Source organism: Molossus molossus, unplaced genomic scaffold (genome assembly GCF_014108415.1).
Source record: "Molossus molossus isolate mMolMol1 unplaced genomic scaffold, mMolMol1.p scaffold_m16_p_2, whole genome shotgun sequence".
Classification (NCBI taxonomy): Eukaryota; Metazoa; Chordata; class Mammalia; order Chiroptera; family Molossidae; genus Molossus; species Molossus molossus.
In genome coordinates, this window is record NW_023425355.1 from 49294207 (window position 1) to 49366295 (window position 72089).

General features: G+C 40.2%; 2 protein-coding genes and 1 pseudogene across 2 annotated transcripts; 1 reads left to right on the forward strand and 2 right to left on the reverse strand.

The window, feature by feature from the left end:
• The first annotated feature begins 17266 nt into the window (after positions 1-17266).
• PGRMC1 (progesterone receptor membrane component 1) lies at positions 17267-26209 on the forward strand. The gene is made up of 3 exons (XM_036270808.1): positions 17267-17680; positions 22183-22338; positions 24938-26209. The coding sequence occupies exons 1-3, from the start codon at positions 17356-17358 to the stop codon at positions 25039-25041; spliced, it is 585 nt and encodes a 194-aa protein (XP_036126701.1). The 5' UTR covers positions 17267-17355; the 3' UTR covers positions 25042-26209.
• A 4995-nt stretch (positions 26210-31204) lies between these two features.
• Positions 31205-46960, reverse strand: LOC118635295 (A-kinase anchor protein 17B). Its single transcript, XM_036270060.1, is given in 13 exon segments — positions 31205-32845; positions 34425-34471; positions 34474-34530; positions 34533-34551; positions 34554-34626; positions 37400-37426; positions 37428-37491; positions 37592-37610; positions 38506-38573; positions 38576-38812; positions 38815-39093; positions 39096-39304; positions 46821-46960. Coding segments are annotated over 13 exon segments (2880 nt in total).
• An 8798-nt stretch (positions 46961-55758) lies between these two features.
• On the reverse strand, positions 55759-57006 carry LOC118636641 (annotated as a pseudogene).
• Positions 57007-72089: the final 15083 nt, after the last annotated feature.

Below are 72089 nucleotides of genomic sequence, written 5' to 3' on the forward strand. Positions count from 1 at the left end.
TTACCATACATTTTTCTGTTATTAAAAATCCTTTGGAAACAACATTTTTGGTGACTGCATAACATTCTATTGTATGGCTGTTCCATAATTCATTTAACCAGTTTCCTAATGGTTCTTTTAGGGCTAAAATGAATGTCTTTATACACAAATATTTATCTCTATTCCTATTTCCTTAAGATAAATTTGTAGACATGAACTTTCTAGAAAAAAAGGCCTGAACTTTTCTGAAGGCTTTTAATGCATTTTGCCAAATTACCATTCAGAAAGGCCAGACCAATTTGTCTACCTTATCAGTACATGAAAGTGCTTTATAATATCAGGGGTTATGACTTTTAAACATCTTTGCTGATTTGATAGGTGGGAAATGCTATCTTATTTTTAGCTGTCATTTTAAAATTTCAAGTAAGGCCAATGTTTGTTAATATTTTATTACCCATTTGTATTTCTTTATATGTGATTCATCCAGTTTTGTTGTCCATTTGTCGTTTGCTCTTTTAGTGTCTTTCTTATTGATTTACATCATTTCTATCAATTGTCTATATTTATTGGGAGAATTTTTAGAGCTGTTTTTGGTTTTTTTTGCCTTTAACTTGTTTATGCTGTTTCTTAATATTCAGAAGATTTAATTTTTACGTAGGCATACCAATTTCTTTGTTTGTGATCTCTTCTATCGCGTGTGCCAAAAAACAAACAAAACAAAACAAAACAAAACCACTTCCTCATCCAGGAATTGGATGGATAATCTCATTTTCTCATTTTCAAAATTTATCTTTTACACATACAGAATTTATTTCATTGTATGATGTGATTATTATTCCAAGTTACAAATTATCTTAGCATTGTTTACGGAAAAAGCCTTCCCTTTCCTATTACTTTGTAAGCTTTCTTTCACCATATAAATTCATATATTTATATGTATTTATGTGTACATACACACATATAGTTTTTTTCTCTGGGATATATATTATGTTCCATTGATCTATCTCTTCTTGTACCACTATCACACTGTTTTAAATGCTGTGGTTTATAATTTATTTTTATAGCATTACTCTTCTGACTCAAACTTTTCTTAGCTACTTATGTAAGTTTATTGTTCCACAAATATTACAATCATTTTGTTAGGAGGACTGAGTCCTTCCTAGGGCCCACTTAAGTTATCCAATTTGGGGGCTGCCTAAATCATCTCCTTGGCTCATTAGACAACATCCTTAGAATGAACGATGCAAAAGCCCAGATGAGCCAGGCTCCAACAGTGCCTTTAGCTTACATACTTTCTTTAGCTCCTAGAGGGAGGGAAGTAAAGAGGGAGACTATTTTGGCCACACTTCTCTAAAGAGCTGAAATGAAAAGGAATTGTTTATTATGCCAACCACTTTCAAAGTCTATTTTCCCTCTCTCCAAAGTGAAATTACTTTCTCAAGTGACAATTTTTAAAAATGTTTAATGTATTTTAATTTTATTATCAACATTATGAAATTACATCTACAAATGTTTTTGGATTTGTCTCTGTCTGTGGAACATGAACTTGTTACTTAGCCTCTTTGAGTCTTAGTTCCCTCATCTGTAAAATGGCAATAATTACCTCGTCATACATACAACATGCCTGGTTCAGAATCTGGCTCAGAGTAGGCAATCAATAAATGATCACTGCAGCATAATTGTGAGAGGTAGTATAGTATGTGGTTTAAGACTACGGGCCCTGGGGCCAGACTTCTTGGGCTCAAATTGTATCTTCACCACCAATTAATCTTCAGATCTTGAACAAGTTACTTAGCTTGAACATGGTTGCCTCTTCTGCAAAATTCAAGTAATGACGCCTTGGCCCATTTGCTCAGTGGTTAGAGCGTTGGCCCATGGACCAAAGAGTCCCGAGTTTGATTCCAGCCAAGGGCATGTACTTCATTGTGATTTGTCCCTGGCCCTGGTTGGGGTTGTGCAAGTGGCAACCAATCGATGTGTCTCACATTGATGTTTCTCTCTCTCTCTCTCTCTCTCTCTCTCTCTCTCTCTCTCTCTCTCTCTCCATCCCACTCTGTCTGAAGATAAATGTAAAAATATCCTCGGGTGAGGATTCAAACAAACAAACAAAAAAAAATGCAGGTAATGAAAGTACCTCCTTTTTTGGGTGAAAGGAACGAGTTCATCCTATAAAACATTTAGAACAATTTCTGGCACATATTAGTCACTCAATTAATGTTAGCCATTCCTATTAACAATGCCCTTGGTGGTGGTGTAACTGATAGTGTTAAGTTTAATTATTTGGGCATACAATAAAGAATATATTACCTCATAGCTCCATCTATTGCCTATTTTTGGAAATTCCAAATCTATCCTTCAGGCAACAGTCATTTGATTAGGAGAATATCTTAAAAGATAATAATAGGATTCATTTTTAGAAATACACAAAATCGGGGAAGCCCTGGCTGGCATGGCCAAGTGGGTTGGAGTGTCATCCCATATACCAAAAAAAGACAGACTCGATTCCAGTCAGGGTACATACCTGGGCTGTGTTATGAGAGGCAGCTGATCTCTCTCTGTCTCTCTGTCTCTGTCTCTATCTCTCTCGCTCTCTTTCTCTGTCTCTGTGTCTCTCTCTTTCTCTTCTTTTCTTTCTAAAATCAATCATTTTTTTTAATTGGGAGAATATCATGATTTCAGTTTTTTCTTTTGTCTATCTGGGCTTATATTTATAATAATCAGAGATCTTGGTTGCAAACAACAGAAACAGACTGTGGCTGAATTAAGCAAAAATTTTAGCATTTCACAAAATCAACAGGAAGACAGATTAATCAGCCTAGGGAAATGAGCAAGAAACCAAGGGAAGCTTGGCAGTGAGAACTCTAGTTAAGGTCATGCCATAGGGTCACTTTGGTTAATATTGCACCACTGATAACAGCTACCTACCTCCACTACCTCTAGATATCAAGATTATAAAACACTGCTGCCTCTAGACTGCACTGATCTAACATTGGCTACTAGGGCCTCTGATAAATGTAGTTTCTATGAATGAAATAAAAACTGCCACTTTTTGCATAAACTTCTCAAGATTCAAAGTCTTTGATAAAAGCCTGAGTTCCCTATTAGTGCCCTAACCAACTAGGGCATGTGAAGAAGCAACATGTGCTTCCCCTAGTTTCTATGGTGGGAAGCGAGTCTTGCCTTCCAGAGTCACAATGAAGGATTATCTCCAAAACAGAAGAGGGTTTGGATATTCACCTCAGGTAAGGTTGCCATATAAAATACAGGACATGCAGTTAAATTTGAATTTCAGCAAAGCAATAAGTGCTTTTTGTGTATAAGTATGCAAATATTGCATAGAACATACTTATAGCAAAAACTTAAAAAGACAATCATACCTAGTTTAAGTGAGGAGGGCACAGTGAAATGAATACTCTCAAATATTGCCAGTTGGTATATCCATTAGCATACCCAAGTGTATCAGTCAGGGTTCTCCAGAGAAACAGAACCAATAGGAGGTATATCTAAAAAGAGATTTAGTATAGAAATTGGCTCAGGTGATCATGGAGGCTGAGAGGTCCCATGATCAGCCATCTGCAAGCTGGAGATTTAGGAGACCCAATGATGTAATTCAGTCTGAGTCTAGAGAAGGCCTGAGAATCAGGGGAACTAATGGTGTAAGTCCCAGTCCAAAGGCCGGAGAAGATCAATGTTCCAGCTCAGCTGGCAGGCAAGAAGGGGTTAGGCAAATCCTCCCTTACTCTGCTTTGTGTTCTACTTATGTCCTCAATGGATTGGATGATGCCCACCCAGATTGGGGAGAGCAATCTATTTTACTGAGTTTACCAATTTAAAAGCTAATCTTATCTGCTAACACCCTCACAGGCACATCCAGAAATAATGTTTAATCTGTGCACTCTGTGGCCCAGTCAGGTTAACACATAAAATCAACCATCATACCAAGTGCATGAAAAATATTCTCAAACTCTGACCCAATAATTCTATCTTTAGAAATTGTCATAGCCTTTGACCTAGGAGTTGAATTTCAGTTTGTTCTAGGGAAATTATCAGAAAGAGGCAAATTAATTTGTAGTGGAGTGCTCATTGCAGTTATTGTTCGTAAAGAAAAATTTGAAAGAAGCCTAAATATAGAAATAGGGAATGGCCTAATAAATTATGGTTAATACATATGATGGTATCCTATGCAGTTATTAAATGTTATTATGTTTATGGAGAGTTTTAGTTACATGAAAAACATCTGACATAGGAATATTCAGAGCCCTGGCCGGTTTTGCTCAGCGGTTAGAGCGTCGGCCTGTGGTCCAGAGAGACCTGGGTTCGGTTCCCACAAAGGGCATGTACCTTGGTTGCAGTTAGTCCCCGGCCCTGGTTGGGTTGTACGGGTGGCAACCACTCGATGTGTCCCTTTCACATTGATGTTTCTCTCTCTCCCCTCAACTCTATCTGAATGAAAAAAATGTCCTTGGGTTAGAATAAAAAAAAAAGGAATGTTCAGAGATAAAAGCAGGGTAGAATAAACACTAGATCATGTTTATTTCCACATGGGTGTGTTCAAGTAAAAAGGATGGCATTAATATGCAAGAGAGGGAATAACTGTGAAAGCCAAGGTCTTGAAAGTATGTGAGGCAAATGGATGCAGAGTCAAAAGGAAAGATCCTTGATAGGGAGAAGGAAACTCTGCACTGTACCAAGAAGGAAAATAGTATGTAGATACAGTTAGGGTTTGCTGGGTTTGATGGTGGGAAGATGAGAGAGTTTCCATCCAATTGCTTCTGTTTTCCTAATAAAACAAAATGCACAGTGATCAGTTAAGAGTGATAATGAAAAGGAGACATTGGAGATTTGAAAAGAATGGAAAGCGGGAGAGAGAATGGACTATGACTCTGTCATACAATTCTTGGACAGCACTGTTCATTTGTGAATTATAATAAAAAAAAAAAACCTTTAAGCAAGCCCCTCCCCATCCCCTATCCCCAGATATTCACTGATCTGTTCTCTGTCATCATGGAGATTTATATAACTGGAATCATAATATGTATATTTTTTGTCCCTGGGTAGTTCATATTTTCTTTTTTTATTATTTTTTTTCTTCATTGATTTTTAGAGAGAGAAGGAGAGAGAGAAATAGAAACACCAATGAGAGAGAACATTGATTGGCCGCCTCCTACACGCCCCCCACTGGAGATTTGGCCCACAACCTGGGCATGTGCCCTGACCCGGAATCGAACATGGGTCGACCCTCAACCACTGAGCCACAGCAGCCAGGCAGTAGTTCATATTTTCAATACTATTGTAAATGGTATCTTTTTCATTTCAATTTTAATTGTTCATTGTTATTAGATAGTAATAAAATTTATATGTATATATATATATCAATCTTGTATCCTTCAGTCTTGCTAAACTCTCATTACTTCTGTAGCTTATTTGTAGAATCCATTGAATTTTCTGTATAAGTGATCATGTCATCTGTGAATAAAAACAGTTTTACTTTTTCAAGTGAAACCATCCAGTAGAGAGTACTGTGCTTTGTGCTACAATGTTCAGTTGTTTATGTTCAGTTAGGTAATGAGGGACAGTTGAGTTTAACCAGGGTTGGGCTTTTGAAAAGGTCTAATGTGTGACCAAGAGAGAGGGTGGCAAATGTGAGGTAGAGAAAAAGGTGGTTGGAGGTGAAGAGCATCAAGGAAGTAGACAGCCAGGGTGGGTGATGTGTCATCATGTGGATGTTAACTTGCTAGCAAAGGTGAACCAGCATTATCTTGGAGAGAAGAATTGAGTCTGGAGGAAAATGGTCCCTTAGTAGAATTTATGTACCTGCTCCAGGCTTCTGGGGAGTGGAGGGGTCTAGGGCATAGATACCAGACACTCTGGTATATTTTTATATAGTAATAAACAAAGCAGAGAAAACAGGTGATAGTTAATTAGATTATCCTGCCACATAGGAAAAAAATCAAAGAAAGAATAATTCCAGCATTTTAACCCTAGATATTTCTGATTGGTGGAATAGTGGAATTACACCTATACACATGCAGAAGTATGGAGTGGAGTGTGTGTGTGTGTGCGCGCGTGTGTGTGTGTTTGAGCCTGTGGACACACAAATGCAAGGAGATAGGGGAAATTTGTCCTTGATAACTTACTGCCTGCCACTTAGTTGATTATTCTTCCCATTTTATTTTATTCTCTTGTTCCAAGGCTACAAATACTCCCATATTTTCTTTAGACTACAGAAGATGCCCACTGTGTGCCGTATAAGGCAGAATTTTCTCTATTTCTGCCTCTACTCACCAGTTCTCTTTTAGGTGTCAATGGATATGAATAGGTTAATAAGATTAAAAACAACCTACTGTTGCTTTAACAAACCACTGAGTTTCCTAGGCAACATAATGCCTGTATTTCTCCTGCTTCTTTCAGTTTCTAAAAGCCCCTATGGAAGGAATGGTAAAAATATTAACCTTGGCCAACATTCAAGTCCCTGCTCTACCCCTCCCCATCCCCACTCTTCTCCTCCAGCAGTTGGCCTTGCCTCCTACTTCATGGAAAACTTTAAGGCTATCATATTTGTGTTCCCTCAACCTTGAGATCCCCACATCTCTCTCCCTCTGCTCTTAAGGAACAGGTAAGATCCCTCTGCCTAAACCTGAAGCAGGAAGTGAGACAGGAGAGGATGAAATCCAAATCTCCTATATTTTCAACCTATAAGCATCTCTTGGCTATGTTGCTGCAGCCAGAGTCTATTACAGCTTTCCGAAAAACAAATCAAACCAAGAAATCCAATTTCCCTCTGTCCTCCATTCCACCTCCCTTTAGTAGAGCTTCTTAAGCTTATTGTGAGAGCTAGATCTCCTCAGTCCTCACATCCTACTCACTTCCTAGGCCACAGGAAGCAGGCTTCGGCCCTTCTCACACCATACCAAAAGGACTCTGGCATAGGTAACCCAGGACTTCCAAGTGGTCTAGTCCAATTTACTCTTCAGTTTTCACCTTTCCAGATTCCTCTGCAGCACCCAATAGTATGAACCTCTTCCTCTTGGAAACTCTCTCTCCTCCCTTTGTTTCTGTCAGACCACACTCTCTCAGTCATCTTTCTATCAACAGAGAACTTTTATTTTCAATCTGCTTTGTGGGTTCCTTTCCCTCCAACTATCCCTGCAGTGTTAATCTTCCCCCAAGATTTTATCCTGGCTCTCTTTTCCTCTCTACAACTGGCTGACAATCTATAGATGCTAGACAAGTAATGTGAATGAGGAACGCAATGAAGGCGGATGCTTCCCATCCCCCCTTTCTTTTTTGAAATAGTAACCCTCTTCTCTATCTTTCATTTTCCACTTTCAATAGTGCCATAGATATAAAAAAAATTGAACAATCCTTATTAATATTAACAAAAATAGAGAAAATATGATAAAAGACAACTGACATTTGGTCTTAGCATTGGAGGATACAGCAATGAGAAGAGGGCCTCCTTTATGTATGTCCTCTGAAGGAGGCAGCTGCCAGTCAGCTGTGGCCAATTGTTAACACATAAAGATCTAATATTTTTAAAAGAAGTCAGAAATAAGGGTTTTATATGAAAATATTTTGGCTAAATGTTTACACATAATGTTTTTAAAATTACCCTAATGTGAAGGTCAGATAAACAATCATTCAAATCAGCTCTTGTTACCAGAGCCAACAATTTTCAACCTTGGCTTAGCACATTGTGCAATAAGCCTTGGTGAGTCCTCTCTGCCCTATATTCTCCCTGGTGATCTACTTCAAAGCCAGTGATTTCAACTACCACTCACAGGCTGACACCTCCTGTTTTTATCATTCCAGCCCGGAACTCTATCCTGTGTTCCAAGCCTAAACATCCAACTGGACACATTACTAGATATTTCCATCAGGATATTCATTGCTTTTCCTTTTCAAACATAAATGTACATGTGACTCATATGGGGGTCTGGTTAAAATGTAGATTCTAATTCAGTAGGTCTGGGATGCTGCCCCAGATTGCACATTTCTAACAAGCTCCCAGTTGATGCCCACACTGCTGATGCATGAGACATACTTTAAGACATAACCCCCATCTGAATACAAGGTCCTTTCTGCAAGTTTTCTCGTCCTCATTTTTGTTTGTTTTTAAGTATTTTATTGATTTAATTTTTTTAGAGAGAGAGAGAGATACATCAATCACCTGCCTCCTGCATACCCCCTACTAGGGATGGAGCCCACAACCTAGGCATGTGCCCTGACAGGGAATCAAACTGGGACCTCCCAGTCCATGAGATGATGCTCAATCCACTGAGCCACACTGGCCAGGCTCTTCCCCATTTTTTTTACCTTCTCTTGGTGGATGATACACCATTCACCCACTCACTCAAGCAAGGGTTTGGGCATAAAATGCATATGGAGGGAATGGGAGCAGTAGAGGAGAAATTCTAAGCCCTGTTCCATCCAACCCCTTAACATATATCATATTTATCCCTGCCTTTATGTCTTCACTATCACAACCTTGATAGAAGCCTTCATTTTCTCATGCAGTAGGGCTCCTCATTGGTGTCCCTCCTCCAATATCTACCATTCCAATGTGTCCTCAATGAGCCTACAAGCATGATACTTTTTTATATTTATCTTCAGATAGAGTGGGAGGAAGAGAGAGGGAGAGAAAGAGAGAGAGAGAAACATAGATATTAGAGGGACACGTCAACTGGTTGCCTCCCCCATGACTCCAATCAGGGCCGGGACAAACTGTGACCAAGGTTTGTGCCTTTGGCCAGAATCAAATCCAAGACTCATTGGTCCTTGGGCCGATGCTCTACAGCTGAGCCAAACCAGCCAGGGCCAGTATGATACTTTTTAAAAAAATTATTAATTAATTTATTTTTGTTACAGATGTTTCTCTTTTTCCCCCTATTGATAACCTCCTCTCCATCCCCCCTATGCCCCGTCCCCAGCTTTGTTTTCTATGTCCATTGGTTATGCACACATGCATATAAATTCTGTGATTTATGTCTTCCCCTCCGCCACTCCCTCTTCTGAGGTTTGTCGGTCCATGATACTTTTAAAGAGCCAAATTATCTCATGTAAAGTCTAGACTCTGGAAGCCAGACTTTTGGGTTTGAATCCCAGGTCTGCCTCTTTCTAACTGAGTGACTTTGGGCAAGTAACTTAAACTCTCTGTATATCAGTTTTCTCATCTATAAAAAGGGGATGATAATAGAACCTAACTCACTGTGAGATAAATGAGACAATGTATGTATAGTGTATGTAGCACTCATAAATACACATTAGCTGTAATGCTGGCCACACACTCCTAGCTTCAGAATAGTTGGAATATTGGGAATAAGGGGAGGAAATAAAGCTGGACCACATGGAAGGTTAGAGTCTTGGGTTAGTTTCCCTAGAAAAACAGAGTCAACAATGGATGTTAGTATACAGGAAATTTGTTGGGGAGTGCTCTTGAAATCTACACATTAAAGGTAAAGGAAGGAAGCAGGATCAGGCAAAGGAGGAAGCTGAGCTGCAGTGCAGTCACAACACAGCATCAGTCAGTCCGACTGGAAACTCTGAGTTTGGGCTTGTTCCACAGAGTCGTTCTCAATGGAGGCAATGGGGAGAGATCTTTATGCCCTTGTATTGACCATTCATTGCCTGCAGGCTGCCTTGAGAAGGAGGTGTGACTTTGGGCTAGGAAGCCCTCTTCAGCCCAATGCAATCTCAGGAGGAAGGTTCTCAGTTACAAACTCTGTCACTAACACTTTCAGCAGTCAGTTAGCAAGGGAAATGAGTCAGTGCTTAGGTCTGGATAGTCCACTACAGTGGTAAAGCATGATAAAAACTGTGGACTTGATTTCACTGGCAATGGGGAGTCATTAAACGGTTTCCCCAGAATAGGGCATACTCTTTGGCCTCTCTGTGTCCTTGCTCAGATTGCTTCCTCTACCTCTGTATTGCTTACCTGGATTGGAATTATCCGGGGTGCTTGTGCACTTGTTGGAACTGGTAATAAAATAGCTTAATAGTAAACAGACAAGAGTTTTAATGGTTGTGATAATTAAGATCTAGTCCCTTAGCAAGTTTGATGATTACATCACAACATCGTTGTCTATATTCACTGTACTGTGTATTAGATCTCTAGGGTTTATTTACTACTTGTTGCAAATTCATACCCTTAAACAACATCCGTTCTGTTTCCCTATCCCCCACCCCCAATTTCATGCATGAGTGAGATCATACAGTATTTGTCTTTCTCTGTCTGACTTAACTCACTTAGTATGGATTCATGGCATGTAATAAGTGCTCAAACAATGACAACTATTGCTAAAGATGTAGTAGATTCTCAGACTTTACCTTAGATGTAATGAATCAGAATCTTTGGGGACTGATCCTAGGAACAAACATTTTAATAAATACCCTCCTCTCTTCAGATTATTTTGATATTCAAAAAGTTTGAGAACCATTGTTTTCCTTAGAAAACTCATCTTTTCTTTGTTCACCTGGTGAACATTTTAAGGACTCAGCTCAAATGTCACCTCCTGTGTGAACCTTCCTAGATCAAACCCCTCGTGTTTCCTTTGCCTTCCTTCCCCTGATGACTAGAAGATCTCAACCGCAGCATCTATTACCTTTTGACTGTCTCTTCTTGCTAGGTGGTGAGCTTCTTCTTTGAGGGGCAAGACTTTGCATCCCTAGCATCTGCCACAGAGCCTACCCCAGAGCAAGACTCAATAGAGGATAGTCAAGTGGATGTGGATGGACAGCTCCCTTTTGAATCTCTTTAAAATCTCGTTACCAAGTATTGTCTACTTTAGTCTCTGAAATTGAAAAAAATGGAATTCATATAATTTTATTACTCAAGATATAGTTGGCAACTTTAAAGACTTTTTAAAAAGACTTGTGTGTTTGTTTTTAGAGAGAGAGGGAAAGAGATAAGGAGAGAGAAAGAAACATCGATGTGAGAGCAAAACATCCATCGCTGCCTCCTGCATGTTCCCTACTGGGGATTGAGCCTGTGCCCTGACTGGGAATGGAACCTGCTAACCTTTCAGTGCACCAGATACCCCTCAAACAACTAAGTCATGCCAGCCAAGGTGACAACTTTACAGTTTTGTCTTTTAACCTTTAAAAATTTGAACTCTGTATTGTTTTTTACAATAGTAAAAGTAATTTATGTTCACTGTATAAAAATGAAAGCAAAAATTACCCATGATCTTATAACCCAGAGATAACTATTATTTACTTTTTAATGTATTTCCTTCAGATTTTTTTGTGCATGTATATTTAAAATAATGGGTTGTTGTATTGCAAATAAATTCAAGTCCACAAATATGTATTGAGCACCTACTATATGCCAATCACTGTTCTAAGTACAGGGAATACAGCAGTGAGGGAAGTAAACAAAGTCTCTGTTATCTTGTAGTTTATATTCAAGTTGGAGGAGATAAACCAAAGGTGAGTAAATAATACTGTATATTAGGAAGCAGTAAATGTAATGAAGAAAAACAAGGCCAGATAAAGGGATGCAGAGTTGAAGGAGGGTGTTTTGAGATTTGAAAGCAGTGAGGAAATGACACATGAGGATATCTGGGGAAGAGCATTCCAGTAAAAGAAATCATAGGTACAGTGGAATTGGAATGCATCTGGTTGTTTGAGGACCAGCGGGGAGGCTACTGTGGCTAGAGAAGAGTGACAAGGAAAAGAAGTGGGAAACCGAGGTCCTAAAGTCCTAATGGTAAAGGTAGGATGGGGTAGTACAAATCCTGGAGAGCAGTTGTTCTCAACCTTCCTAATGCCTCAATCCTTTAATACAGTTCCTCATGTTGTGGTGACTCCCAACCATAAAATTATTTTTGTTGCTACTTCATAACTGTAATTTTGCTACTGTTATGTCTTAGGTGACCCTTGTGAAAGGGTTGTTCGACCCCCAAAGGGGTCATGACCCACAGGTTGAGAACAGCTGCTGTAGAGCCTTATAGGCCATTTTAAGGACTTAGGGCTTTTACTCTGAGTGAGACGGGGAACATCTTTGGATACTTACAATGTTTCCAGTTTTTTGATACTATATATTATGCTTTGTGATTTTTCTATACAAATCTCTGTTCATATCTCTGAATACTTCTGTAGGAAAAGTTTCTAGAAGTTAGATTCCTTGGTGACAGGTTAAAAGGGTTTTCGAGAAGTTCTGTACCAACTTACAATATACTTTAATTCAACAAATATTTATTGAACACCTAATACATGGTCTAGCAGCTTAAATACATTGGTGAACACAATGAATCTTTCATTCTAGAAATTCCACTGTCACCAGCATTGTGTCAGAGTGCTTCTCCTGCTATATGCTTGCCAACACCAAGTGCTACCATTCTTAAAAAGCTTTAAGAAATAAAAGGCAAAAAAGAATGCTCCAGTAATTTGAATAATGAAAAATAGTATGTTGTTAATATGTTCCTTTGGGTCTATTTGGTTTCTAGTGAAGTTGAATTACTTTCCACACATTTTCTAGCTAATCAAACAATTGTCTTCTCTTTCAAAAAGGTCTTAAAACCTTTGAATATAATTTAAAGGAGGCAGAAGTTTGAAAACATTAGAAGACTTAACATATATCTTGGGAAATAAATAGTCCTCAGATCAAATACACAGGTTTTACAAATTGATTTGAAGACAAAGAGCATATATAACGCATGTTCTAGAGAGGACTCATTAGCCAGTAGTACCTTGCTTACTTCTAGAGAACTTGAGAACTGCCTCTCCGGAAGAGACCTTTCCAACCAATAAAGGGACATAAGGCAGAATGGTGGGATGCTTTTCTTCAGCAACCTCAGCATCCCAGTGTTACCTAAGAGCCCACTTTATTTAACATCAAATCTGGTTTGAAAGCACTTATATTTGCAAGCTGGATCACTTCTTGAGGTTTTAAACTGCACACATTTTCTACCCTCTGTGTGAAGCAGGACTGCCGTTACTCTTACCCCTCCAAGGGACTGCAGACTGTAGCAGAATGGACTCTGGACTGTGATAAATGAAAATTTTAAATCCCCTTAGCCTGCTATAAAAATTTTCCCCTGCTTAAAAATGAGATATAATTTTTAAATAATTGTTTTTGTTTTAAATATGTTTTTATTGATTTCAGAGAGAAGAAGGGAGAGGGGGAGATAGAAACATAGATGAAAGAGAAACATCAGTCGTCTGCCCCCTGTATGCCCCCTTCTGGGAATCGGCCAGAAACCAAACCAGAGACCTCCTGGTGCATGGGACAACATTCATCCAACTGAGCCACACTGGCCGGGGTGAGATATAACTTTTAAATGCATAACATTGTGTAAGTTTAAAGTGTACATCACATTGATTTGATACATTTACATTGCAATATGGTTGTCATTGTAGAGTTCTCTAACACCTCGGTTGGTGTCACATAATTATCATTTCTTCTACTGGTGGGAACAATCCAGATCTAGTCTCTTAGCAAATTTAATGTTTATAATACAGTTTTGTTGTCTATATTCACTGTACCATGTATTAGAGCTCCAGGATTTATTTATCTACTAGTTGCAAGTTTGTACCTTTAAACAACATCTGTCCAATTCCTCCACCCCCTAGCCCCTGGTAACCACCATTCCACTCTGTAGTCTTTTGAGTTGTTTTTTTAGATTCCACATATAAGAGATATCATATAGTATTTGTCTTTCTTTGCCTAACATATCTCCCACTTCTAAGAGTGGTTACATTTGAGAAGAGAGACTCAAGGGTGGGCAGAGGGGCTTTAATGTACATTTTGTATCTCTCTAAAGTTTGAATTTTATTATCTTAAATGAAATTACTTTAAAAAATTCCAACAGGGGTTATCTGGGTGGGAGCTAATGACTTGTTCTTTTTTTTTGTATCTCTTTATTAAAATAAAACCTGATGAATTGTTTATTTGAATAATTTCCCAATTTAGTAAACAAAATTTGTGTACGTTTCATATGTCTGCAGGAATATAAACCAAACTGCACCCAGCTGGTGTGGCTCAGTGGTTGAGCATTGACCCATGCACCAAGAGGTAGCAGGTTCAATTCCCGGGTCAGGGCACATGCCCACAAATCCCCATTGAGGAGGCATGCAGGAGGCGGCCAATTGATGTTCTCTCTCATCGATGTTTCTATCTTTCTCTCCCTCTCCCTTCCTCTCTCTCTAATATCAATAAAGGGAAAAATTTTAAAAATAAATAAACCAAACTGCTACAAACTGTTAATGTATGAGTCAGATTTAAAGATTGGGAAGTGGGAGAAGGAGATGAGTTTCATTTTTTTTTCTTTAAACACATATGTATTGTTTAAGTTTGTTATAGTGAACATGTATGACATATGCTTATTGTGGAAAATGTAGAAAAGAATAAAGAAGAAATTAACAATAACAACAATTAACATTTTAGCATATTTCCTTTCAGGCTTCCTTTTATGCATTTTTTTTACATAGTTGAGTTTATACTGTATATGGTTTTGTATCTTGTTTTGTTCTCTTAAGGTTAAAACATAAGTATTCTTCCATGTCATAATAATATTTGGATGGCTGTATCATACACCATTTTATGGTTTTGTCACAATTAAAGCCAATTATTTATCTATTTTTAAAGTTGAACATTCAGGTTCTCTCCAGTTTTCCCATATTAAAAATTATTCTCTGATGAGCATCTTAGTAATGAAATCTGTGTTTGCATTTCTGACTATTTCCTTAGAGTGGGGGATTCTTAGAGGTGGAATTACTGAATCAAAGAATAGGTTTCTAGAAGTGGGATTAATGGATAGAAAATATTTTTATGGATAACAAAGGTTATACCAATTTTTATTCCTTCCAACAGTGTGACAATAGTCTCACCACTCTCTTGCCAGCATTGTATATCACCCTTTTTTTCTTTTATCTTACCTGTTGCAAAGTGGTCAGTGACAATGGTTATCTCCAGTTTTCATTGACAGAGAAACTGAACAGTTTTTTAAAATTAATTAATTAATTTTTGTTACAGATGTTTCTCTTTTTTCTCCCACTGACACCCTCCTCCCAATTGCGCCCCACACACACACACAACATTGTTGTCTATGTCCATTGGTTATGCATATATGCATATAAGTTTTTTGGTTTATCTCCCCACCCCTTCCTCTGAGGTTTGTCAGTCTGAACCCTACTTCTGTGTCCTTCATTCTGTTTTGTTCATCAGCTTATTTTATTCATTATATTCCACAAATAAGTAAGATTATGTGATATTTGTCTTTCTCTGATTGGCTTATTTTGCTCAGCATAATACTCTCCAGGTCCCTCCATGAAACTGAACATTCTTATATGCTTATCCACCATTGGTATCCCCTCTTCTGTGAACTACCTATTTCTCTTAAAATTTATTTTAAAAAAGTTTTTTTCACCCAGCTGGTGTGGCTCAGTGGTTGAGTGTTGACCCATGCACCAAGGGGTCCCGAGTTTGATTCCTGGTTAGGGCACATGCCCAGGTTGTGGACCCCACCTCCAGTGGGGGGCAAGCAGGAGGCAGCCAATCGATGTTCTCTCTATGAGAACATCAATGGATGTTTCCATCTCTCTCTCCCTCTCCCTTCCTCTCTCTCTAAAATCAGTAAAGAAGAAAAATTTTCCTATCAATTAAAATGAGCTTTTATAAGATATCTACACTTTATCATATTGGTTGCAAACAAAAGTATTTTTCACAAGATTTTTTTTTAATGTCTTGGCCATACAGGCTTTTAAAAAAGGTAATTAGATTCTAAGTACAGACGAGTTTGAGCCTGTTTCCCTTTGATTAGATTGAAGAGGTTTGACAAAAGATCTGAGAGGGTCATTTCAGTTTATCCTAAATTTAGGTCTGTGAGGGGAAAAAAATGCGTGGGCCGATTTAGAGATCGTTCAGCTCACATGCACTTCTATTATTTAAGAAGATGGGGTGGGGGCAAGAATAGAAGCAGTTTGTGCCAGAAATTTTGAGAATTCTGAGGTAAGAAGCCAATTCTCTCAAGTCTCCTGCATGTTGGGAGGGAGAGTAAATTATGAGCAAACGAACAGAATTCCTGATGGAAAAGTACAGCTCTGGGCGGCAGATGTGGGCATGGCTTGGTTTTAATTATTTGCCCCCCTCTATCCTTTCTTCCGTTCCCCTCCCCCTGCCACAATAAAGAAGTAGGTCAGAAAAGACTCTAAAGGGTATAGGCAGACTCTGTAAGGCCTGCTCCTGTGCAGCCGGTTAGCACATCAAAGGCCGATGAAACACCTAGAAAACGAAGGAACCAAACCTAAGATCATTCCCAACTCCCGCCTTCCTCTGGGCTGCAGCACAGGGCTATTGTGACTGCCAAGGGTAGCTCGACAGATTTAAAATAGAAGAACGTTGCCAAACAAAGAAACTTTGCTCATTATTCTAAGCACCCCCACACACCACACACACACACACACACAGAGAGAGAGAGAGAGAGAGAGAGAGAGAGAGAGAGAGAGAGAGAGAGAGCAGCAACAGAACATTGCTTGCTATGCATTGGGACTGAGCAAATTAGTGATTGTAAAGGTTTCAGTTTTCCAGAGTAAATCGCGCGATCCTATCCATTTGCCCAGATAATTGGGAGAGTTGTCAGAAGGGGACCTGTGTACTGACTTCAGCTATCCTGGGGGTGTCCACTGTAAGGTATACCTTACATCCACCCCACAGCATCTTGGGGGAGGAGTGAAAAAAGGTCGTCAAAGAGAGCCAGTGGGGTTTCCCAAAGTGAAAATGCGTAACCTAGGTCTTGAAGGCGGAAAAAAGAGCTCGAGGAGTTAGTTTCTTGGCTCCTATGAGAGCCCCGTGGTTCTGGAATGGCCAGGGAAAGATGAGGCTTCTTAATGGAAGGCAGGGGAGAAGCCTGAAGCAAGAGAAATGGAGTCGGTGTTTGGCGCGCATCAGGTGGCGAAGGGGAGCCTCAGACAGAGTCCAGCAGAGCCATGACTCTCCGAGGGAGTCAGTGTGGCAGGAGCTAGCGGGGTGCCGGGAGGACTACGCGCTGCGTCACAGTGAGCACGAGGATGGCCTGAGGATGGCATTAGCAAGGGGCCAGGGCCTCGCAGGTGAAACTGAAGGGTGGGCTCAGCTCTCTCAGCAGTGGGGAAGGAACGACCCGGCGGGGGGAGAAGAGCCACGACCCACAGGAAGATGGGGGCCTGAGCTGGGCGGAGCAGGACTCAGCTCAGCCTCGCGCATCCGCAGATTCGGGAGAGACAAGGCCGGGACACTCCGCCCACTTCAGCCCCGCCTGCGCCCCTCCTGGCCCCGCCTCCTTCCCTGACTATTCCTTGTTCGCCTCGCCCGGTGCGCCACCAGCTCGCGGAGAGGGAGGAGAAAGCAGCCAGTTCCGGAACCTTCCCCAGTCCGGCCCAACCTCTGCTCCAGCGATCATGGCCGCCGAGGAAGTGGTGGCGACGGGAGCCGACCCGAGCGAGCTGGAGGGCGGGCTGCTGAACGAGATTTTCACGTCACCGCTGAACCTGCTGCTACTCGGTCTCTGCATCTTCCTGCTCTACAAGATCGTGCGCGGGGACCAGCCGGCGGCCAACAGCGACAGCGACGACGACGAGCCGCCCCCGCTGCCTCGCCTTAAGCGGCGCGACTTCACCCCTGCCGAGCTGCGGCGCTTCGACGGCGTCCAGGACCCTCGCATACTTATGGCCATCAACGGCAAGGTGTTCGACGTGACCAAAGGCCGCAAGTTTTACGGGCCGGGTAAGGCAACCGGCCCCTGGGGCGCGGAAACAAAAGAAGGGGTCCAGCACAGGGATGAATCCAGGAGGGGCGAGTGGGGAGCTGGGCGTCCCCGCGGCGGGGAGAGAGGAATGGCGACTGAACCAGTGAGGGCAGGCAGGCGAAGAGCCGGGCGATGGTGGCAGGGCGGCTTCCCCGGTGGGTGGGGGGCAAGGGGCGCTCTAGAAGGGCTGCTGGCCAGTGGGAGCGCAGATTCCCCGCCCCACCAGCGCCTGGATGGGGGTGTGTGTGGAGAAGCTGATGCGCATAAGCCCGGGATGGGTGGGTGGGTGAGATCGCTAGGCTTGCAAAGTGAGTGTGGGGGGCACAGTGGAATGCAGTGTTAGGGGAATTTTGAAGGCAGCGGGTTTGGGGATTCCTGGAAGGAGGGGGTGGTAGTGTCCTGAGGGTGTCAGGAGGGGTGCGGCAGGAGGAGGGACACCCAGCTTTGGAGAGGACGCAAAGGCCAAAGACGCAAGGAGTAGCCATGGTGGAATGTGAGGGTTTGGGAAAGGAAAGAGACATGGGATTAGCAGCGGGTAGAAGCATCGTGCGTGGGGGTGCAATGTGAATGTGCGCTGTGTGTGCGTGGTTAGGGTATGTCGCTTGTCAGGACTGTGTGTGTACGTGCGCGCGCGTACTCTTGGAATATGGAATGTGTCAGGTATGTTTGTGACATGTGTTTGTTGTGTGCGTGTGCGTGCTGTGTGTGCCAGATGGGGAAAAGCTGGAAGATGAGCAAGGGAGGTTACACAGGGAGAAGGGAGCTGGTTGAGGGAGGAATAAAGGCCGAATGTGGCAGACAATGGAAATGTAGCAAGATTAGAAGGTAATACAGTAGTCTATGGCATGAGAAAAAGGACTAGAGCCAAAACGAATTAAAGATGGAGTGAGGGAGAAGTGGGAGGATTCTGAGAAACAAAAGGGGTGGGGCTATGAAGACTACTGGGTGCGGGGATTCGGGAAAAGCCAACCAGAAGGGAAATGAGGGGTGGAAGACTGCTGAGCTGTTGGAAGGGGCAGGCTTGAAGGGGCCTTATAGATGAGGCTTTTCAAGCCCAGTTGGATCAGAATCGCCTGATGAGCATGAGGAACAATACAGATTTCGTGCCTAATCACCATAACAACAGAAGAGTCTCTGTGGGGAAGATCCCCAGGAATCTGCATTTAACATGCTTCTCCGCCATTTCCTGATGCAGCCAGGTTTGGAAAGTCCTGCTTTATAGAATATATATTTGTAGTGGAGGAGAAATACATTTTTAGCTCCTCCAATATGGATTCCTCTAAAACCAGGTAGCTCCGCAAGTATGTACACACTGACCACAGTCTCTTCCCTGCTGCTCTGGAGAGAGAGAGAAGAGTATAGAAAGCAGGAATCTGGCCATCCCCACTCCCACTTTGTTTTTACTCTCCCAGTCCAACTAATCAAAATTAGATAAGTTAAAATTCTTAAAGAATTCTCCTACTTAGCAGTTTTTCCTTGTGGATCATTTAGAAGATCTGCTTTCTGCAGACATGTAAGTGTAAAACGAATTTGAAAACCACACCTGTATCATTTGTCACTTATACTGGCATTATCAATAAACACAGTTGTGTATTTAAATACCTGTTATTATTAAGCTATACCATAAAGTAGTCAAAACACATGCATGTGGGGCATCATATGATTTTAGTTTGCAAAGTCATTGAGAACAATGGAGGCCTATGCAAAAAGCACAAAACTGGGAATCAAGAAACCTGGGTTCTAGCCCTGGTTGGATCATTGACCAGCTGTGTGACCCATTGCCAAGCACTGTTCTCTGGGCTTTAGTTGTCACTCCTTAAAATCATGGCCCCTGTGAGATCTCTAAGTCTCTACCCTGCACTGTCATCCTGTGAGCCCATGAATATGTAACATTGTGTGGAAAGGATACTTCATGTTACAAAGAATTCCTAAGAATTCTTCATTTGATGGCCTAGTCTATGCATGGCGCATTTGTAGGTGCTGGGACTATGGCAGTGAACAAACAAAACAAAAAAACCCACAAATTTCCACTCATGGAGCTTACATTATAGTGAATATACATTCTGGTGAATAACACATATTCTCCAAAGTCCTTTAATGCTCCCTTCAGACTTTAAATATTCTGTGACCATAATTTCTAAAATAGTAGGGTCCAAGCCAGTACAATTGGCCCATTTTTAAGCACTAGATGCTACCATTTCTATTAAGAAACTATGAAGGTTTTTTAAAAAAATGTTTCTACTGATTTTTAGAGAGAGAGGAAGGGAGAGTGAGAGATAGAAACATCCATGATCAACTGCCTTCTGCATGCCCCCTACAGGGGACAGAGTCTGATCAAGTGCTGGGGCATGTGCCCCAACAAGGAATCAAACATCTTGGCACCTGGGTCCATGTTCAACCATTGAGTCACACCAGCAGGGCAATGAATGTTGTTGTTGTTTTTTTTTTTAACATTCTCTTGTGGAAATAGTAGTATATAATGATGATTAAAAATAACCATTTTTCTTTGAAATTTTATTTGCATTTAAAAGTTGATCATAAATTTCATCTAATTTGTAAAGAAAAAAATTCTGGTCGAATGAGATTTCAGCTGACCAGGCCATATTGAAACTTGACCCATTCTTATACTTGGCATAGTGGTTACTTACAAACTTCATTTTTGTTGTTGTTAATCCTCGTCCGAGGATATGTTTCAACTTATTTTCTTTTAAAGAGCAGAAGGGGGGAACAAATATTGATGTGAGAGAGACACATTGATTGGTTGCCTTCCACATGTGTCCCAACCGGGGCAGGGGATCAAACCTGCAACCCTTGAAGGGGAATCAAACCCATGAGCTTCGGCGCACAGGCTGGTGCTCTAAACACTGAGCCACACCAGCCAGGGCTACAGACTTTTTAATGTCAGGGTTGTGCCCTGGCCAGTTTGGCTCAGCGGTTGGAGCATCAGCCTGCGGACCAGAGAGTCCCGGGTTCGGTTCCCGCTAGGGGCACGTACCAAAAAAAAAAAAAAAAAAAGAATTCAGTTTTTTAATGTCAGGGTAGCTACTCAATCACCCTTTTGGGCAACACACGTTATTTAAAGTACACTGGATTCTTTTCATTTATTTGTGCAATATTTAAACAAGTCTAAATATCCACTTTAAGTACCTACAGAATGATTCACTGCTCTCTTAGATAAAAACCTGGCCGGCTGCCCTGGTCGGTTTGGCTCAGCGGTTAGAGTGTCGGCCTGCGGTCCAGAGAGACCCGGGTTCGGTTCCCACTAAGGGCACGTACCTCGGTTGCAGTTTGTCCCCGGCCCTGCTTGGGTCGTGTGAGTGGCAGCCACTCGATGTGTCCCTTTCACATCGATGTTTCTCTCTCTCTCTCTCTCTCTTCCTCTCTCTCCTTCCCACTCTATCTGAACAAAAAATGGAAAAAATGTCCTCGGATGAGGATTAAAAAACAAAAACAAAAAAACCTGGCCGGTTTTGCTCCATGGTTAGAGTCTCAGCTCGCAGACCAGAGCCCCACGTTTGATCCCAGCCAAGGGCATGTACCTCAGTTGCAGTTCATCCCCAGCCCCAGTTGGGGTCGGGCGGGTAGCAACCAGTAGATGTGTCTCTCTCACATCGATGTTTCTCTCTCTTTTCCTCCTTCCTTCCCTCCCACTCTATCTGAAGATAAATGGAAAAATATTCTCGAGTGAGGATTTTTAAAAAAAGTTCAGTGTAATATTATGTGTAATAACATCCTAATGTTTTATAGAATTATTTTTGGGTATTGATTCAGACTATTTTCCATGAAAGTCTTAGGATTTTTAGTCTTCTCTTCAAGCCCACCAAAGACAGAGTGACAGCTCATCTCTGTTCTATCTCTTCTTCATTGACAGTGAAGATTATGTAACATGTGGATCGATTTCTGAACCACCTATACTTATACAAGAATATCTCTTGCAGATGCCACATGTTAATGTTTAATACACTCTCGAAACCAAAGATCTCTATGAGATACTTTTGGCATTTATAAGGAAGTGTTCTCGTTTACTAAAATCTTGATATTTATTATCTTAAGAAACCATAACTTTCACTGGTGGAGCCCAGGTGCCTAGAACAGAGCCAGGCTCTGTTTTCAGTCTCCTAAAGCTGAATTGTGACCTGTGTACTCAGTATTATTGTGGATTATTTCCTACTACCACCCCCAGGAGATAATCATTTATGCCTTTTTTATTAGCCATTTGAAAATCACAGGAAATGGATGATATAATATACAGCATTTTGATTGTTTTAGTTATTTAAAAGTTTAATAGCAACAGGTTTTTTAGTATCCCCTACATAATGGTCAAAGTATCAACACCACTTATGGTTTTCAAATGGGATTGGATATTCCAAAAGGGGCCTTTCTGTGTTGATGGGTAAGGAAGCCATTTTCTGTGTATGAGCCACACAGAAATTGACTGTCTAATAAAGATTCTGTCTTTTGTTTTGTTTTGTTTTTAAAGAGGGGCCATATGGGGTCTTTGCCGGACGAGATGCATCCAGGGGCCTCGCCACATTTTGCCTGGATAAGGAAGCTCTGAAGGATGAGTATGATGACCTTTCTGACCTCACTCCTGCCCAGCAGGAGACCCTGAGTGACTGGGACTCTCAGTTCACTTGTAAGCATTTTAAAAAATTGTACCTGGATCAGATTTAGACCAGTAATGGGATTCACGGCAGTCCAGTAGTTATTACTAACCAAACTGAAACTTTGGAGCATTTTGATAGGCTCCTGAATGTTGGACAGATCAAGTTCATGGCTTGAAGTAATTGCAGCAGTGCTGAGTCACTTGCCATGATTGAATACCAATTTTTAGCTCCTTCTCTATGGAAACTTGGGTTTCAGGTTTTTTTAGTTTTTGAAAGGTTTGCATAGATTCCACACTAGGATTTGATGATTGGTGTGAGGGAAAGGATAGTGGCCATCATGGCTGCAGAAAGAAGGGTTTTCATAAGCCCTACTTGTAGAACTTGCTTTTTAAAAGCAGCCCACATTTCTGTTGAAGAATGGGAGACTTGTATTCTACAAAACAGCTTCTCTTTGAATCTAATTGAGCCTAACTATAGGCCTCATCTACAAATAAAGGACGCTTATAATGTGCCCAGCAACAATGGTATATGCATTTTTAAAAAGATTAAAAAAAAAAAAGAGATAGATACTTGTTTCCTGGCTTCTGCGTTGGGCTGAGGTCTTTGGAGGAGAAGTAAGGTTGGAGGTTAAGTTCAAATTTGAGCACTGAGAAATTGTTTTTTGTCGAACCTAAGTGTTTAATGAACCCTTTAGCAATATTTCATTCCTAATAATTTGAGTGATGATCTTTCCCAGCTTTGAAACACTATACAAAGGCTATGATCATTTCTTTAAGGAAGAAAGAATGTGATTTTCTATTTGCTGTTTCTTATAATCAGTTAAATATTACTGGCTTTTTTTTTTTTTTTTTTCGGCTAAAGCCAGCCATTTTCTTTGAAACTAATGCTGACTTCAGAGAGAGTTATTGGTTACTAATTAGCCAGATATGCCTCTACCTTTAGAGTTTGGATCCCAATCAGACTAATTATAGCTTTCAAGTTTAGAGGCAAGTCTTTTTACTTGGAAAACATAATTCAGCTATCTAACATAGTCCCTTATTTTTTGCATCCTAAAGATGCCTTTGTAACAATAGATTCTTCTATATGAAGCCAATGAGCTGTAATTTATAACTTACAAAGCTCTATTTTCTAGGGCTTGCCTTCATTGGTTGGGTAAAAGGTGTGGTTCCTGCCCCTCCCCCCCGAACTAAGGCTAGTCCCAAATACTGTTGTGAAACTTCAGCTATACTCAGGGCTGGTATGGATTCCCCTTAAGGCAGGTTTCTCAAGCACCCCCCAGCTTTTATTTGTCTTTCACAATCCCAAGCACCCTAGGGACCTTTATAATATGGTCAGATAGGGAAGTTCCAGTTGTTCCTGGTGATTATTTCACACAAAAGCAGCTTGGGTTGCCTAGTTAGACAGGTTGGGTACTCCTTTAATTCCTACCCATATTCAGAAAGAGGAGACTCTGTCCTCTTGGCCTCTGACATTGAGGTGATTAACCCTGCATGAGCTTGATCTCCAGGATACAGCCATTGTGGTGGTTTGCTGATTCCATCTCTTCCCAAGTCTTTTGCATTCTGGTTTATCCTCTTAAATCTGTTTTCGCCTACATCTCTAGCGCCCTGCCTCCTTTACCACTTGCTTTAACAACGTATAGCTTTTTGATCATATTGGGGAAAATTTTCATCTGCTGTCTTCTTTATCCACTAGACTATTAGCATTCCCTCCACTGTCAACCATCTTATAGTAAGTGGTTGTTCCTAAGCACTGTTTCATTTTCTCTATATACCTCCTTACTCCCTACAATATAGTTTCTATCCCCACAATTTGATTGAACTTTATTAGCAGTTTCCAAGAACCTGCTTGCCAATACTAACTTCTCCAGTCCTTGTAATAAATCTGTTATGTTCCCCTCCAGATTCCCCACTTCAGTTCATGGAATCTCCAGTTTTCAGTTCATTAACTCATGTTTGCAGTTCTCCTTTAGATGATCAAATATTGTTCTCTTTCCACTCCCACACTGACACCCCCCTACTCCTGACACTTGTCCCTTCACATGCTTGCCGGCCTCCTGGTCACTGTTTCTGGTCTATTCTTACTGTAATCTGCCCTGAACACCACAGTGAACGTGTTGTTGCCAAAGCACTATTTTACCTTGTTATATACCTTCAATGCCCTTTTCCACCTATAGGATAAGTCCAAACTCCTCAGGTTGGCTTTCCACATCCTTAATAATATTTCCCCACACTGCTTAGACAACCTTACTCCTACTCTGCTCCTGCCAACTTGGTCTCTTTATTGCTTCCCAGATATGTTCAGTCTCACCTGCATGCTTTTGTATGTGGTGTTTTCATCTTCTGGAAATCCCTCCCCAAATCTTTCTGCATATTTTCTAAAGCATGTTCTAACTAACTCATAATGAGCCTTCTGAACACTTACACAACTCATTTGTACACCCACTGCATACTCATGGTCAGATGTTGCTATCTTTTTCATATTTCTGTCTTCTGAACAAAACTCTAAGAAGCCCAACACATTGCTGAGTAGATTGTAGGCCTCTAAGCAATATCTTAACTTGAAATATGGTAGTGATTTGTTATCAAGCATGAGAATGACCATTTGTGTTTTCTTTTCTACCTCCAGTCAAGTATCATCATGTGGGCAAACTGCTGAAGGAGGGGGAGGAGCCCACCGTGTACTCAGATGAGGAAGAACCAAAAGATGAGAATGCTCGGAAAAACGATTAAAGCATTCATGGATGCATATATATTTTTGTATTTTGCAGAATCATTTGTAACATTCCAGTCTGTCTTTAAAATGTGGTGATTTCAATATTTAGAAAAGTTTTGAACTTGCTGTAAAATTTTTTTAAATTAACATCACTAGTGACACTGATAAAATGAACTTATTAGAGTGCATGATGTTTGCGTGTCATAAATGCAGAAAGTGAAATGCAGTGCTGTAATACAAATGTTAGTACTGTTTTTCTTCTATCTGTAGTTAGTACATGCTGAATTTAAATTTGTTTTTCCTGAAAGATAGGTAAGACTTGGGAATTTCCCCCAAAGAGGTAGAAATGTAAAAAGTGCAAAGTTCTTCAAGTACTAAGAACAAAGGATCATCTTTTAGTAATGATGTCCTCTAAAGATAGCAAATTCCTTATTTCTCAATTGACTTAACGGCATGATATCCATCTCTAAAGCAAATCGGCAGTGTTCCAAAGGCTTTCATATTCATTGTCAGTAAGAAAATGAAATCTCAAAGCTTGGCTTAGTTGGAAGAAATACATTGTTTCTAGAGGGCATCCTTGTCCTCCTTCAGACACTTGGATGCCCTCACTAACTGTTCTCTACAGTGGGGATTAAAACATGATCTGAACATTCAAAAGAAAACTTTGGGGGAAAATCTCTGGCTTGCCTAAAAACTTAAATACATGAAGAACATTATAGGACTAGCTTCCCAATCTCCATGTTCATGGTGAGGCAATAGTTATTTTACATGATTTGACATTAGGGGCATGTAGATCAGGTGTTCGTTCCCCTAAGAGCCTTCATACACCCATGAATAATGAGAAAACAGTCCACATCACTAGTCAAGTGATTTCTGAAGTAACGTATATTCATAAGGTGGTAATAGTTAATTCTTTTGTTACAAAACTAGAGCCACTGCAAGAGTAGTAGTCAAGTGTGTAGGTCTTTGATATTGGTCTTATGGTTAACAATAAACTTAGCTTAAGTAGACTGTACAGTTGTATGAATTTGTAAAAGTGTTATGTGAACAACTAGTGAAGTTTCAAACTCTTGTAGTTGAATAGTATTTTCTTGTATTTTCTTGTGAACCATGCTTAATGGTTTTACCTCAAATCAGAAAACAAAATGAAGTGCTTTGGTCAGTTAATAAAATGGTTTTATCCAATATAGTGTGGTGGGTGTTTTATTAAAAAAAAATCTAAGGAACCAAATTAATCATTTTACTTCAGCTTAATACTAAGAGTTTCACTTTTGAGTGATTTTTTTTTGTATTCCAAAAGAAACAAGTAAAGGGACAAAACTTCATAGAAGCCTCCCACCACAAACCAAATACCAGCTGTCCTGTTAAGAAATAGTGGATTGAATTGACTTTTTGTGACTTGTCAAGTTCTGCCTCTTTATATCAGAACTTGCTAAACTCAAATGCAGACCTCCACCTTAGGTCTATATGTAGCAAGGATATAAAGGGATAATTTCAGTGAAGGCATTACTACCAAGTGCCAAAGCTGAGTTTTTTTGTTTGTTTTTAAAATAGATTTTAGAAACATTGATTGGTTGTTCTCCTTATCTATGCATTCATTGCTCCTTGTATGTGCCCAGACTAGGGATCAAACTGCAACCTTGAGGTATCAGGATGACACTCTAACCAACCAAGCTATCCGGCCAGGCAGAGTTTTGTTTTAATGTACTATCTGATCAGGAAAGTAGTCAGGAATCCATAGAGAAGCAAAGTTAATTCATTTAATGTCAAAAGGAGGATATCAGATTTGCATATATAATCAGTTGTATATTCCTCTCTGATTACTCAGTATTAGTGTTTTGCCCTTTTAATGTTTAATGTTGGCAGTTTTCTTACATGAGTTGTACTCCCTGAACCAAAGAGGACTCACAGCTTTGCATGTTTTATGTTATTAAGCCATATTATTACCTGGTTTTGTATTTAAATGTGCCTGCCCTTTTCCCCAACTAAATTTCATTTAACAAATAATTGAGTTACCCGTTTTGTGCCAAGCAAAATGTTATACTGCTGTATGCTTTGGGGAAGGGGTGGGAGAGAGAAGAACTTGGGCCACTTTGCAGTCTGAAATTTCATTTAGATATTAAGATTAGGCTACTTATTTTACAAAGTTAAATGGATTTGTCTGATGCCAGGAGGAAAACATCCAGAACCTGGGTAAAACTTCAATCCCAAATAGCCTGATTTCCTTCCACTCAGAACTAAATCAATATTGTGTTGATTACATATAAAAAGATATTACTACAAGGCAGGACTTGATCTGAAAACTTCACAAATCCAGCTCACACATTCATAAGCCATTTTATGTAAAAGGCGCCATTCAAGAAACAGGAAGCCACCATGCACCAGTGGGGAAAGTGTCAGGTGAACATGTTTGCTCTCCACCCGCTTTCGTCCAACTCTTGCAGAGACACTGTTCTCAGTACCAGCATCTCTGGGTCTGAAGCAGCATTTTCTAAGTTTTCAATATCCAAATTTGTGACTTCTCTACATTCTGTGCCATTCATTGACCTTTACCTCAGAGGACCAAACTTATGCATACCTGAGATCCAGAAAAATAATCCATACAGCCCTTGCCGTTTCAGAAAGAGCTCTTTGAACCCAAGTGCCCAGGTTGGACTGTAAGTTACAGTCTGCTTTCCTTATATAAATAATACTTAGAGACAGTTTGCTGTACATTTCATGTGAAAATACAGTTAACTCATGAATGGTCAAAGACTGATTACTGAGACCCCATCCCATATCCACATTGTTTTTTGACATTGTATATATAACTTTTAACACTTCCACCAAGGACTGAAGGGATGAGATGAGATTCCATGTAGTCCATTTGCTACTTTCCCATAACACTGATAAAACCTTGTTGAAGGGAGAAGAGTCGTTAAGTCCCAATATCATAACTTCAATTATACAAAATGAAAATAAAACCGGTGCCATGATCTCTGAGAGTCAATTTCCATAAACTCGCATCATAAAGGGAAAAGTTGCATAAAAACAATATTGAAACTAGAGATGTATATTTTCATAGAAAATGCTATTATAGTGCCCTGGCCTGTGTGGCTCAGTTGGTTGAATGTTGGCCCATGCACCAGAAGGTCGCCGGTTTGATTCCAGTCAGGGCACATGCCTGGGTTGCGGGCTTGGTCCCCAGTAGAGGGTGTGCAGGAGGCAGCTGATAGATGTTTCTCTCTCTCTCTCTCTCTCTCTAAAATAAATAAAAACATTTTTAAAAAAGAAAATGTTATTGTAGATGTCCAACATTTCAGCCAATAATATGGTAAATGAACCAAGACTCTATTCACTATGACCATTTTGTTTTTAATCTATCTGAAAAACAAATATGCATTATTTCTCTAACAGCACAAATGAGAAAATGATTAGCAACATTAATGCAAGGCAGCATACTGTAGATAGAAACTTACCCTCCACTGTGAAATTTCCAGCATTTACTTAAAACTTAACATTTTAAACTGCATTGCAATAAATAAAAATACATTTATTTGGTACTTATTTTCAAAATTACCAGTCTGCATGGCTTTCTGAGAAATTCAAACAAATTGAACAAAAACACATTGATAATTTTTGAGCTTTCTTAAAACACTATCAGAAACACATGCAAGTGAAAACATGAGAACACCTGTTTAAAACCACCGTTTAAAATTCAGGCCCTTACTTAATAGGACATAGAAAAAAGATATGAGAAATCACTTTGGCCCCAGTTAAATAACAGCATAGCAAGGAATAACAATATTAATTAATAGAAAATAATGACAATATTTTTGGTTCTATTTCATTCCTTACTAAGCCATCAGTTGAAAAGTATGATTATTCTCTTCCACATTGAAGTCCTACACAAAAAAAGAGGTTTACTCAAATCAGGACATAAAAATCCAAAGTTGTGCCAAAAGTAAACAGTATTTTTACTTTCTTGTAGGTCCCAGGTTGGTATAGTTAACAAACAAAACAAAACCAGACAAAAGTATTACACAGATGTGACTTAGCACCAGTTCTATTATGCAAAAAAAATAAATAAATAAATGCACATGCTGCATGCTGTTTTATGCAATTCTTTTTAATTTTATGTCTTTATGAGAAGCAGATTGTTTCCATGACTAAAACTTCTACAAAGAAAAATGATCAAATAATAAATTGAGGGATTTTTGTTTTTGTTTTTTTCAAAACATAGCTGCTTTTCACTACAAACCCATAACCTTGTTTCAATGGCATAAAACATAAAAAAAAATGATCAGGCAGTGTCTCATTGGAGTAGAATAATACCTAGTTGCTGAAAGTTGTCTGACAAAACACAAGCAGTTAATAGGTTTAAAAGACTGCTTGAACAACAGTACTTTGGATATTAATAGTCAGTGCCAGTCTTCAGAAGAGAAAAGGCATTTGCCCCATGGGCAATTTTTCAGATTTGACAAGCCAAACCTAGTTTTGAGGGTAGAGTCACTGGCTTGAAAGTGGAATTGAAGACAAGAGAGTCAACAAATCATTTGTTGGTTATTATCTTAATAGTAAACATAATCTGCTTTGTTACATTCATTTCTCAACCTTTGCATGTACTAGCATTCCTCTATTAAATGTGATTAGAAGACATCGATGAAACAACACGTGGCTCTCACTTTAGATAAATTAGAAGATTCTGTAGCCCCTTCAGATATTAGGTTGCTCAAGAGGCTGGTTATGAGTACACACTGTGCCTCGTCATTCTGATCAACCACACTGATTGGCATCCTACCTTGACTTTACCAGCTGGTACTTGTCTATCAAGTTAGGACTATTGGAAATGAAACATGTGATATGAAAATGTTGTCTTCAATACTTCTGAGGATTAAAATCACCTTTTCGTGCTGCTTGTAGTCTGATCCCATTGATATCTTTAGTTGCCAAGTCATGTATAACTTTGTTGGGAATAAAAGGTCATCCACTGCCCCTGAGGTCCTAAACCCAATATAAGGCAGAATGAATCAGTCAAGCTTTCGATAGAACATGCACTGCATTAAGATGTGAGTCTTTATGAATCTGTAAAATAGCCAATTAAAAAACATATTCATGAAGTCCAAAACCAGTAGCAGGTAAAAAGATAAATTGCTTATATTAAGAGTTTACAAATCCTACACACATACCACTTTCCCCAGCTAGAAAACTATGGGCATTGCCCTTGACTCTTCCTAACTCCATGGCATTATTGAGGATTGAGGAGGCAGTTGTTACTGTTTAAAAAAGTCATTTGGGGGATATTTAGTGGCTTTTTACAAACTGATGTCACCCAACCCTGGGTGGAAAGAATTACATAACCAGAAATGGAATACTGTTGTCCTCTCTTCCCAAGTGCCATCTTTCAATATTTTCTTTGCCAATCCCACTGGTTGTATCACTTTAATCCTGTTGATTTTCTAGGCTGGAATGGCATGGGGTTCTTCAAAGACAACTCTGCTAATTGTTCAATGTCCCTTTAAGCCTCAAAGGACAATCTGAGCCCCTTTTAGATTCTTCTTATAAGACATTGTTTTTAAAAGGAAAATTCTTTGAGTAGTATGAACAATAGTAATAAGATTAATTTCCTTCTGATGGGTGCCCATAAGCCCCTCTAATATCATGAAGTCTATGTTCTACCTGTTGTCTCATTTCTTTTGTCTATAGTTGTTTCTACATGAAAGTCAATAAAGTTTCTTGTACGTGGTGTTCTGACCAAATCAAAGAACATATGAAAAGATCCTTATCCGCTGTTGTCCTCTTTGAAGATAAATGATACTAAAGATGACCTTGTGATAGTTAAAGGGCCAACAAAGCTGTCTCAATATCTCTTGATGTTAATTTGCTCCTTCACTGGCACCAAATTAAAGTTGTCGTTGAACTGAAGAAATGTCTGTTTTAGATCAAGAAGTTTTGCAAGCACATTGTTTTACCAACTTTCAGAAACTAGATGTTTTGTATTTCCAAAGTTTGCCGACACACCTGCAGTGATTTTGACCTATGTTTTATAGTTTGGCAAGAGAAACAAGGTTTTTCATTTGATCTTACTCAAGCTTTTAAATGTCGCTCTCTTGCTCTTGTTGCTAACTACATTTTTTGTTTTAAATGTTCTTCTTATAAATTGTTTATTGTAAATAAGGGTGTCCCTGATCTAAAAGACCTTCAAAATATTTAAAAATATGAAGAACTAGGATATTTCCTTAAATATCTTCTAGAGTCAATGTACTTCTGACTGTTACGTCTAACATGATAATTATGAGAAGTTAGCCTGAAATCAGTAGAATGCTCATGTCTTTTGAACCTCCTGGTGTCCCGGTTATATTCTGACTTCCACAGAGTCTCTCTTCTTTGGGGAAAATGCCTTGAATAGAAAGTATTAGTACATTTTGATGATGTTGTTGGAATATGAAAGGGCCTGTAGTTCACTTTTTGGTCAAATGTATCGTTACTAAACCTCCTCCTCCTTCTTGGACTATTGGTTAAAAGGTAACTGGAACTAGATTTGTGGTAGTTGCCCTTATCAAACAAGTGTTTGGGGGCTACAATTTTCTCCCTTTTTCTGTTGCTGTTCTCAGCTCTCATGGAATTGTTTCCACCTTCAAGCAATGAACGTCTCTGTTCATATGTGGACCTTGAGACTGTATTCCTAAGCTGGTTACAATGTTTCTTCTCCCCAAAATGTTTCCACTTTGAATACAAGGTTGGCTGACGTGATCTAATTTCTTGATTGTAAGTGATGATTTTATCAGCATGAAGAGTACCTCCTTCTGGAGCATTTTCATATGTGACCACAGATTTCTCTTTCTCCTCTTTGTTTACGGTAAGGGTTTCACTGAAGCATTCAGAACCACTACTAATTTCCTCGAAGAAATCTGTCAACTCCAACACTAAGTCTGCTGACCTTATGGATGAGGAAACTTGGTTTTGACTTCTGGATTTTGAATCTTTGACCTGGTAAGCATGGGTCTTTTCCAACAAATAGCCCTTTCCATCACTTGGGGTCAGCTGATTATCAGCCTTACTGGCTATTTCCTTGTGATGATTTTTAAACTCCTTAGAACATTCTTTGGCATAATTCACTTTTTCTCTATTTTGTGGTTTTTGCACAGGATTCTGAGTATGAATCTTTGCCAAGTAACCACCTTCTTGAACCTGTTCTCTCCTTTGCAGGTTTCGCATTTGGCTCAACTTAGTTGAGTCACAATTGTACTTTCTCAAATTGATTTGAAATCCATTTTCTTTAGCATGGACAGACCTCTGCCACTGACATGTGTTTGTTGGGTGACTTGGTTCTAGGCAAATAGAAGGATATTTTGGAATGTGATAATAATAGTTTAATAGAAAGTCAATAACATCACATGTTTCATAGATTTTCTTTTTCCTGCCATGGTTTCTCTCAGATAATCTGGAAGGACCAGATTTATTAGAACTGACGTGGTCTTCTCTCTCAAGAGGTTTATGTCCAACTACTACAATTCGAAAGGAATTCTGCACAGAGCCAAAACTGTTATTGTATCCATTGGTTAATGATATTCCAGTTATCTTTTGTCTAACTATATCTCTTAATGTTTTTTCTAAATTGTAGAGGGGAGATTTACCCAACTGAGCCATAGATCTTTTCTCCACATTTTGTTTCCCTTTATTGTCTAAATTGGTAACTTCATATCTTGGCATTTCCTCCTGATTTTGAAGATACTGAGCATTTAACTTTTCTTTCTTCAGAGTTTTCACTGTGTCCCACAGACCATGATTAGCTTCAGAGCCTGCAACATCTACTTCCTGTGGGTTAAACTGTGTGGATTCCTTCAAAGAAAAAAGTTAAAAATCTGACATGAAAAAACTAAACAGATTAAAAATGTCAAGGAAAATTTGGTTTTCTGACATTGTTGTAAGAGGTTTCTAATAACACCTAAGATAGATCCAAATTAGGAACATGTTGCACTGAGGAAATAGGAAGCATGAAATTAAATGTCTCAGTCTAATATGAGCTGCTTTTATTAGATCTGTGCTCATACTTATGTTACAAGGTACCACAATTTAAATACCTTCAAAGCACATGACACTTTTTAATTTGTTCACAAACTAGGGATATGAAGAGAAATAAGAAATGCTCTATAGCCCTCCCAGAAAATCTCAGAACAAGAAAAGACTTGTGAGTGAAATGTGTCTTCAGTAGAGTCAACTGGCTTCAAAGATAACCTGTCTTTCTGTTTTTCATTCCAGCTTCTTCCTACAGATTGCAGGTGAGAGTGTCTCTACCCACCCTCAGTCAGAAGCAACATGGGAAGTAGAAAATGTGGCTATGATAATGTTCTATCTGTGGTGCTATCTGCTCCGCACAACCGCAGGGCAGGTGAAAGGTGCTGCCCATTGTTCCACCTCGCTAGGAGAGTTTGTACCATACTTCCTTTGGCAGTTTGTGTGAATCATGGCACGGTGCTCACCCATTATCTGGGATTAGAATGTAGGGGCTGTGTAGTCAGTATAAGGTATCAATGGGGCCAAGAATTAGGCATTACTCACATTTAAAGAGAAATTCTTTAAAAGAAGTCACCCTTGGTGGTCATTAATGTAAATTTTAAAAGATCCAGCTAGTTTCATTATAAATGGAAATGTGATATTTTTCTGATCCTGTTTCACTGTTTGACTGTTCACACTAGTGAGAAGACTGAGATTACAAATATGCATTAAATCAACTCTATCTACTAATGCCATTTATTCTTTGTACAGTACTGAAAAACATTGAATATGGATTTTTAAATGAACAGTTTCGAAGCCTTTCTGGCCTTTACTCTGGGACATCTACTGAATCTGGTTATCTTTAGGAGGTCAGTAAGTGAAAAAAAAGAACTTCCAAAATTGAAACTTTCCAAACAAAACAATTGCTCTGCGATGTGAGAAATTCCTTAGCAAATACTTTAAGACTACACTAACATGAGCTTGCTATACAAAGCTATCTGCTCAAGGCTTTCCCTTCTCATTCAAACCTGTTGCAGATAAATGGACAAGTAAATTTAATGGAAGACTACAAAACACCCACACCATCCATTTCTTCCTGCTCACATTTTCTGTATCTACCTAGAAAAGCAGATATACTAGTATACTGCCCTGGGTAAAACCATCCTAAAGTTTAGCAACACAAAATGTGTGTGACAGATGGCAAGGGTGAGACACAATTCCTTGGAAGAATTTGGGTACACCTTTTATAAACCCACAATTGGGGTTATTAGAGACAAGCCTATTGAAAATAAACCATAATGAGTGCAATGTGTCTTCCATGAAATCTATTTTAAATAGGTGACCGCTTAACGGTAAGGGTTGTATCTCAAAAAGTTTGGTATCTACCAAAACTGAACAACGAATAAATGGGAAAGAGCCTGACTGCAATTTTCCTCAGAAGCACCATTAGCAACCAGAAGGCCTCCACCACCTCTGACCCAGTAGGAATGTCCTCTCTTCCAGAGGCACCTCAGCTTTAGCTCTGTCCACTTTCTTTGCTGGTATCTGTCCCCCCCCCCCTTTTTTTTAGGGCCCCAGCCTTATTCCTCTTTTCCTGGGCTTTCCTCTCTTTCTCCTTTCTTTTTCTGGACAGTGATTAAAGGTCAGTTAGTCAGAAGATATTTATTTGGCATTTGCTCTCCTCCCCACTCCTTCCCCACTGAGGGTGGGGAGAGGAGAGGGCAACATGGACAAACAACAGATCATCTAAGTTTCCAGGAATCTCACTGCTAACCACGGGGCCTGACGGAGACAACTGAAGACAAAAGACACTGTGATGCATTCATCAAAGAGGAAAGATGCAAAACTGAGTTGGTCAATTACAAGCATGTACATAGAGAATAGAAAAACAGGACTACAAAAATCAAAGGACGAGCCTCTAGCCCCCACTTTCTCAAACTGTTATGGAATACCACAAAACTAGGAAAATTCCAGGAGAAGTGAAATGAGGAAACAAAGACATAGTTAACCAGCAGTTTGCAGCCACCTAGTAAATCCTATCTTCCCTAAACCAAGGACACTTAAGAGTAAATGCTTTGCACTTCTCCTCACCAAATAGAGGGTAAAGGCTTAAATTACACTACTCAAGGAGAGAGATAGCAGGAATCCAATTAGTGCCATTTGCCAACTACACCTAAGGACAGACAAATTAAGAGAATAAATCTCATTTTGGTGCATCAGCATAGAGCTGATGAATATCCTACTGATCCTTCCCACAAGACCCCTTCAAATGCCCAGCCTTTAAAACCCCTGAAAACAAAGGGCCCAGGGTGCTCCCCCTCTAGGGAGTCCACCCTTGCCATTCCATTCCCCCTCTCTTTCCCCCACAGGTACACCTCCTAAACTCCAAGGGACCCCATGAGACTTGCAACTAGGGTAGCAATGGGCAGCAGCAGTTCTTCCCAGGCTAAGTCCCTGAACCTGTCTCCAAGGCCCCCTTTTCCCTGACTTCTCAGTGAGCCAAAGCAGCCCAGCCTAGGTTCTCCTGTTGCTTCTTCTATGATCTTTATTTCACTGTCCTAAGTATACTTTTGCTGCAGTCAAGAAATTCTTGTTTTCTTTTCTACACTTTGTCTCTTGATTGAAATATTTCCTTCAAGAAGACAAGAATCAAGGTCTCCTCATCTCGCCAGTAACAAAACCACATGCAGGGATTACCAGACCAGCTTTAACAGTAATGATTTCATTTTTTTTTTTTTTTACATGCAAACCTTCCATGAGCTGGTTTCACATAGCCAAATAAAGGTAAGTCAAGGCACTCGGAAAACTGTAAGGGTGAGAACTGGTCCTTAATACATATTACAGCACAGTACACTATCATAAAAACATACTAGCTTAGAAGAATATGGGCTTTTTTTTTTTTTAATACTGTTTTCTGAAAATACAAACTCTTTTGGTTAGGCCCTTATAGAAACATGAGGAAAGACCAAAAGAAAAAAAAGGACAGTTATCTGAGTGAGGACTTAGCCAAAAGCTAAATTATTATCTAGACTGCATGTTCAGTCTAGAAATTTGAGGGGAATAGTTACTTTGACTAGGCACAACTTCTAGTCAGGTTTCACAGATGTTACCTCAAGTAACTCCTATCACCTTGACAGCCAAAAAAAGAAAGGCACAAGGAAGGATACTCTTTATCTCCCTTCTTGAATGGCTGTAATTTACATGAAAGACTAGAAGAATAAACATGGAAGGGGAGGGGCCAGAAGGTACAACTGGTTTTCAGAGCCCTGAAGTTCTGGCTCATTTGTGCCTTCTTGAAAAACCTTTGACAATCCAATAGCCCTTTCTAGTCTCAAGTTCCTAAATTGGGAAACAATGATAAGTTCGAAGAAAAAAGATTCATAGAAAGAAGTTAGGTCAACAAGAAATATAGTGCCAACAAATCAATCCATGCCTTCTTGCCTAAGGGTTAGTTTGAATATTGACCATCCTATGGAAGAATACCTTTTCTAGATCTAAAAAGAGGTTTTTAAAAAAACATTTTAGATTGGCAAGCTAGTTAAAAGTTGGTAAATTTTAGGTAAATTTCTACTTTTTAAAAATTTGGTAGGTTAGAGTTTTTATTATAAAAGTTTCTGGCCTTTCTAAAAACCACTTTAGCTTAATTAACCAGGCTAGTCTTATTATTTCTCATTGTTCTCCCTAACAATTGTTCTCACTCTTTTTTTTTTTTATCCTCACCCGAGGACATTTTTCCATTTTTTGTACAGATAGAGTGGGAGGGAGAGAGAGGAAGAGACAGAGAGAGAGAAACATCGAGTGGCTGCCACCGCATGACCAACCAGGGCCGGGGACAAACTGCAACCGAAGTACATGCCCTTAGTGGGAACCGAACCCGGGTCTCTCCGGACCGCAGGTCGATGCTCTAACTGCTGAGCCAAACCGGCCAGGGCTCGCTCTCTTTTTTTAGCTTTTTTTTTTTTTCTTTATTGATTTCAGAGAGAGAGGAAGGGAGAGGGAGAGATAGAAACATTGATGATAAGAGAACATCAATTGGCTGCCTCCCACATGCCCCCCACTGCGGATCTGGCCCATGACCTGGGCATGTGCCCTGATGGGGAACTGAACCAGTGACCTCTTGGTGCATGGGTTGACGCTCAACCACTGAGCCACACTGGTCAGGCAAGGATAATTTCTTTTAAAATCTCTTGTTTTCAACAATTTTTTTTCATTTTGACTTTGTAACAGCACAGCTGAAAGACTGCAGGCTCCCATGGAGTTCTCCATTCTGAACCAATTTCTGCCCCCCTCCCCACCTTAATGTAATCTATCAAGTCTAGCCAGTCATCCAAAGAGATAAATCTATAAATGAAAGGTAAAAAAAAAACCAACCTTGTTTGTTAAAGTTGGTCTCCTTACCTTACAGCTTCTTTCTCTTCTCTCTTATTTTCTTCTTTCTTCCTCCAGCTCTTGCAATTTTAGCCTTTCTTGATTTTTCCTCCTTATGGCTCCTTTACTGCCCCCAAATATTTCAAAGTTGCATTATACAAGTTACCCAATGTGTCTCAGGCCAGAGAAATAAAACTAACATGGACACAGGCAATTCAAAACCAAATGAAAAATGTTCTTTCTATATCCCAGTACCCATTCTGTTCTACTGCTTCTGCTGAGCCTTTTAAACAGTCCTGTGGGTTCCAGAATTTTCTTTGGCAGAACCTTGAGGAGCTCACTTCACAGTCACAGGTGACATCACAAGGCCATTACAGGCACAGACTTTGATGGGCACAAGCTGGGCAGCTGGGCAATGGTATATGTGTGGTCATTACAGTCCTTGCTATATCTTTTGTCTGACTGAATAGCTCATAATTTTAAAATGTACATTTTAACATAAGTAACTTCACACATAACATACACACACATTCATACATAGGAAGCTACTTAAGCTAAAGGCATAAATTCATGCTAAAGATTAATTTAGAGAAAAGAGAGGGTTTAGAAGCATCTTTACCTCTGCTGGATTAAGATTTCAAGGAGATGACTAAGCAGTCAGACATCAACAAGGTGACATGACGGGACAGACAGGCTGAGTTTGAAAGGAAAGAATCCAAGTTTGTTGGGATTATGTTTTAACAATTTACCTGACATCTTGAAAATATAGCGATGCCAATAATAAAAAGAGTAAACTGTTCTCTTTGTGCTTTCGAATTGCATATATTCCTCTCTCTCAGCAGATTGTCAAGTAGAATAAGCACACGAGATATTTCTATGAAAGCCATGAAACATCCTTTAATGCTTTGAAGAAGTAAGAGCAGAACCCCAGATTATAACAACAATCACTTTAAAACTCAGCTGGTAGCATGCCTCATAGTAAAAGAATGTTCAAATCAGAATTATTTTTCATCCTAAGCATCCATTTGCTAATGACAATACAAATATTTACATGAACTATTGATCAGAGCTTAGTAGAGTCTAAGGAAATGTATTCTAGATGCTTCCTTATAGCTTTTACTTAGGACCACATGAACAGTGGGAAATAAAAGAAACACTGGCTACCTTACCTTAATATTACATGCTACAACTTTTCCATCATTCTTTTAAGCATCAGCTTCATCCCTCAAAGGGACTCTATGGCTTTTAGCCAGTCTGTTGACTCTTGGTACTGTATAAAGGCCTCAAATGTCTGTAAGCTGAAGCTAAAATCCTCAAAGCTTCCAACAGTCATTACCTCTGTGTAGGGGTCAAGTATAGGCATATCCACATTCTTGATCTTTCCAAAACTCTCAAAGACAACCTGGAGGATCTCTTCACATAGCTTCTCCCCACTGGAACCTCAGGTGCAAACCACTTGCAGGGCAAGCCTTCAAAATGTATGGAATCCAGGCTCATGTTATGGTCCAACTCATCAGTCCCATCACTTGATGGGGCCTCTTATTTCTTGGGAAAGTGATCCCACTCTCCCTGGGCATCTGTAGCCACTATTTTTAAGTCTGTTTTCAAACCATTTAGCTTGATGATCTTTCCATGTAATTTTGCCTTCAGGATTTGAACCAAACTTTATGTTTCAGCCTCCCCCTTGAACCAGATGAAGTCCTTCATATTCTTGGAGAGTCGACTGTGGTGAACTAATCAGGGCAAATCAAGCCCCTCAGTTGATCAAGAACTTCCCAGTTTGAGAAAGGCCTCATAGGTTCTGTACTCTTTGGTAGCAATATGTTGATCATGAATTATGCTATGGGTTTGATGTAGAGGTGCTGAGCTGTACAGAGATCTGTTGCCTCAGAGTTATCATATATCACCGTGACAGTCATCATATCTTCAGGCAAGCTTGGACGGCAAAAGGGAACATTTTCAAACAAATGGAGCAAGACACAAGTTTGGACTTAGAATGGTGCTAGCATTTGCTGGACTTAAGTCAAACTGAGAGGGGAAAGGATACTATAGGGAGACATAAAACAATAACTTACATTTATTTAATGTGTTTTAGAGGTTTCAAAGAGTTGCCATGTACTGTTTCAGTTTCCTTAACTGGGAAATAGAAATAATAGGATTTGGGGAAGGTGAAATGAGAGAATACATGTGAAATTCTTAGAACAGTGCCTGACACACAGGAAGTTCTCAATAAACATAAGCTATGACTTGTTTTGATTTTTTTTTTTAGAGATAGAGGAAGGGAGAGAGAGACAGATACATTGATGAAAGAAAAACATCAATTGGCTGCCTCCTGCACATCCCCTATTGGGGATCAAGCCTACAACCCGAGCATGTGCCCTGATCTGGAATCAAACCAGTGACTCCTCAGTCCATGCAACAACACTCAATCCACTGAGCCACACCAGACTTTTTTTTTGACATTAAAAAATGGCTACCATTTCCATCTCACACCAAAGCAAAACTAAGCAGTAAATTCTACAGCAGAGGTCACAACTCAGTGACCACATGAACAGCAAGATGGTCTCAGTGAGCAAAGGACACTGAACAGAAAATGAGAGGTATGTTCCATCCAAAGGGACACTGCTTCTCAGCTCTAGCTGCAATGAGGGAAGGAGGGACAATGTGCCCAGCTACTCCTGTTATACTAGAGAGGCCAAAAATCTAGGTCTTTATGTAAAATTACATTTTCAGATGTTGACAATAAATTAACACAATTTAAAAGCATTACAAATTATGAATAAACATTTCTATAGGCCTCATTGGCTTGCCAGTTCATGACTTCTGCTCTATAGTTTAACTTTTCACAGTCATTTCTCCAGTGAAAGGACTCTACACCTTGATTAGGAAGCATTTAAGTTAATTTCTAACTCTCCCAAGAAGACCCGATTGCTTTTAACAATGAAAAAAACTTGCCTCCCTTATAATCTGCAACTCAAATTTCTTATTTCCAACAGCACCACCAACAAATTAAACATTTATTCTTCTCTCATATCTTCTCCAGTTGTTCACAGGCTTTAGATTTTAAAATTAAAAGTGTATGAATATTTCATCTTAAAATACTCTCCCAGAATAAAGAACTAATTTTCTAATCTTATTTTTTTTAAAATTACTTAGGACCTCATATGTACCAAGAAGTAGGCTTTTTACATATGTCATGGTTCCAATACTGCAGCAACTTCTGCCAGGTCCCTAAAAATTAACTAGACAGTGGCTGGCATATAGGTGCACAATAGTGATAACTCCCATTGTGATGCCCCTTCCTTAAGACCTCAGTCCCAAAACTAACAAAAATGAAGAAGAAGGAGTTGGAGAAAGGGGGAAGAGGAGAAGAAGGTGGAGGAAGAGGAAAAGGAGAGAACGAAGAAGAAAAGAAAAGGAAGGCGGGAGAGAGGAAAGGGTAGATCTATAATTACTGAGAGGTAACAGTGCTCATGATTCTTTTTAGAGGGAAAAATAAAAAGCAAATTACACAATAAGAATGTGTAATATGATGTTTCTTTTGTAAAAGTAATATAATAAATATAAGCAATATAATCACGAGGGGAACCAAAGTTTTACCACCCCAGAAATGTGCCTTTTGGGATGTTGATTTTTAAGCTAGTTATTAAGAAACAAAAGACTCAGAAAGAACTGTTGACTCTCTCCATTAACTTCCTAAATGAATTCAAGTAGGAAATCCTGCTTAAAGGGAGCATTACCTTAGCATCACAAGAAAAACTAAATGTGTCAGTGAGAAATCTAGCAAAGCCTGTTTGTTAGACTCTCCTCTGTGTCCCATTGTTTCCAGGTAGCCCAGCAAGAATTTGTTCACCACATGTTTGCTCTTTGTATACCTGTAAATTGCCTACTTTTCTTTTGAAGTGCCAGACCTCTACCCCACTTCTCTTTTGTTCAAAATGGCATATACATCTCAACTGCCCAATATGTCTTCTGCTCTCATAACTTATGACAGCCCCACATGTAAATCTGTAATACAATTTAGACATTTTCTCCTGTTAATCTGTCTCATGTTAATTTAATTATTAGTCCAGCTAAAAGAACTTAGAAGGTGGGAGGGAAATTATTTTTTGTGCCCCCCCCAACACATGCATGGGCATGTGTCCACGCACAAACACACACATACCTCTCTACATATAAAGTCTGGAAAGATGTACATCAAATTTTCAACAATATTTCCCCTGGGAAATGGAATGGAAGTATAGGAGAGGAATGAACTTTCCAATTTTACCTTGAACACTTCTTGTTGCTTCAGTGTTTAAATGTTTACAATAAATGTGTTAATTTTGTATTAAATTTGTCCAATATAAAGAGTTAACTTACATAATAACAAACTATAAGAAGGAAGCAATTCACAACTGCTAACATAAACTTGCTCAGAAAAGGGTCAAAACTGAGAAATGCAGTAGCAATTCCCTCCCCCATCAGAAGTCCCCCTCTATCTGCCATCACTGTAAACGGTAAGAGGCATCTGAACCCATAACCAAAGATTGTGTGAGTCATGACTAAAGCCTGGGAGATTAGAATAGGAATTTTAATAAGAAAAGAGCAGATACCAGATACCATAGGCTGCAGAAGTTATTTTTTAAAAACTGCTTAATTGAAACATAACTAATATATAACATAAGGTACACATATATCAAAAGTGTACATTTTGATGATTTTTGACATATGTATACACACCTATGAAACCATCACCTTTTGCAACCCTTTCTCCACCCCCAGCAACCACTGATCTGGCTGCAGAATGTTTACATAACAGCTGATTCATTGTATATTAAAAACAGACAGATGCTTTTGGAAAATACTGAGTTATATCCTATACTCAATTTTAATATATGCTTTCTTCTAAATCAGGATACTTTCTTAACTCCAAGCTTTAGTGTGCCAATTCTTGAGTCTAGTTACAGCTACATAGGGCCCTACTTTGCTCTTGAAAATAGGTCTAAAAAGGTCTGTGCTTTTCTCCCCATACAATCTTTGTTTTTAACCTCATCTAAACAAAATAAACAACCAGGTCAGGTAGCTAAGTTGGTTAGAGCATTGTCCCAATGTTACTGGAGAAATCAGGGGGCTAGATTTCCCCATCACTCATAGGGGTGAGGTTCTTGGGGTACCGCTGAAATAAGCATTTTCAGAAGCCCCCACAGGAGAATGAGATGTGCTAAAATACTTTTATTTGTGTGGAGTTACATTCCTGATTCCTGGTGTTGTAAAGTCTCAGTTCCCTTAACACAGTCCTGGAAAAGGGGCAGCTGTGGGTTTAGCAGAGGTAGAAGCAGGGCCAGTGTCCAGTTTCCATTCCATGATGAAATTGGGCCTGGCAGAATATCAGGCAAGATTCATTCCATTAATCCATTGCATGGGTCTCACATGGCTGTATGTCATGTGAGCAAATGCAGGGGAGTACTCCCCCTGCAACAGGAGTCCCAAGAGAACCAAGAGAGAGGGAGAGAAAAAACTTCCTTTGTTCAGGAGATTATGTATCTCAGAAGTCACACCCTTGCAGTGGCCACGCCTATTCTGGCCACTGACTGGTTCCCAGGCACTTTCCCACATTACTCACACCTTAATGGGTATGTGCCTAAACTGCCTCTGTCCAGTCCCTTCCCCCATACATCTATGGGAAACAGACCTGGAGTGTTAAACTGTAGTTCTCTGGCAAAGCTGTATAAGCGGCATGCCTATATTATCTAGTCTCCCCTTCACTCCTTTCCTGTTAAATAATAACCAGATTATTGTAATGTATCAAATCCCCCCTGAGGAAAATGGAACCTCTTGGTAATGATATAAAGGAGAAGTGGGCAAAGGTCTTTTTTTTTTTTTTTTTTTTTTTTTTTATAACCGCTTTCTGCTGTCAAGGGATGCAGACCTGTCTATTCCAAGGCTTAGAAGTTTTCCCTGTCTAAGAGAAGAAGGGGGAAGAAAAAATGGAGAGGAGTCTATATGCATGGAAGAGGGATTCAGCAAAGTCCAGGTCAGGCTGGTGTCCCTGGTAATTGGCCTGGGCGATGTCCAAGAGGTTGACATGTTGGACGAGCTGCATTCTTACTGTATTTTAGAAATGATAAACTTGACAAGAGGTTAAAAAGCACAATTCAAAAATGACGAGATTTATAACAACTAAAGGCTAAGTGAGAGGCAAATACCTGTGTGACAAAGGAAAAGATTAATTTATAGTGTCCTCAGATGGGTTGGAGTAGTGGCTTTCCTGGAGGCAGGTGTATCACACCTGTCTGAAGTCCTTTGTTCACCACATTTAACCCAAATTAAGCTAAGGAAAATATTTTAAGATTTTCCCCATGAGAAACTGTGGGCCTTTTCTGTGTGACCTGTTTGGGCAGAAAAGAAAAAGCAGTTTCAAATGAAGCCGATAGACCATTCATGTTTCATTGGCTCTCAACCATAAGTCCAGACTGTTGAGTCTCATTTCAGAAGACAGTAATGTAGATGGCTTCTAAAGCGAGGCCTATATTGTGTAAGTAAGCAAACATAGGCATACATTCTATAAAAACAGAAGCAAACAAAACATAAAGGTTAATAAACACAGCAAATCATAAACCAGTCGAGAAGCCTTTTAAATGTAAGGCGTTTGCGGGAATGAAAGCAAGCATATGATAGATTGTCCGTAGTTAGAATAGCTCTGGTGATGCCATTAAGTGCTGAGGTCTGTATGGCACACACAGACACAGCCTTAAAAATAAAACCTTGAAGACAGTTAACTGCATTGGAGTTTAATACCCACAGTTGGGCATTGTGGTTTTCATTGAAGTACACTTTTTTCTCTCCCTAAGATTACACTTATGTTTAGTTCTAGTTTCAATTGATTATTTGTACAAAGATGACATGAGTAGCAATTGATTACATTGATTGCATAGGCTTTCTCAAATTTTCTTTGCTGGAATCTCTCTTATTTATAAGGAATCTTTAGACTGCACCCTAGTGAGCAGTCACTCCCCCCCCCCCCCCCCAGGAGAGAGAAGCCAAAGTCACAATTGCCATCAGGCTGTGCCTGGAACACTTGTAGATTTGGGTCATGTCCTTAAGTCTTTGAAGTTCCCAACATATCCTGGGGTTCCTTTCTTGTGATCTTTCAGGAAAGCAACCTTTGTTCTTCTCCTGGAAAATCTGTCATGAACCATGTGACCAAGCAAGGTATTAGGCCTTTTCTTGTAAGTGGCTTCTAATCAGCTTCAATTAGCTTTGAGAGTCAATCTCAATTCCTTAAGACTTTCTGGTGGCATCCAGAAACCAAATATGTCTCTTTTACACATGACACTCGAGTTAAAGTCTTAGTCAATAAGACTATATAGTTTTGAACTTGTCTTATTGGATTTACGTAAAAAGATGTATTGCCATGACTCACTCATTAAGAATTGCCAAATTCTGGAATGATTAGGTAGGGAGGTAAAAGCTAAAGTGAGCAATTATCATCCCCTAGACTAGCAAACACATTCTATAACTTTTAGAAACAAAGGCTTTCTTATTGGCAAACATTAAAAGTTGATGATTTAGCAAACCATAGGTGAACTGAGTTAAACTGATTAGTTTAGATATGATCTATTTCAGAATCTGCATTCCAATAGATTACTCAGGTAAGTGTACTGGAGACCAGATACTAGCATCATAAAGGCAGTTTCTTTTGACAAACTCAGAATAAAAGTCCATGCCAGAGTGGGCACTCCTGAGGAATGAAAAATTGCATTATTGTTCATTTTGGGGAGAGAAGAGAATCTCCTCCTGTGGGAGAGAGATTAGAAAGTTGAGAAAAAGTATGAATGGTCTCAATTTTTTATCAGTTTTTGGTCATGTGTCAGGGTCTAGGATCAGCACAGGATCCCCAATGCCAATATTTGTGTCCAGAGACATGCCCCTCCTTTCCTATGCTGGGGCAAAGACCTTCCCAAAATGGCAATACAATTTTGTCCAGATATGGAGGGTTACCAATGTCAGTGTTGATCAACACTATTTGGTTGGACTTACTTAACTCAACATGGGTGATTTTGATGGCCTCTGATATTACTGGAGACTTTCATCCCTGTGTCTGTCTGTACAAAGGATGTCTATTGTACCTACTGTCTGAGATAGAAAAAAGTCTGGCTCTTTTAATTGGCTTTTAGTAGCTAGTAACCTGTCACTGTCTCTGTTTTTCTAATGGCCTCGGTCCCTTTAGAGGCTTGGTAGCAGTGAGACAGCTTCCTTTGGAAAAGGAATTAGCATTCTCAGTTAATTTGACTGGATAAAATTTAAAATCCCAGGCCCTGAGTTTAAATTATATTTTTAGTCAGTTTTCATATCAAGTAACAAAAATATTTTATTTCTTTGAGTATCTGTATATTTTAGTCTTTTCTATTAACCATATCTGTGGAAGAAGCATTAGTTAACAAGCAGTAACATTGTATAAATTTAAAACGTAATTGTGTTTGCAAAAGACTAACAAGAATTAGGTTAAAGATTTGCAGCTGAGAAGTTTGGTTTCGTTGCTGGGTTACAACCTTTTGCCCCAAATAACATGGCCGCTGGGGCAGAGCGTCTGCCCTTAAGCCAAGCGATTTCAATGACAATTTCTGCCCTTAACCAAAATGGCAGAATAGTAAAGCTGTGGCTTCTGCTCCCTAGCAACGCAGTTGCCAGGGGCAGTGCCCTGAGTCAGGCAGTGTAGTACAGAGAGGAGCGGGCCATCTCAGTGAGTAGGATCAGCTTGCCAGGGGAAACGAATTATAATGGAGTTTCTAATCAGTGTCCCCTCCCTTCTCTTCCCCAGCACATAGCCACAGAGTCCAGTGGAGCACCCTAAGCCTGCAGGGTGATGGGGCACTTTAGGTCCCAGGCTAGAGGGGTGGGATTTGGTGGCCCCTCCTGCTGCATGCTGGGGGCGGTTGGGGTTTCATGCCCTAGGAGTAAATTCAAGCAGTAACAAGTGTGTATTGGTATCATTTACATGTTGCTCTGGGGTGTTTCCAAGTCACAAGGGGTGGGAACAGAGAGAAACAAACAGTAGAAACGCAGGCAGAGTACAGAGAGGTGGGGAGAGAGTTTTGCAAACCGGGAGGAGAATTTGGGCTTTAGATGGAAAATCCTTGGAACATCAGGTTGCTGGTCCCTGCTAGGGCTTAAAGAAGCTGGGAGCTACACTTCCCCACCCCAGGCCCCAGACTCCATAGTGAGCCATTGCTCTGGAGCCTTTGGAGCTGCCTGTAAGGCACGCCCAGCTGGGTGCACAGAGACAAAAACAAACAAACAAACAAACAAAAAAAACGGAATGGCACAAGAGAGAAGAGACAAACCAGTTTAGAGAAGTGAAGTTTTTTCTCACTGCAATGTAGATAATCCAGGCCAGATTTTTGTTCTTCCCTTTGCAGGCCAGATGCAGGCAGGAGCTGCTGCAGGTGTGATTCCTGTCAGCTTTAACCTTCTTTGCTGCTTTTCCTCTGAGTCCTGGTCTGGAGGGATCTTTACCATGTGTTCCACAAGTCCACGCTCCTGGTCAGACTTCCCCTGGTTGGCTTGCCTATCTGTTACTGGAGAAATCAGTGGGCTAGATTTCCACATTGCTTGTGGGAGTGAGGTTCTTGGGTTACCACTGAAATAAGCATTTCCCAAAGTCCCCACAGAAGAATGAGATGTGGTAAAAGAGTTTATTTGTGTGGAGTTACATTCCTTGGGCTGTAAAGTCTCAGTTCCCTTAACACAGTCCTGGAAAAGGGGCAGCTGTGGGTTTAGCAGAGGTAGAAGCAGGGCCAGTGTCCATAGTTTCCATTCCATGATGAAATTGGGCCTGGCAGAATATCAGGCAAGATTCATTCCATTAATCCATTGCATGGGTCTCACATGGCTGTATGTCATGTGAGCAAATGCAGGGGAGTACTCCCCCTGCAACAGGAGTCCCAAGAGAACCAAGAGAGAGGGAGAGAAAAAACTTCCTTTGTTCAGGAGATTATGTATCTCAGAAGTCACACCCTTGCAGTGGCCACGCCTATTCTGGCCACTGACTGGTTCCCAGAAGTAATTGACAGGTAAGCACCTTCCCACATCATCCATGTTACTGGGCTTGGGCTTAAACTGCCTCTGTCCAGTCCCTTTCCCCATAAATCTATGGGAAACAGACCTGGAGTGTTAAACTGAAGTTCTCTGGCAAAGCTGTATAAGCGGCATGCCTATATTATCTAGTCTCCCCTTCACTCCTTTCCTGTTAAACAATAAACAGATTATTGTGATGGCATCACCAATATGCCAAGGTTGTGGGTTTGATCTCTGTTCAGGGCACATACAAGAATCAACCAATAAATAAGTGGAACAAATCAATGTTTCTCTCTTCCCTCTCTCTCTCTCTCTCAGACCAATTAATAAAATTAAAAAACAAACATAGTTTTAAACAGTGTATCTAAAATTAGATATATTATTTAATAGACATATTTAATGTGTGTCTTAATACATATTTAGTTAAATATATTAATATTTAATTAATATTATATGTCAAAAGAGGTGAAATAACTAAGATCAAGTTATTAGGTTATGACTTAAAACTGATTTTTTAGAACAACCTAATTTGCCCTCTAAATTCCCTTTTAATATGTCTGTGCTTCTGTTGACAGCAATGGTAGACTTCATTAAAATTTTTTTCCATCATTTTCACCAATCACTGTCACATGCATTGACTACTTTATTCAAAGATGTAAGAGCCTAGTATAAATCAAGTCCTGATGGCAAAGAATGCCAAATACCATAGTTATGGCCTCCATATATTATCAGAAAGTTAAACTTTAATAAAAGATTTTTCACTATTCCAATGTTCTATTATGTTCCACCATGACCTCCCCAATCCCTCCCAGCACATACACACATCTTTCTTCTCACCTGAAGCAACAGTACTCCAAAGAGGACATACAGATGGCCAACAGACATATGAAAAGATGCTCAACTGCCACTATCATCAGAGAGATGCAAATCAAAATCACAATGAGGTAGCACCTCATACCTGCCAGAATGGCTACCATCTATAAATCAACAAACAAGTGCTGGTGAGGATGTGAAGAGAAAGGAACCCTAGTGCACTGTTAGTGGGAATGCAGACTGGTGCAGCCACTATGGAAAACAGTATGGAGTTTCCTCAAAAAATTAAAAATCGAACTGCCATTTGACCCAGTGATTCCACTTCTAGGAATATATCCTAAGAAGCCTGAAACACCAGTCAGAAAGAATATATGTACACCTATGTTCATAGCAGCACTATTTACAATAGCAAAGATCTGGAAACAACCCTGGTGTCCATCAGTAGATGAAGATAAAAAGCTGTGGTACATTTATACAATGGAATACTATGCAGCTGTAAGAAAGAAAGATCTCTTACCCTTTGAGACAACGTGGAGGGACCTGGACAGTATTATGCTGAGTGAAATAAGCCAGTCAGAGAAAGACAAGTACCATATAATCTCACTTATTTATGGAACATCATGAACAAAATAAGCTGTCAATCAAAATAGATTCATAGTCTTGAAAGTAGAGAACAGACTGACAAACATCGGAGGGATGAGGGGGTGGGAGGAGTGGAAAGAGATAAACCAAAAAACTTATATGCAACCTAATGCACAACCAATGGACACAGACATTAGGTTGGGGAAAGCAGGAGGGGGGTGGGAGCAGGGAGGAGGGAGTTGTTGAGGGGGGAAGGGGAATATATATATATATATATATATATACACATACATATACATATATATAAAGAATATGTGCATCCCTAACTATGTTCATAGCAGCATTATTTACAATAGCTAAGATCTGGAAACAGTCCAAGTGTCCATCAATAGATGAGTGAATAAAAAAGCTCTGGTACATTTGCACATGGAATACTATGCAGCTGTGAAAAAGGATCTCTTACCCTTTGAGACAGCATGGATGGACCTTGAGATTATTATGCTAAGATAAATAAGGCAGTCAGAGAAAGACAAATATTACATGATCTCACTCATATGTGGAATCTAATCAACAAAATGCATTGGTGAATAAAATAGGTCCAGAGGCATGGATGCATGGAACAGACTGAAAGTTCTCAGAAGGGAGTGGGGTGGGTGGGGATGGGAAGAGATTAACCAAAGAACTTATATGCATATATGCATAGCCCATGGACACAGACAATAGTGTGGTGAAGGCCTGGGGTGGGGCAGGGACTGGGTGGAGGGGAGCAAAGGGAGGAAAATGGGGGACATCTATAAGACTGTCAATAATAAATAAATGTAAAAAAGCAACACTACTGAAATAACTTATTCTTTAATACCTTTGCAGAGGCAAGTGAGAGTTCCTCTATCCTTAAAAAAACTATAGTTACTCAATAATGTTTACAGTGTGCATTCTGGCAGTATCTAGTGTACACAACTTTACCAAAGCATTTCACTCAACATGTTCCCCATTCCAGAACATTTCTTTTTTTCCAGTTTAAAGCATAACTGCTGTATTTTTCTTGTAATCTTTTATTTTTTATTTTATTTATTTGTTTATTTTTTAACTTTCAGGGACCATTTCTACAGTTTGTTACCAGAATATTTCTAACAGATTCTCAGAGAACATGGTTGCTTTCTCTAGTCATCTGTCTACCTCATCTTTCTTGCCTCTATATCTAGTAGCAAAATTGACTGCAATAACAGTAGAATAAAAGTAGAGAGAAAATAAAACAGTCTTGAGATGTTCTCACAAGCCCTAAATGGTTGTTTCAACCTCAAGTGAAAGTGAAATACGTTCTGTAGTGTCTGCATCCAAAGTCACTACAATACCTTCTTTCATTTCAGAAGATACTAGAGAGATTCCTGCTACATCTGTTTTTTTATATCAGAAATATAACTTTAAAACTTTAAAAGCAGTTGAGTTTAAGCAAAGTATCCATCACTCATTCTCTCTCACTTTTTCTCATTTTCATCAATATTTGTTGTCAGAACTCTAGCAAGAACATTTGAATGAGGCACTTTTTAAAAAACAGTGAAAAAAACAGGACCATCTGCACAATTCAATATTGCCTTTCAAAGTAGTTCTTTGCTGCCTATCTTTTTCTTCAGGCTTTTCAACCTTAAAGTTAGTCATTTTGAAAGCATTTAAGACGTATTAAATTAATCCTGGCCAGTTTGGCTCAGCAGTTAGAGCGTCGGCCTGCGGACCAGAGAGTCTCAGGTTCGGTTCCCGCTAAGGGCACGTACCTCGGTTGCAGTTTGTCCCTGGCCCTGGTTGGGGTCCTGTGGGTGGCAATCACTCGATGTGTCTCTCTCAAGTAGCTGTTTCCCTCTCTCTCTTCCTCCCTCTCTCCCTCCCGTTCTGTCTGAAGATAAATGCAAAAAATATCCTTGGGTGAGGATAAAAATAAAAGAGATATATTAAATTATATTAACATATTTTCATAGTCAGCGGTGCGGCCAGAATGTATTTGGGTCAAATCAACTTAGCCAATTGCCAAAGTCCTGGCTAGTACAGAATCCTAGTAAGTCTTGACCAAATAGAACTAGTGCCTGGCTCTTCAGTTGAAAAGTCATGGATGAACATTCATGTGTTTTGATACATCATTAACCTGAACAACAATTTAAAAACTGAGCCTGACCATATGCTCTGATCTTGAAAAAATTTTAAATCACATCATTAAAATCAGTGGCCCTCAGTGTTGCAAAAATAAGTTATAGCCAAGACCCACCACGTGACTAAATTCTTGAATTAAAATGTTCCTATTGGGGCACCGAGGGCTCTTGGGGACAGAAAGGACTTTTGGAGATCTGCAGCCATTCAGCAATGATAAATATGTAACCATGAAACATGACTGTCCTACTGAGAGCAAATCTCTTCTATCACTGATTAAAGAAAATCTGCTCTAAAGTAGTTTAGTATGGGATATTTTGATTGGGAAGAAAACCAGATTCATATTAATTCATCTCTGGGCAACTTTATTTCAGGTTTTTACTTTCCTATTTTAAAAGATTGTGAATGTTTCCTTTATGTGATAATGTTTGTGAAAGCAAAGTGTTTTCAAGGCTAATCAAAATAAATTAACCGTAAGAAAGGTTTGTGTAGCCCTGGCTGGTTTGGCTCAGCGATTAGAGCATCAGCCTGCAAACCAAAGAGTCTCAGGTTTGATTCCTGGTCAGGGGCACATACCTTGGTTGTGAGTTCAATCCCTGGCCCTGGTTGGACCGTGAGGAAGGCAGCCAACTGATGTGTCTCTCTCACATAGATGTGTCTCTCTTTCTCTCTCCCTCCCACCCTATCTAAAAGAAAATTTTAAAAAAGGTTTGTGTTAGGCCTTTCTGTGCAAATGTGTTTACATAACTCTGTTAGTGAATATGGGAGTCAATCCATGATGGCATGAGAGGGAGCAATTTTGTGTGTGTGTGTGTGTGTGTGTGTGTGTTTTATTTTTTCCTATTAATTTATTTTTGTTACAGATGTTTCTTCCTTTTTTTTCCCTATTGACACCCTCCACCCCGTACCCGGCTTTATTGCCCATGTTCATCGGTTATGCACACATGCATATAAGTTCCGTGGTTTATCTCTTCCCTCTCCCCACCACCCCACTCTCTGAGGGTTGTCAGTCTGTACCCTTCTTCCACGTCTGTGGGTCTACCCTATTCCTTAGACTGTTATGTTCATTATATTCCAAAAATAAGGGAGATCATGTGACAATTGTCTTTCTCTGCTTGGCTTGTTTCACTTAGGATAATACTTTCTAGGTCCCTTCATGTCTCAAAGGATAAGAGATTTTTCTTTCTTATAGCTGCATAGTACTTCATTGTGTATATGTACCACAGCTTTTTTATCCATTCATCTACTGATGGACACGTGGACTGTTTCCAGATCTTAGCTATTGTAAATAGTGCTGCTATGAACAAGGGGGTACATGTATTCTTTTGATTGGTGTTTCAGGATTCTTAGGGTATATTCCTAGAAGTGGGATCACTGGGTCAAATGGCAATTCAGTTTTTAATTTTTTGAGGTAACACCATAGTGTTTTCCATAGTGGATGCACCAATTTGCATTTCTACCAGCACTGTATTAGAGTCCCCTTTTCTCCACACCCTCGCCAACACTTGTTGTTTGATGATTTGTTGTTGTCAGCCATTCTGACAGGTGTGAGGTGATACCTCACTGTTGTTTAATTTGCTTTTCTCTGATGATTAGTGATGTTGAGCATTTCTTCATATGTCTCTTACGCATTTGTATGTCCTGTTTAGAGAGGTGTCTATTAAGGTCCTCTGCCCATTTTTTATTGGGTTCTTTGTCTTCCTTTGGTTGAGTTGTATGAGTACTCTACATATTTTGGAAATTAACCCCTTATCTGATGTATTATTGGCAATTATACTCTCACATACAGTGGGTTGCCTTTCCATTTGGATGGTTGTTTCTTTTGCTGGGCAGAAGCTTTTGAGTTTGATGTAGTCCCACGTGTTCATTTTTTCCTTTGTTTCTGTTGCCTTAGGTAATGTATCAGTGAAAATTCTGCTGCGTATGATGTCTAAAATTTTGTTGCCTACATTTTCTTCTAGGATTTTTATGGATTCACTGGTCACATTTAAGTCTTTTATCCGTTTTGAGTTTATTCTTGTGTATAGTGTAAGTTGATGGTCTAGTTTCATTTTTTTGCATGTAGCTGTACAGTTTTCCCAACACCATTTATTAAAGAGGCTGTCTTTACTCCACCGTATGCTCTTGCCACCTTTGTCAAATATTAATTGAGCATATTGTCTTGGGTCCATTTCTGGGTTCTCTGTTCTGTTCTCCTGGTCTATATGCCTGTTCTTGTGCCAGTACCAGGCTATTTTGATTACAGTAGCTTTGTAGTATAACCTGATATCCGTTGTGATCCCACCTACTGTGTTCTTCTTTTTCAAGATTGCTGTGGCTATTCGGGGTCTTTTTTGGTTCCATATGAACTCTTGAAGTATTTGTTCTAGTTCTGTGAAATATGTCGTTGGTATTTTGATGGGGATTGCATTGTATCTGTAGATTGCTTTGGGTAATATGGACATTTTAATCATGTTAATTCTTCCAATCCATGAACAAGGTATGTGCTTCCACTTTTTTATATCTTCCTCTATTTCTTTTTTCAATGTCCTGTAGTTTTCTGCAAATAGGTCCTTTACTTCTTTGGTTAAATTTATTTCTAGGTATCTTAATTTTTTTGCCATGATGGTAACTGGGATTGCTTTTTTAGTTTCTCTTTCTGTGATTTCATCATTGGTGTATAAGAATGCCGTCAATTTCTTGGCATTAATTTTGTGTCCTGCTACTTTGCCAAATTTATATATGAAGTCTGGTAGATTTTTGATAGAGTCTTTAGGGTTTTCTGTGTATAATATCATGTCATCTGCAAATAATGACAGTTTCACCTCCTCCTTTCCAATTTGGATCTCTTTTATTTTTTCTTCATGTCTGATTGCTGTGGCTACGACTTCCAGTACTATGTTAAACAAGAGTGGTGAAAGTGGGCATCCCTGTCTTGTTCCTGTTCTTAAGGGAAATGCTTTTAGTTTTTGTTCATTGAGTATGATGTTGGCTGTAGGTCTTTCATATATGGCCTTTATTATGTCGTGATATGATCCCTAGAGAGGGAGCAATATTTAAAATATGCACAGGGCAGTCACAGACCAGGCTGACCAGTCTTTTGATTTTTTTTCCCCTTTTTTAACACCAGGAACATTTTTGTTGTAGAACATGTCCCCCTAGAGCAGTGGTTCTCAACCTTCCTAATGCTGTGACCCTTTAATACAGTTCCTTAGGTTGTATGTGGGTGTACCTGCATGTGGGCGGGCCTGCCTGGAGACAGATAGAGGAGCTGTGTCTTGGTTCCTAGGACCATCAAAAGTATGTGTTTTCCGATGGTTTTAGGCAACCCCTGTGAAAGGGTCATTCAATCCCCCAAAGGGGTCGTGACCCACATGTTGAGTACTGTTGCTGTAGACACTTCCAACCAAGAATACTGATTTATACTTTGGACTAATTTACTATAATGCTACTGAAGTAGACTCATTGCTTTCTTTTCTTCACATTAAAAACATAAACGCTATCAGGGATTTAAAGAAATGTGGCTGAGTATATGCCATACTTTTGTCTCACTCACTGAATAGTCAGAATATTATTTGTGGGAAATGCATACCATGAAGTCGTCAGTGTTATTTCTCTGTTTTAGCTTCACAATCTAAAAATTACCAGCAAACTTCCTGCCCACAAGTCGCCACCTACAGGGCAAAAGCAGCCTTTACATGGAACCATGCTAAGTAGTTTCTTTTATTTATTTTTAATGTGAAATTTATTAACTTTGAAAGATTTTTTAAATGGAGTTTTAGAGAGAGAGGACGGGAGAGGGAGAGAGAAACATCGATGCATGAATAGGCTGCCTCCTGCACTCCTCCTACCAGGGATCGAGGCTGAAACCTGGGCATGTGCCCTGATCAGAAATCAAACTGGCAACCTTTTGGTGCACCAGATGATGCCCAACCAAGTGAGTCACACCAGCCAGGGCTACTACATAGTTTCTGAAAGCAGCAGTATTTTTCAACCTTTTTAAAATCCCAAGGTAAACTCATTTGAATACAAGTCCTACAGAATAGGATATTACCCAATACCTTAAAGCAAAAATGTGATCAAGGGAGAAAATACTGGAGAAGCCACAATTCATGTGAACTCTTCATTGTGGACCACTGTGTCACGGCATACTGACCAGGGAACACTACCAGAGAAAAAGAGGTACAAAGTCAAAAGTAGATGAAATACAATAAACAATAAGAAAAAATAAAGAGAATGTAGAATGAAGAGCTAGGATATGTAGATATGTGTATACAATTTTTTTACAGAGGGTCCCATTTTTTGGAATTTTAATGACAGGAGAATGAAAAGAAGGCATCCTTCTCCCTGAAAGCATTCCATCCTCTCTGCCCTCAGGGCTCATTCCAGGGAACTCTTATCCCTCAGGTCCCCCACAGGGCAGTACTCCAGAGTGGAGGTGAGTAGGGGAAGAATATACTTTATGCCAGATGGGGAGCTGGGACAGGAGGGGAGACAGGCACCTTCACCTTTTGGGTCTATCCCTCTCCCCTGGGACCTGGCATTGCCCTCTGGAGTGGGTTGGCAGACAGGGTTTATGCAAAAGTGAGTGGGCAAGAGGTGGCACGGAAACCCAGTCTCATTGCCCTTTGGCAGGACAGAATGGTTAAAAGGGGCCATGCTGGCCACAGTGGCTCCAAACAGAAGTTTATGCAGTGTAAACACAGGAAGGTCAGAGTGGGGTTTCCTTTGTCCCAGGCTGTACCCAGGAAGAGAGAGGGGAGGTCCAGATAGCACTGCCACACCACCTGCTTGGGGCGCCACGTGTGCCAGGGCTCTAGCTACTCCGCGGCACAGTGGATGATGGTGAGGATATACAGGAAGATGTTGATGATGTCTGTGTACAGGTTCAGCACCAAAAACAAGTACTCCTCTGGGCTCAGTGACAGCTGCTTGTTTCCCAGCAGCAGCTGGGTGTCCACTATCAGAAAGCAGGTGAAGATCAGCATGCCAAATGAGGCATACATGATCTCCAGGATGCAATTTCAGATGAAGATGCAGAAGATGGCGAAGACGACCAGCACCACCATGCTCACCAGGAGCACACCCATGCATGACGTAAAATCATAGCAGATCTGCATAGAAAAGATGACCACTATGAAGCAGATGGTCATGGTGATACCCACAGCCACAATGACTGCTTCAGTATTGTAGAATCTGGCAATCATGCCCACCATGTAGGGCAGGCTGATGGTCAGGATGGACAGTGCAATAAGGTTACAAGTGTGTTTTATTGAAAATTTCAACAGCTGCTGAGGACAAGGGAGATGAGGAAGACAGGATAGGAAACATAGTAGGTCCAGACATTCTCCTGATGAAGTCCTTCACCTCCCCCACGTACATGAACACAGCCACCATGGACAGTCATGGATAGTTGCAGGGTCAGAACCAGCAACACCTTCCAGATGAAGGCCTAGTGGATGCTCTTGACATCCCAGATGGTGGCAGCGAAGTCTTGGTTGTCATAGTAGGACAGGGGTCCCTGCTCATGATAGTTCCCATGCTGAGATGAGCCAGGGTCCTGGGTCCGGAAGGCCTGTAGCTGTCCATAGGTGTTTGGTGGAAAGGGGCTCTGTGGATATGGCCCCTGAGGGTAGCTCCCTGGGAAGTAGGGGCCATGCAGAAAATCCCCTTGGTAGTAGGGGCCCTGAGGGTAACCCCCTTGTAGGTAGGAACTGGGGCCCTGGGGATAACCTGGCTGGCCAGAATGGGAAGGCTGAAGGGGCTTGTGGGTAAGCAGCGGTTCTCAATCTTCCTAATGCTGTGACCGTTTAATACAGTTCCTCATGTTGTGGTGACCCCCAACCATAAAATTATTTTTGTTGCTACTTCATAACTGTAATTTTGCTACTGTTATGTCTTAGACGACCCCTGTGAAAGGATCATTTAACCTCCAAAGTGGTAGTTAGACCCACAGGTTGAGAACCACTGGAAAGGGACCCAAGGTAGGGAGGCATGGAGAGTGGATATCCAGTGTTGGGGGGAGGGTAGCTATCTCCAGACACCAAGAAACTTTTCTCATGAAGCATAGCCTCAGGTTCCATGGTCTCCCCCACTCACAGGATGCCTCAGGACATTGTGCACGGTGTCCATTGAGTGGCTGCAAATTGATGGCCACTGTGCTCACACCTGATCCCACACCCACTCTGTAGCTGGCTTGGCTGGACCTCTATCCTATTTTTGATGGATGGTATTTTGTCATTTTGTGTCAGTGTTGGAAAAAATCATCTTTTCATTAGTCAAACATTTTTTTCAATATTTGTCATGTGCAGGCAGGTACTGAGGAAGGTCTGGGGATATTAGGAGTTAAGAGATGGTATATTCTCTTAAAAGAAAGAAATACCAATACAATGTAATTATCCTGTTTAAAGAAATGCCTGTGATAAAGTTGGGACAAAAGAGAGGTTCCATCTAGAGGGGTCAGTGAAGCTTTTCTTACCAAATTCTTCAGCTAAGGTTTGGATCATGATCAGAGAAGAGTTAGTTGGACTAGCGGAGAAGAAACAGGAGCCACGCATTCAGGTGAAGGAATCAATGTGTGCAAGGGTGTGGGAAACATTGTGCTTCTGGTTTCATAATTGTAAGAAACAGCCTTTATAAGGCCAGAATTTGAGGAGATTAAGCTGAAAAAGAGGATACATTGCCCATGAAAATGTATTCGTTTCTTATTCAAAGTGTACTGTTTGTGTAGCCTTTACTTGTAAGGTTATAGAAATAGTCTGTTTAGAGGTTGGTTTGTACCATAGTTCACTACAGACACCTAGAGCAATTATTTTTCTTCCCTGAACTGAGCCAAAGAAGGGCTCTCAATCAGTGCACTTCTAGCTCTAGGGACAGCTCAAGCATTGAAATAGACCTGAGGCACTGATAGAGAATAACTTTGAAGATGAAGAGGATAATGTCACCCAAGTGGAATGTGACATCTCATTATGGGCCACCTATTGGCAATGTGTCCTCAAGGTGTAGCTAAATGTAGTTCAATTCCATTTGAGGGTGGACTTCCTGAAAATGAAGATATTTCTAAAAATGTTGCTTCATTGGAGTTTGGAGGTACTGAATTGAAGAATGACCTGTGAACCTTGTGCCAGCTGTATCTCCAGCAGCACCCAAAGCACATTTTGTCAACTTCCTGTTTTTTATTTCCTTCTGGTTTAAGTTTCTTTCTTTGCTGTTGCTGCCACTTTCACCTTTTCTCTCTGCACAGTTAATCTTTTTTATTTTTCTGTGCCAGAAGTAGATCAGTGGCACACAGGGTTAAAAAATTGAAACTCCCTTTGCTTTATATTAAAAAATATTTTTAAATTACTTTAAGTTCCAAGGTCATATTTACTTATTTATTTATTGTCTTATACTGAGGAAGAATCAAAGTCATTCTTCCTAGGAGTGGATTTTTATTCATATAGATATTGGCAGCTTACCCAAAAGACAATACAGGAAGAATCTTATTTAATAGGCTCCATAGTACTAGCCTTCTTAACTGACTAAATTTATAGAATGGGATACATCTGTATATATGTTTTAAAATGTGTCCACATAAAGCAGATGTTCTGTGTACTTTGCATTTGCTTTAAAAAAATTTTTTTAACCCACTAAATGGGAGAACATAATTGCCAATGATACATCAGATAAGGGGTTAATTTCCAAAATATATAGAGTACTCATACAACTCAACAAAAGGAAGACAAAGAACTCAATTAAAAAATGAGCAGAGGACCTAAAAAGACACCTCTCCAAACAAGACATACAAATGGCCAAGGGACATATGAAAAAATGCTTAATGTTACTAATTATCAGAGAGATGCAAATTAAAACTTCTATGAGGTATCACCTCACACTTGCCAGAATGGCTGCCATCAACAAATCATCAAACAACAAGTGTTGGCGAAGGTGTGGAGAAAAGGGGACTCTAGTACACTGCTGGTGGAAATGCAAACTGGTGCAGCCACTATGGAAAACACTATGGTGTTACCTTAAAAAGTTTAAAATTGAACTGCCATTTGACCCAGTGATCCCACTTCTAGGAATATACCCTAAGAAGCCTGAAACACCAATCAGAAAGATTATATGTACCCCTGTCTTCATAGCAGCACTAATTACAATAGCTAGGATCTGGAAACAGCCCAAGTGTCCATCAATGGATGAGTGGATAAAAAAGCTGTGTTACATATACATAATGGAGTACTATGCAGCTGTAAAAAAGAAAGATCTCTCATCCTTTGAGATGACATGGAGGGACCTGGAAAGTATTATCCTAAGAGAAACAAGCCAAACAGAGAAAGACAATTAACACATAATCTTACTTATTTGTGAAATATAATGAACAAAACAAACTGATGAACAAAATAGACCCAGAGACATAGAAGTAGAGTACAGACTGACAAACCTCAGAAGAGAAGGTGGGCGGGGGGAGATAAAGCACAGAACTTACATGCATGTATGCATAACCAATGGACACAGACAACAATGCTGGGGATGGGGTGGGTTGGGGGGGATCAGGAGGAGGGTGTCTATGGGAAAAAAAGGAGAAACATCTGTACCAAAAATAAGTTAATAAAAAATTTTAAAAAATAGACGTTTTCCAACATAAATAAATAAATTTTTTTCTTTATTGATTTTTAGAGAGGAAGGAAGAGGGAGAGAGAGATAGAAGCATTGATGAGAGAACATCAATTGGCCACCTCCTGCATGCCCCCCCAACTGAGGATTTGGCCTATAACCTGGGCATGTGCCCTGACCAGGAATCAAACCAGTGACCTCTGGGTGCATGGGTCAACGCTCAACCACTGAGCCATACCGGCCAGGCTCCGTTTTTTTAAAATAGCACTATTCTTTCTAAAAGAACACCACTACTACTCTGTAATAGTAAGAAAAAGGGTACCACCATGAAAATTTTTGTCTAAATTCCTTTCAGTGATTTCCACGTCCAAATATATTATCACATCAAAGAGTAGGAATACGTTTATATGGCTCATTACATATGGTCAAATTGTTCTCCTGAAGGACTAAGTCAATTTATCATGCCATTAACAGTATTAACCTGCCCAATTCCCATGCAGCCCGTGGAGCAATGCTCACACTGCATTATTATAATTTTTATTTCTGGTACTTTTATTAGTATATAATGGCAACTTAAAGTGGCTCTAATGTGCATTTAATTTTTACATAGGCTGAAGCTCCAGCCAAACTTTACATTGAGATTCAACTGCCTATTCAATGTCTCTAAGCTGAATGTTTCATCTCCATCCCAACCTAACAAGTGCAACAGAACTCTGGGAGTCACCCAATGATTCCCACCTCCCTGACAGAACTACCTTCTACCCACGTACTCAAACTCAAAGCCAGGAGTTATTTCTCCCTTCCCCTCAGATTCAATCCTTCAGCAAGTCCTTTTGACTCCACCTTTACCACACATTCCAACTCCATCTCCATCTTCACTGCTACTCTCCAGGTCCAAATCACCATCATCTCTAACCTGGATTGCTGCAACAGCCTCCCAACTAGTCTCTCTTCTTCTATCCTTTCCGCCATAGAGTCTATGCTAAACAATAGCTAAAATGTGTTTTTAAAAACCTTAAGTCAGATTTTGTCACTCTTCTGTTCAAAACTATCCAGTGGTTTTCCATCATGCCTTGAACAAAATTCAAACTGCTTATACCCGAAATATGGTCCCCTACCCATCTCTTTCAACTAGTTTTGTCTCCTACTACCCTTGTTCTATCCATCCCAGTCATATTGACCTTTTTATTGTTCTTTAAATGCATCATTCCTCAGGGCCTTTGCACTTGTGGTCCCTCACAGCTGAAGTGCTCTCTACCCGAACAATTTCTCATAGCTGGTTTCTTCTCATGTTTCAGATGTGGCCCAGAGAAGTCTTCCAAGAATACTGCTCCCACCCCTGTCATGTTGTATGTTGTCCCATTTTATTTTCACTGTAACACTGAAATGATCAAATTAGCATGTGTAGTATTTGTTAACATTTTTTATCTGCACCCTCTCTACCCCAAGTCTGAAAGTTCCATCAGGGCAGGAACTACACCTGTCTGGTTCACTGTTTTATTTTCAGAGCCTAGAATGGTACCTGGCACATAGTAGCAACTTGATAATGCCAACTCTTACTTAAACCAGAGAATTTATCAACTACATTTAGGTGGTGTTGCTTCCATAGTGAGAATACTAATACTAGCACCTAAAGATTAACTGTGCAATGCTAATGCAGACTTGCTTGTTCTTTTGGGCTCCTAGAGCTATCAACATTAATCAGTGAACTTGAAGATCAATCAAGTGTACTTACCAAGCATCTATTTGCTGTAAGACTCCTTGGGGGATAGAATGATGAGTTACTCTCAAAGAACTAAGTCTAGAAAGAGAAAGAAATTAAGACAATTAACTAGAATTTGAAGCAGTAAATGGTGAATGCCACCAGAAGCATGGAATACTTTGGGCCACAAAAAAAATGATAATGGTTTTAATGCTTTTTCACATAAAATTATTGTTAGAATTTCTGGAAATATGCTTCATTGGCTTTCAGATGTGCTAGTGCTGCTCCCTTCAAGAGTCTGGAACATTCACAGAAAGAGTTTGTTGTAGTTGTCACAGTAACTGGTGTAGGGAGGGGTACCACTGCCATTTGGTGGGCAGATGGCCAGAGATGCTAAATTACCTGCAGTGCAGGACACATCTGTACAATGATGAACTCTTTACCCCAAAGGCCAATATAGAAATGGCTTATCCTTGTCCATCTAGAACATATGGAGAGGCCTCGGGAACTTCCAGATTAACTTTTTTTTAGCATGCTACCTTTTAGGTAGTGATTTCTGAGCTGTTTTCTTTCCCTGAACTGTGTTAATCATTTTGACCCACATACTATACACACCAAGTATTTAGCAGAAAGAGTCCAAGTGAAGGATAAAGAACAGTAAGATCTGCCCAGCAGAGAAAGACAAATATCACATGATCTTTGGGGCCTTAGCATAGCGGGCTTCAAAACCCCAGCCCAGAGGAAAGGTACCACCTATGGATAATGCTCAGTCCCAGGCTGTCAGCCCTTCTCCAGTGATGTCCAGAGTATCGTGTGTTAAGATTATTCACATTTTCACAGTCAGCTCTACTGCATTTTCAACAATTCCCTAATTACACAGTAATACAAGAAGCAAATCCTGAATTAGAATCCTTTTGAGTGGGGGCTTTTTTCCCTACAGTAGGGCTCCGGAGCCTACAGGGTCAGGAAGGTCCCAGGACTGATGGGCCATGACCTCAGCTCAGAGCCCAGCTAAAGGGGCCAGCGCTACACAGCTCTGCCTTCCACAGGGGAATCACAGACCAGGCCTTCTGGCATTTCAAGAAAAGCTGGAAATCCTGATATATATATATATTTTTTTAGATCTTCTGGCTTTTCAATGATTACCCCTAATTCAATGGCTTTTTAAAACATTGTGCAGGCAGAAGCATACTCATCTAAGGCTGAACTTGACCCAGCGCCCCTTCCCTGGCTTGCTCCCTCTGCACACTGAACCCAAGAATCTGTTTAGTTACATGCACCTGGTGCTCTGCAAGGATCCAGGAAATTCAAAAACAGGAGTTAAATACGATGACAACTGGGCGAGGTTCTCAAGAAAGATTGAGACAGGGACAGGCTCAGGGACCCAGGTAGGGCATGCCTAGTGATTGGTACTGGTCTTGCCATACTCTTCCTTGCTCAAAAATTTTCAACATCTCTGTTTCTTTTTCTTTTTCTTTCTTTGTTTTTTTTATTTTTTCTTTTTTTTTTTTTTTTTTTTTTTTTTTTTTTTTTTTTTGATACGTGCCCCTAGCAGGAACTGAACCCGGAACTCTCCGGTCCACAGGCCGACACTCCAACCACTGAACCAAACAGGCCAGGGCAACATCTCCGATTCTTACTGCATAAAATTACAAGTTTTTTTCAAGGCTTTCCAAAACATGACCCTACCCCACCACACCAGCCTTATATTTCATCATGCCCCCTATCCATCTTCCAATCTAGCTGAACCAGTCTTCTCTGAAGTCCTTCAAACATGTTGATTCCCTCAGCCAAATCTCTCTCCCTAAGCAAGTCCCACTCACCTTTCAAAGCCTTGCTCACATCCCACCTCTTTTATGAAACCTTCTCTGTAACAGTAAATAGTAAAATGCTTTTGTGCTCAAGAACTGGTGTCAAGAAGACCTGGGTTCAAATTGCACCTCTGCCATTGACTAGCTGGGTGATTTATTTAACCTCTTTGAGCTTCAGAAGATGATAATAGTGCCTACCTTACAGAATTTTTGGAGGATTAAGGGAAATGATGCAAGAAAAGTGCTTAATGCCCAATAAGTGCTCAATTAATGTGAGCTCTGATATTACTATGGTTGAGCTTCGTCTCCTATAAGTGGTCCAGCCCTTATACTTCTGAGCAAAGCATCACTAGAATCCACGCAGTCCACATTTGCTCAGACTGGGCCCCAGGCATTAGTCTACATCAGCCCCCAGCTTGGCTTTATTTTTTATTTTTGAAAAGTTAAAATAATTTTTATTTTTTATAATTAATTAATTAATTTTTGTTACAGATGTTTCTCCTTCCCCCCCGATTCCCCCTCCCCCTCCCTCACTGCCCTGTCCCCAGCTTTGTTGTCCATGTCCATTGTTCATGCATACATGCATATAAGTTCTGTGGTTTATCCCTCCCCCACCACCCCCTCTTCTGGGGATTGTCAGTCTGTACCCCACTTCCACGTCTCTAGGACTACCCCATTCCTCAGACTGTTATGTTCATTATATTCCACAAATAAGAGAGATCATATGATACTTGTCTTTCTCTGTTTGGCTTGTTTCGCTTAGGATAATACTTTCCAGTTCCCTCCATGTCGTCTCAATGGATAAGAGATCTTTCTTTCTTACAGCTGCATAGTACTCCATTGTGTAAATGTACCACTGCTTTTTTTTATCCATTCCTCTATTGATGGACATTTGGGCTATTTCTAGATCTTAGCTATTGTAAATAGTGCTGCTATGAAATGGGGGTACATATATTCTTTCTGATTGGTGTTTCAGGCTTCTTAGGGTATATTCCTAGAAGTGGGATCACTGCGTCAAATGGAAGTTCAATTTTAAATTTTTTGAGGTAACATCATAGTGTTGGAAAAGGCCTTATTGCACCAGCACAGGGAAACGTCAAGCCAAGACTCTTGACATGTCACTGAAGGCAAGGACTCTGCAGCAAGGCCAGAGCCCCGCTCCCTGGCGTGTGGATCAAAGAAGAGAGGGCACCCTCAGTTCCCACTAAGGGGGGATGCCATTGCCAGCGTACCCCAGGGAAGTGCCCCTAGTGACCTCAGCAGGAGCAGCGTCCGGAGCATCTCCTAGTGCGGCGCCAGGGCCAGAGGAGGTGAGGCTAGGTCTCCGGTCAAGGGAGAGGACCAGGAAAAGAGCCTGGGCATATCTCTGGAAAACCTGACCGCAGTGACAGGCGGGGTGGCTCCGGTCTCCTGCGCATCTCCTCCCTAAACCACACCGAAGGTTCAGGGTGGCTCTGTCTGCAAGGCCCTACTGTCCCGGTAAGCCAGGGCGACTGGCTGGAGCGGGACGTGGCCCTCTTCTCTATGAGCAGAGCTGGAGGCATTTACCCAGAGCCTCAGAAACCACTGCGTCTCTGCTCGGGTCACCACCGGGATAGCGGGTCTGCCGCCGCTGCCTCTTTCCAGCCGCCGCAGTCCCATCCACAACGCTCACAGTCACTCCCTGAGACTGTGGCCCACGAGGTCAGCTGTTGTATAGCATAAGTGTCCCACAACAACCAAGTCAGCGACGCAAGCGTGTACCCGGAAACCTTGCGCCCTTCGCCCAGCTGTAGCCCAGCGCGGGCCGTTCAGCACGTTACCAGCCCTCAATGGTGCCACAGGAGCCACAGCAACAATAGACTAGTCCCGCCCCTTGATTTCCCCGAGGCCAATCTCCTCCTGAGACCTCGTTCGAGTGGCCCCGCCTCTGTTGTGCTGCAATGCCAGAGCCAAAGTTTCTGTGGTTTCTCCTACTGATGACCAGGCTTCGTCTGGGCTCTTCCATCCCTAAACCTCACACAAAGTTACAATGACTCAGGGACTGCAACATACCCAATCTGCCGACATCCACGCGACCTATTTCCTTTTGAATAAACGAGTATAGGATGGCTTAGAAGTACTTTTGTTCACCTCATCCCTGAAGCGGGACTGCTGAGAAATGTACACCGATTGGCCAGAATTTACACTTCACAAGGCAAGCAAGAACCTCAAAGATCATCCACTGACTCTATCCCTGCACTGGATGTTTTGGTGTGTGTGTGTGTCCCTGCCCTCTAGGCTGGACAACTTCCAGTGATTCACTGGCTCCTCGGACCACGGCTTGGCTCTTTGCCTCGTGATTTGAAGCTGAGTGAAGCCGGCCCCCTGGTAACTTCTGCCTCCTCAAGGCCATGCAAAGCCAGTGTTGTCCCTGTTCCTATGGTGGTCCAACAATTTGAAGACAAATCTTCTGGCCCACTTTTAAAATGAAAGGTGGAAAGTGAGTCTATTATATCCCAATCCTCATGCTCCAAACCCCAGGGTACAGATGCTTCTGTACAGAGCATACCAGGACTGTCATGTCCCTTGTCTAGACACTAGACTTTTCTACTTGAGCTCGCTGAGATGACATTTGCTTTCTTGACTGCCACATCACATGGTTGACACATATTAGATTTATTGTCAACTCACCTCCAGGCTATTTCTTGCTACTGCAGCTATCGCAAGACTCTGTTTTCTACTTGGTTAGTGACAAATGTCATTGGATTTTGTTTGTGTGGGGGTGCTAATTTCACTCTCTTCTGTCAAGGTGCTAGCTTCTACCTTCTAGCACCTTTTTGCTCACTCATTCTGTCCTAAATATCTCTCCATCTCTGCTTGCTACCACTGCCTTCCTCAGGTCCTCATCCTGTTTGCATATCCTGGCTGGCTTCCCAATGCTCCTCTTTTCATCCGTTTATGCCAGAAGCCAGAGTTGTCTCTAAAACACATGATTATGTCACCATGCTCCAACTAAACAGCCCCACCCGAGCTTCAAACCCTTTTCTATTCCCTTTCTGTCCCCGCCACCTTTGCTTTCAGGATAAGATCCCAAATCCACAGCATGGCATATAAAACCCTTGGTGATCTGGCCTCACCTGCCCAGCCTCATTTCTGGCTGTTACACCTCTACCACAGAGCACTCCATAATTCAGGTCAATTGAACTTCCTCTTGTTTCTCAAATGAGCCATGGTCTCTGACACTTCTAAGCCTTTGCTACAAAGTCTTCAACAACCTTCTCCCTGCCCTTCTAGTTCTGCCCTACAACACAGAGATGTATTTTATTCATTGATCACATCTAACTTAACACCTACTATGTGTCAAGTATTTGGGGTAATTAAAATGTGATTTTTAAAATTCTAATTTAGTTCTTCCATCTGAGTAAAGTGTAATAATTCTGCTTCCATTCCCATTGTCACACAGACATCAAGCAGCCAGTTGGAATGATTGGTTTAGACTTCAGATTCATCCAAATAACTGAAGGGTTTGGGGAAACTGACACTGAAATTTTCTTCCTTGTTGAGTGAAGGGAAGCAGATTTTGTCACTGTAAAATATGTCTTTTTGGGATATTGATTATTTTAAGCTGGTTATTATTGTTTTTAATCATCACCTGAGGATATTTTTCCACTGATTTTCAGATAGAGTGGGAGGAAGGGAGAGAGAGAGGGAGAGAGAGAAAGAAACATCTGTGTGAGAGAGACACACCAATCATTTGCCTCCTGCACAACTCCAACCAGTGCTGGGGATCGAACCACAACCAAGGTAAGTGCCCTTGACAGGAATCAAACCTTAAGCTGGTTATTTTTAAGAAACAAAAGACTCAAGAAGAGCCTCTTAATTCACTCTTATCTGCCTAAAGGAATTCAGATTTAAAAACATTCTTAAAGGAAGGGAGCTAACACCTTAGCATAATATAAATTAAGTGTGGCAGACACAGAGGAACCTAGAAAAATTTGTTTGTAGATTACCTTCTGTGTTCCAGTGTTTCTGAATGGCCAGGCAAGAATGTTTACCAAATGATTGCTCCTTCTCATCTACCTGTGAATTGCCTGCTTTCCTATTGAAGTCCCAAACCCTTGCCTCCCTCTCCTTAGTGCAGAATGGCATATCAGTCTCAACAGCCTGTTTTGTTCTGGGGTCCCTTGTTCTTAGGGAGCCCACATATGTACCTATATAATAAATTTGATTATTCTCTTCTGTTAATCTCTCTCACGTAAATTTAATTATTACTAGCTAAACAAACTTAGAAAGGTAGAAGGAAAATTATATTTTCCTTTTTTGGCACAAATATCATTAAATAGTAAACTCATTTAATTAATTTGGCAGTTTGAAGGCTAGAGACTATGGCCCTTTTCCTTCATGTTTACTTTAACTTATTAAAACCTAACTTGTCAAAAGGTTCAGCATGTGTGTATGTGCCGATTGTGTGTGTTGGGTTCTTTTTTCTTTTTCTTTTTTAAGATCAGGATAAATAAAACCAACACATTGTATACCTGAAAAACTTACATGTGTTATATGTTAATTATGTCTCAACAAAAAGTGTATATGTAACATTCCCTGGTTAGTGTAGCTCAGTTGGTTGGGCATCATCCTTTGCACTGGAAGGTTGCCAGATTGATTCCCCCTCAGGGCACTAGCCAGGGTTTCAGGCTCCATCCCCAGTAGGAGGCATGCAGGAAGCAGCCTATCAGTGTTTCCTTTCCTTTGCGCATCTCTCTCTCTCTCTCTCTCTCTTTCTCTCTCTCTCTCTCCATTCCTCTCTCTCAAAAACAAAATCAGTTAAAAATATTTGTTATAAATATATACAATGTACAATAATATCAGGATAGAAATTTGTAGCATACCATAAGCATTAATGTTTTTGGATCTGAAGAGAAAACACATGAACAGAACTGCATGTTGTAAAAATGAATCAATTGGAATGACACAATGATAGGACTTCAGTATTAGAAGGAACTACAAGGTTAATTTAATGAAACCCCACCCTAAATGCTTAGAACTACTGTGTGGGCAGTTTTTCAGGCTCTTTGCAAAGTTTTTAGCTTCCTGGTCTCTGAAAGCAGACTTTATTCTTACTCCTAAGATATATGGCTCTACATGGCTAAGTCATTTCAGGGCCAGCCAGAATGAGTCTTTGTCCAATTTTTTTCCCTCTATGGTTAAATGTGTTTTCAGGTCCTCCTCTTTCAAAATGAAAATCCCCTGCACTGGCTTGGTTTGGCTCAGCAGTTAGAGAGTCGGCCTGCGGTCCAGAGAGACCCAGGTTCGGTTCCTGCTAGGAGCACATAGTTCGGTTGCAGTTTGTACCCTGCCCTGGTTGGGTTGTGTGGGTGGCGGTCACTCGATGTGTCCCTTTCATGTTGATGTTTCTCTCTCTCTCTTCCTTTCTTTCCCTCCTACTCTATCTGAACAAAAAAAAATGGAAAAATGTTCTCGGGTAAGGATAAAAAACAAACAAACAAAAAACAAAATGAAAATCCCTAAAACATAGGCAGTTAACTCTTTGACATCTCTCTTAGCAATATTTTTTTGGATATGTGTCCCTGGGCAAGGGAAACAAAAGAAAAATAAATGGGATTACAACAAACTAAAAAGTTTTTGCACAGCAAAGGAAACCATCATAAAATGAAAAGACAATCCACTGAATGGCAGAACATATTAGTCAATGATACATCTAAAAAGGGATTAATATCCAAAGTAAATGAAAACTCATGCAACTAAAACACCTAAAAGCCAAAAACAATCCAATTAAAAAATGGGCAGAGGACCTGAGTAGACATTTTTTCAAAGAGGACATGCAGATGACCAATAGACATATGAAAAGATGCTCAATGTTACTAGTCATCAGAGGATTCAAACTAAAACCACAATGAGCCCTGGCCGGTTTGGCTCAGCGGTTAGAGCGTCAGCCTGCGGTCCACAGAGACCCGGGTTCGATTCCCGCTCAGGGCATGTACCTTGGCTGCAGTTTGTCCCCGGCCCTGGTTGGGTCGTGTGGGTGGCGGCCACTCGATGTGTCCCTTTCACATCGATGTTTCTCTCTCTTCCTCTCTCTCCTTCCCGCTCTATCTGAGTGAAAAATGGAAAAATGTCCTCGGGTGAGGATTAAAAAAAAAAAAAAAAAAAAAAACCACAATGAGATATCATCTCACACCTTTCAAATGAGTATCATCAATAAATCAACAAACAACAAGTGTTGGGGAGGATATGGAGAAAAGGGAACCCTCGTGCACCACTGTGATTGGTGCAACCACTATGGAAAACAGTATGGAGTTTCTTCAAAAAAATTAAAACTGGAACTGCCTTATGACCCAGCAATTCTACTTCTGGGAATATATCTGAAGAAACCCAGAACACTAATTCGAAAGAATATATGCACTCCTATGTTCATTGTAGCTTTATTTACAATAGCCAAGATTTGGAAGCAGCCCATGAGTAGATGAGTGGATAAAAGAGCTGTGGTACATTTATACAATGGAAAACTACTCAGCCATAAAAAAGACAGAAATCTTACCTTCCGTGACAGCATGGTTGGACCTGGAGAGTATTATGCTAAGTGAAATAAGCCATTTAGGGAAAGACAAATACCATATTATTTTACTTATATGTAGAATCTAGAAAACGAAAATAAACAAACAAGCAAAACAGAAACAAACTCATATAGATACAGAGAACAGTTGGTGGTTGCCAGATGAGAGAGGGGCTGGGGATGACTAAAAAAGGTAGAGGGATTAAGAAGTACAAATTACCAGTTATAAAAGTCATCCCAAGGATGTAAAGCAGAGCACAGGGAATATAGTCAATAATATTGTAGTAACTATGTATGGTGTCAGATGGGTACTAGATTTATCAGGGTGATCACTTTGTAAGTTATATAAATATCTAATCACTATGTTGTACACACGAAATGGATATAATTTTCTATGCCAACTATAATTGAAAATTAATTTTTTTAAAATGCCACTTGGAAGAGCCACATGTGAACATTTACTGGTTATTAACACTTGGCATAAGGAAAGCAGCATAGATTAATAAAAAAAATTAAGGTACCTGAACTAAATTTCAGTTTTTAAAATGTTTTAACTTATTTTGTCATATTTGATCCTCATCGTAATCTGAGTACATATCCTGATTTCCATTTTCCAGGGGAGGAAGCTCAGACTCATGTAGGTTAAACCATTCCTCTGGATACTCAACTTTCAACTCTGTCATTAACCTTGGGCAAGTGACCACGCTGCTGTAGCCACAGCTTCCCTATCAATAAATCAAATGAGATGCTCTGTCTATAATCCCTCTACCCTTGATGGCTGAGATCAGGGCACTGGGGGCCTGGACATTGTCATGGTGGCAGGAAATAATTTGGGCACTATAGGTACTTAAATTTTTTTTTTCTTTATTGGTTTTAGAGAGAGAGGAAGGGAGAGGGAAAAAAGAGACAGAAATATCAATGAGAGAGAACATTGATCCTGGGGATTGAGCTCACAACCTGGGCATGTGCCCTGACTGGGAATCAAACTGTCAACCTCCTGGTGCATGGGTTGACACTCAACCACTGAGCCACACCGGCGAGGCACTATAGGTACTTTTTACAAAGGACAAGCTCTCTTGGAATGCCAAAGCAGACAACATTATAGCAGTGAATACTAGAAGAAAATCCAAGAAAGGAAAGACAAGAAGCCCTGAACTCCAAACTTACCAATTCCGTAGGTCTATAATATAACCACTTATATTCAAATTTTGAACTAAAAATTCCGATTCATTTGCTTTAGTGATTAAAGAATCTTCTATGCACACCTTAAGTAAAGTCTGCTTTGGCAAACTATTTTATCATATTCAGACAATAATTACCACAATAAATTACATAAGGAAATCTATTGTGCATTCCTGCTTATTCCATACAGCAAAATGGTAGATGAGCAATTACAGCCTAAGGAAGTCACTTTGAAGGAAAACCAACAAGGAAATGGATGCATTCTAATAGCTTTATGCAAGTCCATCAGTGACACATTCTTGACTTCCATTAATTCATTTGCTGGTGGAGCACTGAGAGGCAGCTAATATAATGACTCTATTTGCTTAATTTTACTAAGCAAAACAGGCTTTATGCCTAGTGTAAAAGGAATTAAGATGCCAGGTGAGGAGTGGTGAACTTTAAACTGGTTGCCAAGAAACTAAAAGCTAATTCCTAAAATGATAAGCCCACTTAATAGTCTGTTCTCTTTGGAATGATTAAAAATGTTTAATTGTACCCTGGCCATTTGTCCCTGACCCTGGTTGGGTCGTGCGGGTGGCAGCCACCCGATGTGTTCCTTTCACTTCAATGTTTCTCTCTCTCTCCCTCTGTCTTCCTCCCACTCTATCTGAACAAAAAATGGAAAAATGTCCTCGAGTGAGGATTAAAAAAAAAAAAAAAACACGTTTAATTGCAATAAAATAATTTTGGCTTACAGACATCAAATCACTTTTTCAGTAAATGGCTCTAAAATCGAATACATAACACTAAACTATTTTACTCAGTTCGTATAAGGATTAATTAATTAATTCAAAGGGTTTCAGAAGTTTTATAAAGTAGTGGCCTAGGAATCAGGAAACATACATTTAGTCCAGACTTGGTCATCAGAAGCTGTATGGCCTAGAGTGATTTATTTTTACTTCTCTGGGGCTCAGTTTCTTCATCTGTAAAATTAAAGAGAATTGGGCTAGATATTGTCTATACTTTGGGTCTAACACTCTAATACTCTGCTCACCATTATTATATCAATTTTCAGTAGCTTAAAAAAGCAAATATTTACTTTGGGTTTTCCTAAAATTGGATTCTTAGAAAAATTTCCAAAATGTCATGCTGTTCCCCAGGGAAAATCACTTAAGCATAACTGACCCCAACAAAACTGTCCAAATATGAATAGGGTAAAACATAATACTTACCTGTGAAGCCATCTGATTCAGGACTTCCATTTGTTGGGAGTTTTTAATTTTTAATTTTTATTACTGCTTCATTTTTATTAGTTGTAATCTGTGTATTCAGGTTTTCTGATTCTTC

What these genes read in the sequence shown, in the direction of transcription:
- PGRMC1 (XM_036270808.1), top strand. Translation starts at nt 17,356, where the DNA reads ATGGCCGCCGAGGAAGTGGTGGCGACGGGAGCCGACCCGAGCGAGCTG. An exon ending in CCGCAAGTTTTACGGGCCGG is followed by an intron (nt 17,681 to 22,182) that starts GTAAGGCAACCG and finishes TTGTTTTTAAAG; the next exon opens with AGGGGCCATATGGGGTCTTT. An exon ending in CTGGGACTCTCAGTTCACTT is followed by an intron (nt 22,339 to 24,937) that starts GTAAGCATTTTA and finishes TTCTACCTCCAG; the next exon opens with TCAAGTATCATCATGTGGGC.